This window comes from Oncorhynchus keta, chromosome 8 (genome assembly GCF_023373465.1).
Source record: "Oncorhynchus keta strain PuntledgeMale-10-30-2019 chromosome 8, Oket_V2, whole genome shotgun sequence".
NCBI classification, from domain to species: domain Eukaryota; kingdom Metazoa; phylum Chordata; class Actinopteri; order Salmoniformes; family Salmonidae; genus Oncorhynchus; species Oncorhynchus keta.
This window is the reverse complement of record NC_068428.1, coordinates 31,291,685-31,345,040: the sequence shown is the minus strand read 5'-3', so window position 1 is coordinate 31,345,040 and position 53,356 is coordinate 31,291,685. Positions and strand designations below refer to the sequence as shown.

The 53,356-nt window shown below is 43.1% G+C and overlaps 3 protein-coding genes and 1 long non-coding RNA gene across 4 annotated transcripts; 1 reads left to right on the top strand and 3 right to left on the bottom strand.

Annotated features, from left to right (window-relative positions):
* Window positions 1-2,229: 2,229 nt before the first annotated feature.
* Window positions 2,230-9,625, bottom strand: LOC118387080 (heat shock protein HSP 90-alpha). Its single transcript, XM_035775220.2, has 11 exons — window positions 9,369-9,625; window positions 6,963-7,112; window positions 6,300-6,669; window positions 6,052-6,185; window positions 5,382-5,708; window positions 5,023-5,188; window positions 4,726-4,916; window positions 3,797-3,944; window positions 3,433-3,701; window positions 2,898-3,231; window positions 2,230-2,725 (listed from the first exon to the last, which is right to left on the bottom strand). The coding sequence occupies exons 2-11, from the start codon at window positions 7,110-7,112 to the stop codon at window positions 2,616-2,618; spliced, it is 2,199 nt and encodes a 732-aa protein (XP_035631113.1). The 5' UTR covers window positions 9,369-9,625; the 3' UTR covers window positions 2,230-2,615.
* Window positions 9,626-10,025: 400 nt separating this feature from the next.
* LOC127905941 (heat shock protein HSP 90-alpha 1) lies at window positions 10,026-15,371 on the bottom strand. Its single transcript, XM_035775222.2, has 11 exons — window positions 15,134-15,371; window positions 13,718-13,867; window positions 13,147-13,513; window positions 12,847-12,980; window positions 12,363-12,671; window positions 12,098-12,263; window positions 11,790-11,980; window positions 11,521-11,668; window positions 11,133-11,401; window positions 10,681-11,014; window positions 10,026-10,477 (listed from the first exon to the last, which is right to left on the bottom strand). Exons 2-11 carry the CDS (start codon window positions 13,865-13,867, stop codon window positions 10,368-10,370), a joined length of 2,178 nt encoding a protein of 725 aa, XP_035631115.1. The 5' UTR covers window positions 15,134-15,371; the 3' UTR covers window positions 10,026-10,367.
* A 1,675-nt stretch (window positions 15,372-17,046) lies between these two features.
* On the top strand, window positions 17,047-27,173 carry LOC118387081 (WD repeat-containing protein 20-like). The gene is made up of 4 exons (XM_035775224.2): window positions 17,047-17,404; window positions 20,591-20,773; window positions 23,986-25,386; window positions 25,932-27,173. The coding sequence occupies exons 1-4, from the start codon at window positions 17,156-17,158 to the stop codon at window positions 25,983-25,985; spliced, it is 1,887 nt and encodes a 628-aa protein (XP_035631117.1). The 5' UTR covers window positions 17,047-17,155; the 3' UTR covers window positions 25,986-27,173.
* Window positions 27,174-32,450: 5,277 nt separating this feature from the next.
* Window positions 32,451-43,407, bottom strand: LOC118387207 (uncharacterized). Its single transcript, XR_004826373.2, has 4 exons — window positions 43,306-43,407; window positions 42,875-42,929; window positions 33,209-33,272; window positions 32,451-32,892 (listed from the first exon to the last, which is right to left on the bottom strand). It is a non-coding gene; the product is annotated as an uncharacterized LOC118387207 (long non-coding RNA).
* Window positions 43,408-53,356: the final 9,949 nt, after the last annotated feature.

Sequence of the window (53,356 nt, the reverse complement as noted above, 5' to 3'; positions counted from 1 at the left end):
TCATCAGGTTAAAAATCTGAGCCATCAGAGACAACAGAATACAGTTTGTACTTGGCCATTCTTCATCAACACATATCTTCCTGCTGCAGCCAGCTCTTCTCATTCTTCGCTGCCATTTCCATAGCATTCTGTTCACCATGCTCATGCCGCGCCTTCATCCACTGTACTGCTTGCAGAGCATTCACTGATTGTCTTTCTCCAATACCTAACTTCTGTAATTCACTAGTCTGTCTGTCTCTGGCCTCTCCATGCTCCCAAAATGTGGGCTACTCTGCCCATATAACTTTGTGTCTCACAACTTGCCTGGATGAAGCATCATCAGAACATTTTCACCTATCCTCGCCGATATATTAGGCTGCTAACTGTCAGGCGACTCAACGTCTCTTTTTAACAGACAGTGCTCGAGGGTGCATGGGAGCACCAACCCATTGGCACCCGCCCTGCTGGCAAAACACGTTACAACTGCAGCTTTTTGACATCAGTCAAGTTGGATGGGTGTCTATCTGGCTCCTACTCCAACATGGCAGTTAGATAGCAGTTTTTCTTTTGTATGGTTGTAACTTTTTTACATTTTCAGCTGCTGGAGACATATAGCAAATAGTATGTAGCTGGTACTAGTATTGCAGTTCCTCATCATGTTTAATATGCCAACTATCTCTGTTAGTCTGTTTGGGATAGCATAGTAGATGCCATGACAGTGCATAATGTTGTGTTGCATATTTATTCTGATTAGGGAGTTCTCCTTCCATTCGTGGTGTCTATTCATAGGCTATGCAACCGTGTAATTGTTATCATAGACAATGATTGTAATGCAAAGTATTTGTCAGCACAGTAGGGGAGAGTGGAGTAAGTTGAGCCAAACGGGTAAGTTGAGACACCCACAAAATGTATAATTAATAATTTGACCAAATATTTAAGAGGTCATTTCATGGAATGTGTGGAGGAAGAAACACGGAGAAAGTGGTAAGTCAAATTAATTTGTCTTACAAGTGTCATGAAACCTCTAAACCAAACAAGATCATTTTAAGGTTTTTTTTTTTCATCAGTTGGGTTATTAGTTTCAATATGAGGTGTTAAAATCTAGCATGAAAGTGTATCCTTGTAGCTTTGTGGGCTAATTTAGTCAAAATGTTTGCCTTGGGGTAAGTTGAGCCAATGGCCTTGGGGTAAATTGAGAAAATGTGTAAGCCAATGGTAAGTTGAGCAAATTTAAATGTTTTCTTCCAAGGGATAATTCAAGGCATTATCACTTGAGATACGAGTTAACAGGGCCTGCATCATGTTTAAAGTGTTTTAAAAAAGTCAAGTTTAAGGTGTTAAGCCTGTGTTAAAATATGTTTAAAATTATTAAGACAAAAAAGCACTTGTGATTGTGTTGAATTGAGTTAGGGAAATAAAGAAAATATTTTAAAGAGTGGTAATATTTAATTCAGTACAGAAATGTGTAGGTGGCCTAACTTATGCTGTACCGTGGCTCAACTTACCCCAGTCCTGGGATAAGTTGTGCCAGGAGACCCGTTTTTTGGACAAGCTATGGTTTTCAAAACTGCAATGTTAAAATGAATTCTGATCATTTCCAGGGATACACAACATTCTGAGATAGACATCTTTGTTAGAAATAATACTTATGGCCTCCCGTGTGGTGCAGTGGTCTAAGGCACTGCAATGCAGCGCTATCTGTGCCACTAGAAATTCTGGGTTCGAGTCCAGGCTCTGTTGTAGCTGATCATCTTCCTAATAACCAACCTATCCTACCCCATAGGGTGGTGCACAATTGGCCCAGTGTCATCCGGGTTAGGGGAGGGTTTGGCCGGCAAGGTTGTCCTTATCCCATTGTGTACTTGCACAATGACATGGTCGCCAGGTGCAGGGTTTCCTCCGACACATTGGTGCAGCTGGCTTTTGTGTCAAGCAGTGTCGGCTTGTGTTTCAGAGGATACACAGCTCGACCTTCATCTTGCCTGAGTCCGCACGCGAGTTGAAGCTTTGAGACAAGACTAACTACCAATTGGATACCATGAAATTGAGGAGAAAAAGTGGTAAAAGTAAGAAATAACTAATTTCCCTTGATGGCAGGATGATGAATGTAATGGCTTTAAATCAACTTACCTTACTGACAGAAGAAGCTGTACACCATTATAACTTTGGTGTATTTGTACAGTATCCAACTAAACCGCTAGAAAAGCTCATTTTATTCGAAAACACAAATAGCAAAATGAAGCAATGCAATTGGTTAACGTGGTAAACTTTATTATTTTTTGGGTCCCCAACATTTGAAGTTCGTATCAATTCGAGAAGATATTTACAGTCAAGTCATACAGTCAACACACAAAATAACATTGGAATGTCAATAAATACAAAAATGCTTGATACAATTCAAGATACAAAAAAAAAAAAGTGTCAACAGGCTCTTGTTTTTCTTCAAAAGATTTTAACATTTAGAGGAATTAATCTGAACTGCATGTGGTCAATGCGGGTCAAGGGATTTTGGATCAAGTAAGAGGGCAAGGGGGGAGCATTCCAGGGTTATGAACAAACAAATTCGTCCTGTCAACACTACTAGTGCCAAAGCTAACTGCCATAGTTACAGTAACACAGCAGCTGAGCAAGCTGGTCTAGTCAACCTCCTCCATCCTGGATGTATCCTCATCTCCCTCCAGTTGAGGCATGTCCTCGATGGGGGCTGAAGTTGGCTCCTCAGGTGTCAGCTCATCCTCGTCAATACCTGGACAGGGGAAGAGGGGGAGGAATGAGTCACGGTCAGTTACTGAAGCTTTAACAAGGTTCTCTCTCATATCTAGGCCACTTAATGTTAAGTATAGTCAGAAAACACAAAAGGACTACAGGCAAAGGGGTTTGATCACAAACATCGTCCTTGTTTGAGCAAATCAACTAACCCAGGCCTAGCTTTATCATCCGGTAGATTCGGTTGGAATGTGTCTGAGGGTCATCCAAGGTGAACCCAGAGGACAGTAGAGCCGTCTCAAACAGCAGAATGACCAGGTCCTTCACAGACTTATCATTCTTATCAGCCTCTGCCTTCTGCCTCAGGGTCTCCACAATGGGGTGGTCTGGGTTGATCTCCAGGTGTTTCTTGGCAGCCATGTAGCCCATGGTGGAGTTGTCCCTCAGGGCCTGGGCCTTCATGATCCTCTCCATGTTGGCCGTCCAGCCGTAGGTGCTGGTCACGATGCAGCAGGGGGAGGAGACCAGGCGGTTGGACACTGTCACCTGGGGGGGGGGTTGGTTATTAGGAAGATGATCAGAACAGCATTGAATCAGGCAATCGTTGTACTGTCAGTGAGCTTGTAAATAAAGTTGGGTTTATTGGTGACATTTTGAGGTAAAGTGAAGCCTCCTGACATTTGCCTTATCATAAAGGACCTCTTCAGCAAAATGATATCTGTAAGCAGTGTGATTAAGCGTCCTCACCTTCTCAACTTTCTTCTCCAGGATGTCCTTCATGATCTTGCAGAGGTTCTCAAACTGAGACTTCTGCTCTTCTTGTCTCTTCTTCATGTCCTCATCCTCAGGCAGCTCCAGACCCTCCTTGGTCACAGAGACCAGGTTCTTGCCATCGTACTCCTTCAGCTGCTGGACACAGTACTCATCAATGGGCTCAATCATGTAGATCACTTCCAGGCCGGCCTTGCGGAGGCGCTCCACGAATGCGGAGTTGGCCACCTGGTCTTTGGTCTCGCCTGGAACATGCAGTAGGTAAAGAAACTTGAGCAAACAGGTTCCTACCATCTGACAACCTATGAACTGGGCTGTACAGTGAGGGGTGTTTCCTCACCCGTAATGTAGTAGATGTGTTTCTGGGTGTCCTTCATGCGTGTGACGTAGTCCTTCAGGGAGACCATCTCGTCCCCTGAGGCTGAGGTGTAGTAGCGCAGCATGTCTGACAGCCTCTTACGGTTCTGAGAGTCCTCATGGATACCCAGCTGGGAAAGAAAACACAGATCTAAGTTAAACAACAAGTCACCCAGAAAGTATCTTGGTGCATTACGAGACTTTTACATTTTCCAGGAAGTAACCCAAAGTTCTGACAAATATGATATCTAGAAGGGGCTTGTTTGTTGCCTTGTGTCAGTAAGGTAAACGTCCTTTAAGAATAGAGCCAGATTTCACATAATTCCGGAGGACATGAAAGGTGTGCCCCCTGCAGATTGTTTTAACTTGGAATCCAAGGCCTACCTTAAGATTTATGCAAGAACTAACAATATGCCGTAGAGGCTGACCCTAGTTATGCAAACCCACTTCAGCAAGACAGAAGATGGCGGTAAGGAGCACTCTGAGCGACAGGGCCCTAAGCAGCTTATATCAGGTTTAGAGGAGACAAGATGGCGAGGGGATCAGACCAGTTAAAGGTTAGTGGAACATTCCACAGCTACACCTTTCAGAATGTTCCCCAATGATTCTTCAAAGAACAGGTGGGTATATGACATAGTATCCACCTAGATTGTCTCCTACATCCTATTATACCACTAGATACAAGGTGACTGTCGCAACCTAGATTTAGTTCAGGCTGACCTTGAAGGTAATGTTACAATGATGATAGCTAATGTGTGGTGAGCATGTTGGCACAAAATGGTTGCCGTGTACCACCCATGTGGTGGGTGCTGCTGTTACACATCAATTGTCTGAAAACTAGTGAAAAGCTCTGTATAAATAATATAATCCATTATTACTATGTTTACTGTGTCACATTACTATGAAACTGACCTTGATGTTCTTGGAGAACTGCTCGTAGTACTTCTTGTAGTTCTCTCTGTCCTCTGAGAGTTCTGTGAAAAGCTCTATACACTTCTTGACCAGGTTCTTGCGGATCACCTTGAGGATCTTGCTCTGCTGCAGCATCTCTCTGGAGATGTTCAGTGGGAGATCCTCAGAGTCCACCACACCCTTGATGAAGTCTGGAGAGAACGACCAAGACAATATGGGTCAGATGAGACTATAGCTGTGTTAATCATTCACAGACCTGCTCTATGTGAGCATCTACTTCAGTTCTATCTGACTTACTGAGGTACTCAGGGATCAGATCGTCACAGTTGTCCATGATGAAGACCCTCCTGACGTACAGCTTGATGTTGTTCTTCTTCTTCTTGTTCTCAAAGAGGTCAAAGGGCGCACGGCGAGGCACAAAGAGCAGGGCACGGAACTCCAGCTGGCCCTCCACTGAGAAGTGCTGTAGAAGAAAACAGAAGGTCAACAACTAACTAAAACAAATCTTCATGTACACTGTATGCCATTATGAAATTAGCTCAAGCATTATTAACTGACCAATATTGGTACTACCTATGACTTTACAAATCAGAGTGAAACTTTGTAAATAGTGTGGAAATGTATTCTGTTGGCCAATATAAATAGAATATCCTCACTTTGACAGCCAGGTGTTCCTCCCAGTCGTTGGTCAGGCTCTTGTAGAACTCTCCATACTCCTCGTTGGTGATGTCATCAGGGTTACGAGTCCAAAGGGGCTTGGTCTTGTTCAGCTCCTCCTGGTCAATGTACTTCTCCTTGATCTTCTTAGTCTTCTTCTTCTTGTCCCCACATGCGCCGTCGTGGCCATGATCATGGTCATCCTCCTCGTCCGAGCCTACATCCTCGATATCAGGTTTGTCCTCCTCTCCTTCCCCATCTTTCTTCTCCTTCTCCTCCTCCTCCACCTCATCATCACTCACTTCCTTGTCACGCTCCTTCTCCACCTGAACAGAGAGGATCATGGGCATGTTAGGGGACAGAGTTGGTGTACAGTAAGTTATTTTTAGAGGGTAGTTGGCAGAAATGTTTCATTCACTGTGTCTGTTTCACATTTAAATATAAAAATGAAAAAAGTTAAAAATGTTATCAGCATCAATTTATCGTCCAATCAGTTACTTGTCCAATCTGAAATCTCTTCCTACCCCCTTGACCTCTTATGCAAATCTGAAAGGATACTTGAGATGTACTTCCAACAACATAGTAATCACTCAGTGGAGTTCCCACTACATATAGGGGTTGATTTCACACTAGTTACAATTGAATCCACTCACGCCTACTAGTTCTTACAAAGAGTGTGATGGGGTATCCGATGAACTGGGAGTGCTTCTTCACGATTTCTTTGACCCGTTTCTCCTCACAATATTCTGTCTGGTCATCCTTCAGGTACAGAATCACCTTGGTGCCACGACCAATAGACTCAGCTATAGGAGAGACATGGGAGTCAAGTCAGCGTTTAGGACAGACCGTACCAGGAAAATAGTCTTAACATAGAGTTAAGTAGTACAGTTCACTGTAAAACTATAATCTGTCTTTACCTGACGTGTCGACTTTGACGGTGAAGGATCCGCCAGCAGAGGATTCCCAGATGTACTGCTCATCATCATTGTGCTTGGTGATGACAGTCACCCTCTCAGCCACCAGGTAGGCGGAGTAGAAACCCACACCGAACTGCCCAATCATAGAGATGTCAGCTCCAGCCTGCAGGGCCTCCATGAAGGCCTTGGTGCCAGACTTGGCGATGGTTCCCAGGTTGTTTATCAGGTCGGCCTTGGTCATGCCGATGCCGGTGTCAACCAGGGTCAGGGTGCGCTCCTCCTTGTTGGGAATGACCTCGATCTTCAGGTCCTTGCCAGAGTCCATCTTGGTCGGGTCTGTCAGGCTCTCATAGCGGATTTTGTCCAGAGCCTAGTAGTCGATTGAAAATAAATAGGTCTAAATACATCTGAATTTTGATTTCACACCGACCTCAGCACAAGATTAACAAAACTCTTAATTATATGTAAATGTATCCTGCAGGCTACATCAATATTTTATTGTGTTTAATAAAATATGAATTTAAACAATCTAAAGATACTTCAAATATTAATAGTGGTGCAATGAACTAGGAATGTAAGAAAAATGCCTGTGTATTTTATGAATTGTGAAATAATACTAAACTACCAAGAAGTCTAAGTGCTTGTGGTGTCTGAAGTACTCACATCTGAGGAGTTGGAGATAAGCTCCCTAAGGAAGATCTCTTTGTTGGAGTAGAATGTGTTGATGATCAGCGACATCAGCTGGGCGATCTCAGCCTGGAAGGCAAAGGTCTCTGCTTCCTCCTCCATCGGAGCGTCATGGGCTTCCGGCATCTGTGGAGACAACAGACACACACACTCTGAGAAGGAGACAGACACACACACTCTGAGAAGGAGACAACACAATACGCCAGATTGTCTTCTGACGGGTTGCAACACTCCTTGGACTGTCAGTGCAGCCGAAGTTGTGCAATCTGACATCACCGTCAAAAACACATTTTTCAACTCCACCCCAAATGAACCACTGTGTCAGTATGGTCATGGCAGTCCAGACAGCTCCATCAGGTCAACGGCAGTCATTGAGTGGCTAGTAGGGATGTTACTGACACAATACTAGTTCTATACTAACCATAAGACATGCCTGGACCGGACATTTGCGTTTCAGACTTAAAAAAGGTCCAATGCAGTCATTTTAATCTCAATATCAAATAAGTAAGTACCTTACTGTGATTTTTTAAAAACCATTTTAATTGAAAACAGCAACAAAAACAGCTTTTTAGCAAAGAGTTATTTTCTCAAGCAAGAATTTTGCTAGGACTGTCTGGGAGTGGTCTGAGTGGGAAACTGACAACTAGCCATTATTGGCAGAGAGGTTTGGAAGTATCTTTCTTATTGGCCTATTTTAAAGGTGTACTATGTAGAAATCACTGAACCATTTCCTGGTTGAAAAATTCAAATAATTTCAGTTCATGTGACAAAACAAGAATCATTGTACAATCTAAACTGCCGTGAAATATATTTTCTATAACAATTTTATGCTGTTTGAAGCTGAAGTGTACAAAACCAAAAGTAAGATGCAAAATCTAAACTTTAGGGAAGCATAACAATAGCGCACATAGAACAGATCTACCGCTTCTTAGACTTGCTTTCAATGAAAATTCAGATCATTAACTCACATTTCTATATGCATTTGGTCAGGTCACCCAAAAAGTTACATATTGCATCTTAAATAATTTACCACCTGGTGATGTCACCAGGCAGGTCAAAACTCCATCCCACCAAAACAGGCTGAAATGTCAGGTGTTCTTTTCAAACCGCTCTTACACTAAAAGGGAATTATCGTAATTTTCAAAATGTCACAGTATTATTGCAACCTCGGTGTGGAAATATATATAAAACACAGGAAATCATGTTTTTGACAGCACTGGGCCTTTAATGTGCGCACTAGCTCGTGCACCTGCATGGAGTTCCGTGAGGGATTTATAGCTTAAAACAGACAGATGGTGTGTGACAGACTCTCCTCTCTGTTCCTCACAGCTGCATTGACTTCATGACTGTAATCCACCAAATGCAAACCATCAGCAGAGAAGCCACAGGTCCTTGCCACATTTTAGTCATTTAGCAGATGCTCTTATCCAGAGTGATTTAGTGAGTGCATTCATCTAAAGGTAGCAAGGTGAGACGACCACATAGTCATAAATATAATCCCCCCTATGAACACTTTTCCAAATGTCTCCCTCAAAATGTAATAAATATATTCTTACATTTTACATAGCTTATTTCAAAGAGCAAAGTATTCAACAAAATAAACTGAAATAAAGTAATTGTAAGGAAATTACATCAATGGATAATTGTCTACTCCGAACAGGCGCACTATTATATAATCGAATATTCTACATTCCACACTGCTGGTAAACTATGGAAGTACCAGCCATAATGACGATGCGTTAATAAGCAACAGTTTTTAGAGGGACGGATATATATATATATATATAAAAGAAAACTCATTCATCGTAAAATCTCAGTGTAATCTGACAGAAAAGCACGTGGCTTGAAGTAACATCGGACAAACATGCTCCACCTGCCGGTTGGTACGGCAAATAACATGATTCTAGAACCTACCAGCGCATAATCCGTTTCTATCTATCATATCGCAATCTCCTCCTCGCGACTGTGTATTATAACGAGTTATGTTTATATTTATGAATTTCCTACTTGAATAAATATTATCCAAATCGTGATGAATAGTTATTGTTTAGTAAAGTGAATGAAAATCATTTTCGGGAAATGATCAAAGTGTGACAGACAGTCAAGATCCATGACGGGATATACTGCAGGTTTTATAGGTCAGCTTCATAGTATAATGAATGCAAACGTATGGATGGTGGGCTATGCTGAAATAATGTAAAGAAATTAGGAAAAGTACAATGGAATTCATTGCAACAACATAATGTTTTGGGTGGATTTTTCTGATGGCAAAGCAATTAAATATAATCTATATATTTCGTTAATAGACTGGACTACCACTGACTGTATGACTTGGAGAGTGACACTCATTTTACTGTTGGAAAATGTTATTTCATTTCTTACCTTACTGTGGATGGAAATGTCCCTGTACTCTTCTTCAGAAGTTGGTTCCTGACCAAACACAACCCAGCCAGCTAACGCCAAAGATGGGGAGAGGAGGACAACTGGCAAGGTTTTATCCCAGCTGAGTGTCTTCGAGAAATCCTCAGCTTCTAGAACCGTCTGGACTCTTCCAAAACTGTGCTTCTACAGTGTGTAGGATGAGTGTGTGCACCGAGAGGAGCGATGGAATGTCAATCAAACGCTAGAACTCTGTCCACGCCCCTCTTGCATTCAATTCTGTGAAGGCGGGTTTATAGGCGTGGCGATATCAGGGTTCATTTTGTATTTTATTTTTAAAAATCAGGGTTAATACCTTCATATAAACAAACAGTCATTGGTACAGTACATACCAATATAGTGTCCCTGTGTTGAATTTCCACGGCAATATCATGACATGTTCATCATCATGATAACTCAAAAGAATTCACAAGAAAACAAGATGTGAAATACTGTCATTACAGGGAGCACTTAGGAGAGGGTAAGGTGATGCAAAATAAATAGTCCATTCATCCATCTCTGAGATATTAAATTGTGTTGAATTATAAACATGCCTGACATCACAATAATCCAGACTATTTGAAAAAGAGGATTCATCAACCAGAAAGAGACAATGTAAGATATTTTTCTAAATACATCTTTATTATAAATCTTGTCGTTTTTCATAGAAAATAGCTCACAGTTACAAAAAGACAAGTCAAATCTCTGTTGATTTGACATTAAATAGCCTATTATTAAAGTACAGTTGAATAGGGTATACTATATGAATAGGCAGCCGGTATACTATATGATTATGGTAGTGATGAATTATTATTGATTAAATACAATACTTTCTCCACAGCTCAACAGTCATGGAACATGTAAATTGGAAAGTCTATTTGGGACAAACAAAAAAATTACTTACAAAATAAAGAGAGAAAGAGTTAAAAGGCAGAAATAAAATGATGTACTTCTGTAATATCTTTAGTCAACTTCCTCCATTCTAGAGGTGTCATCATCTCCCTCCAGGACAGGCATGTCATCCTCACTGGGCTGGAGGATGTCCTCCACTGCTGAATCATCATCATCGATGCCTGTAGATGGGAAGAAATAGCCTACATTAGAAAACCATGTACTAACTGCTATTCAAAATCCATATTCCTTACCATTGTACTACCATGATATTTCTGTCAGTTACTTGGTGTTTGCAGCCCTGTCTGTATATTGCTCTAGGAGGAGACTTTCAATCCCATCAACCAAGACAAAAGTTGAGGGCGAATAAGCTTGATCAACTCACCCAGGCCAAGCTTGATCATCCTGTAGATGCGATTTGCGTGGGTCTGAGGGTCGTCCAGTGTGAATCCAGAAGACATCAGAGCAGTCTCGAATAGCAAGATGACCAGGTCTTTCACGGCTTTGTCGTTCTTGTCGGCCTCAGCTTTCTCTCTCAGAGTCTCGACAATAGGGTGGGTTGGGTTGATCTCCAGGTGCTTTTTGGCTGTCATGTAGCCCATGGTGGAGTTGTCTCTGAGAGCTTGAGATTTCATGATCCTCTCCATGTTGGCTGTCCACCCGTAGGTGCTGGTCACAATGCAGCAGGGGGAGGAGACCAGGCGGTTGGACACTGAAACCTGTCAATATAGAAAACAGATGATTAGTAGTCATAGTGACGATTGTTGTAAGTGGTCTGATATTAAAAGGTGAAGACACTTTGCAGAGGGATTAGGTTCAGGTAAATTGTGCTTGTACCTTCTCAATTTTCTTGTCCAGGATGTCCTTCATGATCTTGCAGAGGTTCTCAAATTTAGAATTCAGCTCCTCCTGTTTCTTTTTCTCATCCTCATCCTCAGGCAGCTCCAGACCCTCCTTGGTCACAGAGACTAGGTTCTTGCCATCGTACTCCTTCAGCTGCTGGACACAGTACTCATCAATGGGCTCAATCATGTAGATCACTTCCAGGCCGGCCTTGCGGAGGCGCTCCACAAAGGAAGAGTTGGCGACCTGTTCCTTGGTCTCACCTAGTAGAGGATACACGGTTATTTACATTTGGATTGCCCTGTTTCTTTCTCAAGTTTTCAATGTAACATTGATTTAACAAAGGAAAAATAATGGAGAGAAAAAATGTAGGGAAGCTCACCAGTAATGTAGTAGATGTGTTTCTGGGTGTCCTTCATGCGGGAAACGTAGTCCTTCAAGGAAACCATTTCATCACCGGAGTTGGAGGTGTAGTAGCGTAGCATGTCTGACAATTTCTTGCGGTTCTGAGAGTCCTCATGGATTCCCAGCTAAAAGGTACACAACGATGGAAGATGTTAAAGCTTAAGCTCCCTCAAAAAGAGAAGGAGAAGTTTGGCAGAAAATCTGTAGTACCTTGGAAAAGCCATTTCAAAGGGAGGAAGAGCGTACCTTGATGTTCTTAGAGAACTGCTCGTAGAACTTCTTGTAATTGTCCTTGTCCTCTGAAAGCTCGATGAAAAGCTCTATACACTTCTTGACCAGGTTCTTGCGGATCACCTTGAGGATCTTGCTCTGCTGCAGCATCTCTCTGGAGATGTTCAGGGGGAGATCCTCAGAGTCCACCACACCCTTAATGAAGTCTGGAGAGAACGACCGAGACAATTGGTCAGACATCTTACTTACAGCTTCATTTGAAGTCCTGCTTGAGGTAGGTGCTCAGGAGGTATCCATGAAAGATTTTAAGGAACAGTACTCACTGAGATACTCTGGCATCAGCTCGTCACAGTTATCCATGATGAAGACCCTGCGCACATACAGCTTGATGTTGTTCTTCTTCTTCTTGTTCTCAAAGAGGTCAAAGGAAGCCCTCCTGGGCACAAAGAGCAGAGCGCGGAACTCCAGCTGGCCCTCCACTGAGAAGTGCTGTGGGAATAAAAAGATAAACATTGACTCATGCAGTCCTAATAATATATTAATTCATAGGTTGGATCAAGAGTTTTCGGGTTGCTATCATAGACTCACCTTGATAGCCAGGTGGTCCTCCCAGTCATTGGTCAGACTCTTGTAGAACTCTCCGTACTCCTCATTGGTGATGTCATCAGGGTTACGGGTCCAGATAGGCTTGGTCTTGTTCAGCTCCTCTGCGTCGATGTACTTCTCCTTGACCTTCTTCTTCCTCTTGTTCTTGCTGTCCTTGGTGTCCTCGTCCTCATCAGAGCCGACGTCTTCGATCTTGGGCTTGTCTTTGTCCTCAGCTGCAGCATCTTTATCAGCCTCCTCATCCTTTTCTCCCTCCTCAAGGTCCACCTCTTTCTCTCTAGACTTCTCCACCTTGATGAAAATGTTCATGTTATTAAAACGTTTTAAGGAATTGCCTACTATAGGGAGCAATGTTTGGGTCCACTATTATCGAAAGGTTACTTTCCTAGTTTATACAGTATATTTCAGTTAATCTCCCCAATATTTTGTTACGACTAAATAAATATAGAGCTCTAGTAGAACTTACATAGAGTGTGATGGGGTAGCCAATGAACTGGGAGTGCTTCTTCACAACCTCCTTGACGCGCTTCTCCTCACAGTATTCAAACTGGTCCTCCTTCATGTGCAGGATCACTTTGGTGCCGCGGCCAATGGACTCACCTTCAGGTCGGATAAATCAGACTCACACATTGGATCTAAGCTTACTACCTTTAGAATGACATTGTTGCACAGCAGATTCAAGTTATGCAGGAAGAGGGTTTATAGTGTTGTATTGGAGAAATGTGTTTGTAGTAGCATATTAATCAATACTGTTGAAAAGGCTTACCAGTGTCAACTTTGACAGTGAAGGAGCCACCAGCTGCAGACTCCCAGATGTACTGCTCATCATCATTGTGCTTGGTGATGACAGTCACCCTCTCAGCCACCAGGTAGGCGGAGTAGAAACCCACACCGAACTGCCCGATCATAGAGATGTCAGCTCCAGCCTGCAGGGCCTCCATGAAGGCCTTGGTGCCAGACTTGGCGATGGTTCCCAGGTTGTTTATCAGGTCGGCCTTGGTCATGCCGATGCCGGTGTCAACCAGAGTCAGGGTGCGAGTGCGCAGGTCAGGGGTGACCTCGATCTTTAGGTCCTTGCAGGAATCCAATTTGGTGGGATCTGTCAAGCTCTCATATCTGATCTTGTCCAAAGCCTGTCAGAACATGAAAAAAAGAGGTCACAATGGTAAAAAGAAGTCTCTTGGTTGATAGCTTGAGCTAATTTAACAAGGTGGTTAGCATGCTAACTCTGAGCTATAACTTGTTTTCTCTATTGGCTCAGAGTGCAGTGTATGAGTGGTTGGTTACTAAGGTAAAATGTTACATGGACAATTCAGCATTATGATTAATCTACTCACATCTGAGGAGTTGGAGATAAGCTCCCTAAGGAAGATCTCTTTGTTGGAGTAGAAGGTGTTGATGATCAGGGACATCAGCTGGGCGATCTCAGCCTGGAAGGCAAAGGTCTCCACCTCCTCCTCCATGATGTGGCTGGCTATCTCTGGCATCTAGAGAAACAAAATGGCAGACATTGAAAGATCTTTAATTGTACTTTTATTATCCTAAGAATGGCTGAATATCCTTGTATTAAGGCTATTCAGAAGACATGCTTTTTAAAAGCACTTTAGGCTTTTTGCTGCATTTTGCAATAAGTCTTGCTTCAGCGCAATTGAAGAAAATAAAACTTATAGTAGCTTACAAATAGTAATTGCAGTAAATGTTGCCTTTTTAAAGCTTTTAACATCTGGAGACACCTGATTTTTTCTAGAAAGCCTCAAGTCTAGTCAGCCACATGGCAATGAGAGATAGAAGTGCTGAGGAAGAAAGGCAGCTGTTATACAGCCCTCCATTGGAGGCTCCTGTTGCACAGGCACCATCTGTCAATCAAGGCCTCTGCCATTTGAAAAGAGGGTGGAGTTTACAGAATCTTCACACCCTCTTGCCAACAGCTGTAGTGGTGCCATGTGAATATGATGTAAGACTTTTGTCTTGAATAGAGAAATGTTGAGTTTTATTATGTCTTCAGCATGGAATCTACTAAAGGGGTTTGTGTGTTATTTAATTTCAGCAAAACTATTATAGTTGCTCTTAAAAGTCCTGATTGTTTTAAAGCACTGATATACTGAGAATTATTCATCAAATGCCATTAACATTCTTCCCCATTGAAGACACTTTTTCCTAAAGCAGCATCTTTTCCATAAAAATGATCGAGGCTTCATAAAAATACTTTTCCCAGATCAATGCATCTATGAATCCATCATTGCCCTTCGCTTCAAACTGCCTATATTAGTCATATAGGTTCTGGTCTAAGATACTTTGAGGTCTGATAAATGCATTCTTTAATAACTTGTTATAGGTGACTTGATTGTAATTTTTCTCTGTGCCGACTGCGAAGCCTCTCTTCTCGTCCTTCTCTTCAGCTGCCATGTCTCTCTCTCTCTCTAACCAGGGTCATATTCCATGTGCTCATCTCTTAGCATGCTCACACAAAGGGTTCTACCAGACCCAGGAAAACGGTCTGTTAAATTCTCCCCACTGATTTAATGCTATTTCAGATGAATACGGTTCAATTCTTCCCCGGTATACATGTATACATTATTCCGTATGGAGTACCAACATACTGTAGGCTGCTTGTTTCCTGCTGGTCTTTCACCTTTATAAAGTTAATGCATAATGTATATCCATAATATTTTCTATTGACCTTCCTTACACTCCTGAGTTGCAAGTAACTATTCATTTGGTTTGCCTTTCATCTATCTCCCTCTCCCTCTTACCTTGACTAGATAAGAATGTGCTCCTGTGCTTCACTTGGCGTTTTCTGATCACTGTAGATTGAATCTCAGAGCGTCTCTGCTGTTCCTTTGCAGACGAATCTAGTATTTAAATCTCTGTATTTCACTGGTCCTAATCCTCTATGGATTCAGGTGAATGTCTTCTCACTCGCTGTATCTGAGGACCCCTGGGCCTGCTCCTGTCTTTTTATACAAGAGGCTCTTTCTCGAAGCTCCCATTCAGAAGCTTCCAGAAGGAATGCCCAGTCCCACTACAGTATAGAGTAAGGGGGGCTAAAGAAAGGACCAGTAGGGTGAGGGTGATAGTGAGAGCTGTGAGGGGTCTGTCGCCGTAAACCACATGTGTCCTTATAGGGCAGCACAGTCACAAGGGGTGCCTGTCACTCAGGGGCCAGAGGCGTCCTGATAGCGTCTGTCAGGCCTGGCCCAGCAGGCCCCACCATAGCCTTTCCAACCACCTGCTCCCACCAGAACCCTTCGGACAGACAGACGCAGGGCAGAAGGCCTCCGAAAAGATAACAGGCAACAAGTCTTTTTTTGGCTAGTGAGATTGAGAAAGAATAGCTGATGTGTTAGAGTAATGGTTCAGTTCCAGGCCACGGAAACTGTGTTGGGAGATTGGCTAAAGAGTTTCCTTCCACAGTCTTTGATCCTGTCTATCAACATGCATGTCTATAGAAATAACTAATTTTGCGTGGTTTTACCTCAACAAGGGGGCCTTTTTTGTGTCCTAATGGTGACACTACTGCTGATTTAGTTATAATGATGATATAAACAAGATGTGGAATATGTTGATTTTGTTTGAGTGGAACATGAGTAGGCTATTTTCTCTGCATTGTTGGAAAGGGGCCGTAAGTGAGCAGTTCACTGTTAGTTGACACCTGTTGTTTACGAAAGCATGACAAATACAATTTGATTTGATTGATTTGAAATTAGAAAATGTATATCATGGAGAATGAGGTACGATGCAACTCGTGTCTTAATTTTTAGCAGTCATCATGGTAAGACAAATGTCAAATCATGAACATACAGAAAATGATGGAAAAGACCAGAATTCTCAGAATTCAGAATGTGTGTTTGAGCAGAGACTGCCCAGAGGATGGCACTATTAGCAACAGGTGAGTAAAGCAATATGTATCTAGTTGTTTGGAGAAGTTGCATCTCCCCTGATGTCTGGAAACATTGAGAGGCAACTGCTAGAGGAGACAGAACAATTCAATTTTGACTCAGATCATGATATGGGGAACTTATGGACCGGACAAATAATGAACGTTAAGGAATACATGTAATCGCTTGCAACTCTGATGATTGGGACCGGATGACTCGAGTATGCAATTTGAATGGTAATAAACTTATTTAATTCATGCAAGCGTATCCTTACATTTGGGTTAGATGTGTTCCCTGTGAGTTATTTTCAATTCAGAAGAATTGTGACCAGATAAAATAGAGATCTGATGTTGCATGGATGAAGAGTGGGCTACAGACGAAAATAATGTAGTAGGCTCGAATAAATTAATTAAATATGAATATCAACAAAATATAAAATATATTTGATTTATATAACACTTTTTTGGTTACTACATGATTCCATATGTGTTATTTCATAGTTTTGATGTCTTCACTATTATTCTACAATGTAGAAAATAGTTCAAAAAATAAAGAAAAACCCCTGAATGAGTAGGTGTGTCCAAACTTTTGACAGGTACTGTATATATATATATATATATATATATATATTTTTTTTTATGTTTAGCTCACATTATACAATTTAAAACTATGTATTAAGGTGTCTGTAATATAATACACGTACCAAAAATGAATTTAGATATTATTCAAGCATTTATATAACTTCCAAATCTTCTTTTCTTTTTTTTTTTTACGGAGGAGGAGTACCAAGATGGGTGCGCGTTGGCTTTTAATACCCAGTCTCGGTCTATCATCCAGGATGAATACACATCGTTGGTAAGATCCGGGTTTTGGACAGGATGAACGCCAATTTCCAAGATGGCTGCGGAGGGAGGAGGGAAGGAGATGAACGAAATTAAAACTCAATTCACCACTCGGGAAGGTGTCTATAAACTCCTCACTCACTCCGAATATAGCCGCCCTAACAGGGTGCCTTTTAATTCACAGGGCTCAAATCCGGTAAAAGTCTCATTCGTGAACGTGAACGACCAGTCAGGCAACGGCGACAGAATCTGTTTCAATGTGGGCCGGGAACTGTACTTTTACATCTACAAAGGCGTAAGAAAGGTAAACAGCACTCAAAGATGACAACCTTTATTATTAAAAAGCTAATGTGCGTGCTCAAATGCATAGCAATATGCTGTCCAGTTTAGAAGTTTCACTGACGTGCGCAGATAGCTAGCCAGAGTAGGCCACTTGGTGGCTAACTAGCTAGTTAGTAGCATCGCCACAGTTAGTTTTGCCCGCACCCTGTGGAGAAGTGCTGGTATGTGCATATCGCCCACCTAGTTAGCCAACTAACCGGTTCGATTCAAGTGAATGGCCTCTTGGACTGTTTGTTTTCTCTAGCTATGTGAATATGCACGCGTTAACCTTGGAGCTGCCCGTCTTCAGTTCTGACATGTTGATTGACATCTTCTGCAGTTGCAGAGTACGTTAAATGCGACACGTTAAGTAATATACATATTGTGTATTTTGAAGTTAGAGTGATAACTGACAACAGTGTTTTTAGTGCTCTTTTTTTATTTACTCTGCACAGGTTATTTGCGATCATAGAATAGTCAACTACTGTATAGACAACTAGTTATGTGTCCTATGCTAGTCCTTCAAGGCCCCAAAGCCAGCTTGGTACTGTTTATTGTGAAAGTGTTTGGTTGGAAGCGAGCTGTGTTTCTGGATGATATGCAAGTGATTTGTCTGGGTCTGATAGTGGCAGGGATGATGTCATTGCATCGAGCTGTTTAAGGCATCTCGTGATAATGACGACGATGATATGTCCTATTGTTTGTGTCTTCACATTTCTAAACTTGTTCAAAACATAAAACAAGTGAAACTTCCATCACTTTGTCAGACACCATTAACTTATCGTGTGTTGTGGCTGCTTGGGCATTTCTATTGTTGTGATGAGGAAGATGTTGGACTGCTTCTAGGACTTGCTGTGTTGGCCTAGTTGGTGTTAACATGGGGACTTCGAGGATGGAGTAGATTTGTGTGGGTGATTGTAAGATATTTTAAGTTTAAGTTATCACCTCAATTTTTGCAAGTGTTTCTGACTAATGGATGTTGGTTTTAGTGGTATACCGGGGTATTTGGAAAGCCATGGGATGGTTTTTCAATATCGTTGAAATTGTCTTCGAACATTTTTAATACATTTGAATATTTGAAGCTACTTTTCAAGTAAATAACTGCAGTCAACTTGTGTAATATGTTAATAATTTCAGCTGTCACATAATGTTTCATTATGAAGCTTCCAGGTCTGCCCCAGTCACGTGGTGTTTGTTTACAAGCACACAACAACGAGACCTTGTTAGTCACTCACTGTTGTGCAGGAAGCACTGGGTGATATAGTTTCAGTACGGAATTCACAACTAAATGTTAGCCAGCTAGATATCTTGTAACTTCTAAGTTAACTGTCTAAAATGTGCCAAATGCTCTGCAGTTGTGCATTTGATTTGCTAATTTAGTAGCTATCTGGCAAAGTGATTAGTTGGCTTGGACGGTATCCAGATTGTTGTACCTTCATACTGACTTTGTGCGATTCCGGGATATTTGGTAATACTGGCACAAGGGGCGCATTTTTTCAAACCCCACTGAGCCTCTGTTATCCGAACGTTAGCAATGCTAACACGTACATGTAACATCCCATAGAGAATACAAACTAAATGCAAACGAGAACATTGCAAACATTTTATACATTCTCTGACCTGAACTGTCTGCAGGAGGGGATTATCTGCTGTTACCAAGAGAAGCTTGATTTTGGAAGAAGCTAACCACTAGGCTTTGGCGGTGTATATCAGGCTATTTGGCAATAGCCACGGTACATGACTGAACTGAGGTCTCTGTAGTCCTTCCTGTAATCAGCGAAGACTAGAGGGATATTCTACAAAGCAGGACCAATGAGTTAGCCAGTGAGTTAACTTCCCCAACTATTAAAAAAAAAACAAGCAGGAAATCGGCATGGTCTAATTTGTCTGAACAACCAAAAACACATCTAATTTTAGCTTTCCCTTGGGCCAGTAGGTTTCCTGGATTTCCTAAGAAACGCTTCAAGTCTGGACCCCAGTTATACAACTAGGGCCAAGAGGTTTTCCTGGTCAGTTCATGCTGACAGGAAAAACTATTGTCCCTCATCAATATCGCTACCCATCTTACGGGTGATAACCTAACCTATACTTTCTGGGGGCCTCAAATCCATCTACAGCGTCCTACTGTACCACCAACTGCATAGTACCGACCAGCTGTCCACAAACTCAGTGCTCTTAGATGTTTTACACCTATGAATTTGACAACAGCTGACAACAGCAATTTGACAACAGCTGTTCTTTTGTGCTGCTGCCATGTTGTGCTGCTGCCATGTTGTCCTGCTGCCATGTTGTGCTGCTGCCGTGCTATGTTGTCTTGGGTCTATTTATTTAGTGTTGTCTCTTTGTCGGGATGTGTGTGTGTTCCTATATTTTTATATTTTTATCCCAGCCCCCATCCCCGCAGGAGGCCTTTTGGTAAGCCGTCATTGTAAATAAGAATGCGTTTTTAACCGACTTGCCTAGTTAAATAAAGGTTAAATAAAATAAAAATAAAATAAAAATAACTGACATAACCCCCTCAGTGTTTACACAAGCATCTGTCTGGTTAGAATCAAGTTGTCTCGCCATAGGCCTGTCTCTGCTGGTAGACACTGGCACTGCAAGGTAACCTATATTTCCCCACTGGAGTGGACAGCTCTTTTTCTGTCTCTCTCTCTCTCTGTCTGTCTGTTTGTCTCTCTTTTGGTCTGTCTCGCTCTCTGCCGGTGCTAATGATTGTCTGGGCAGCAGGACCGGTGTCTGGTGCCTCTGAGGTAGCCTAATAAAGTAGAATTTGCAGACATGCGATACCTCTAATGCCCTTGACATAATTGTCCTTGGGCAAGTTTGACAGAATGTTGCTACTTGCTAGGTAATGATTTCTAGGTCATCGGGATGTTTTTTGGGGGGGTTGTGTGAAGGATGGTGGAAGTCCTTGGAGTGAAGTAAAGGAAGCGGTGGGACTGAGGCTACTTGAGTTCACTGCAGACAAGAGGTCCAATGCTTTCATGTCTGTATTTCAGTTGGCTAATAGGCCTTCTGTTGCATTACCACTGGTTCTCATTAGGTCAGTGCATTTACCTGCAGGTGTTATAGTGACAGGAGTGGCCTTGTAAAATCACTGAGGTGTATGTTGAACTAAGATAGTTGCTAAATATGATTCTGACTGTGTCTTGTGTTTCTTCACAAGGCTGCTGACCTGAGCAAGCCCATAGACAAGAGGATCTACAAAGGAACGCAGCCCACGTGTCATGACTTCAACCCCCTCACGGCCACGGCGGAGAGTGTCTCCCTGCTGGTGGGCTTCTCGGCTGGCCAGGTGCAGCTCATCGACCCCATCAAGAAGGAGACCAGCAAGCTCTTCAATGAAGAGGTGGGTTCAGCAGAGTTCACTTTAGCCAGACTGGCTAAGATGAGTCTCCTGTGACTGAATATCAAGTAGAGGTCTACCCATTATGATTTTTCAACGCCGGTACCGATTATTGGAGGACCAAGAAAATGCGATACCGATTAATCGTCCATTTAAAAAAAATGTATTTATTTGTAATAATGACAATTACAGCAATACTGAATGAACACTTATTTTAACTTAATATAATACATCAATAAAATACATTTAGCCTCAAATAAATGAAACATGTTCAATTTGGTTTAAATAATGCAAAAACAAAGTGTTGGAGGAGAAAGTAAAAGTGCAATATGTACCATGTAAAAAAGCTAATGTTTAAGTTCCTTGCTCAGAACATGAGAACATATGAAAGCTGGTGGTTCCTTTTAACATGAGTCTTCAATATTCCCAGGTAAGATGTTTTTGGTTGTAGTTATTATAGGAATTATAGGACTTTCTCTCTATACGATTTATATTTCATATACCTTTGACTATTGGATGTTCTTATAGGCACTTTAGTATTGCCAGTGTATCAGGGCTCGAACCAGGAACACAACGACAACAGCCTTCCTCGACGCAGTGTTACCCATGCAGAGCAAGGGGAACAACTACTCCAAGTCTCAGAGCGAGTGACGTTTGCAACGCTATTAGCGCGCACCCCGCTAACTAGCTAGCCATTTCACATCGGTTACACCAGCCTAATCTCGGGAGTTGATAGGCTTGAAGTCATAAACAGCTGCTGTCAAACGCACGAATGTGCTGTTTGAATGACTGCTTACGAGCTGCTGCTGCTGCCTACCACCGCTCAGTCAGACTGCTCTATCAAATCATAGACTTAATTATAATATTATATTATAACACACACACAGGTCATTAATATGGTTGAATCTGGAAACTATCATCTCGAAAACAAGACGTTTATTCTTCCAGTGAAATACGGAAACGTTCCGTATTTCATCTAATGGGTGACATCCATCAGTCTAAATATTCCTGTTACATTGCACAACCTTCAATGTTATGTCATTATTACGTAAAATTCTGGCAAATTAGGTGGCCCAAACTGTTGCATATACACTGACTCTGTGTGCAATGAACGCAAGAGAAGTGAGACAATTTCACCTGGTTAATATTGCCTCCTAATCTGGATTTCTTTTAGCAAAATATGCAGGTTTAAAGATGTATACTTCTGTGTATTGATTTTAAGAAAGGCATTGATGTTTATGGTTAGGTACACATTGGAGCAACGCTATGCACCGCATCGATTATATGCAACACAGGACACGCTAGATAAACTAGTAATATCATCAACCATGTGTAGTTAACTATTGATTATGATTGATTGATTTTTATAAGATAAGTTTAATGTTAGCTAGCCACTTACCTTGGCTTACTGCATTCGCATAACAGGCAGTCTCCTCGTGGAGTGCAATGAGAGGCAGGTGGTTAGAGCGTTGGACTAGTTAACTGTAAGGTTGCAAGATTGAATCCCCCGAGCTGACAAGGTAAGAATCTGTCGTTCCTCCCCTGAACGAGGCAGTTAACCCACCGTTTCTAGGCCGTCATTGAAAGTAAAAATGTGTTCTTAACTGACTGGCCTAGTTAAATAAAGACTCAATAAAGCTGTAAAAAAAATGTCCAAATCGGTGTCCAAAAATAACGATTTCCGATTGTTATGAAAACTTGAAATCGGTCCTAATTAATCGGCCATTCCGATTTAATCGGTCAACCTCTAATATCAATGTACAGTGGGGCAAAAAAAGTATTTAGTCAGCCACCAATTGTGCAAGTTCTCCCACTTAAAAAGATGAGTGGCCTGTAATTTTCATCACAGGTACACTTCAACTATGACAGATAAAATGATTTGAAAAAATCCAGAAAATCACATTGTAGGATTTTTAATGAATTTATTTGCAAATTCTGGTGGAAAATAAGTATTTGGTCACCTACAAACAAGCAAGATTTCTGGCTCTCACAGACCGGTAACTTCTTCTTTAAAATGCTGCTCTGTTCTCCACTCGTTACCTGTATTAATGGCACCTGTTTGAACTTGTTATCAGTATAAAAGACACCTGTCCACAACCTCAAACAGTCACACTCCAAACTACACTATGGCCAAGACCAAATAGCTGTCAAAGGACACCAGAAACAAAATTGTAGACCTCCACCAGGCTGGGAAGACTGAATCTGCAATAGGTAAGCAGCTTGGTTTGAAGAAATCAACTGTGGGAGCAATTATTAGGAAATGGAAGACATACAAGACCACTGATAATCTCCCTCGATCTGGGGCTCCACGTAAGATCTCACCCCGTGGTGTCAAAATGATCACAAGAACGGTGAGCAAAAATCCCAGAACCACACGGGGGGGACCTAGTTAATGACCTGCAGAAAGCTGGGACCAAAGTAACAAAGCCTACCATCAGCAAGGGCATTGAAGATGAAACGTGACTGGGTCTTTTTCAGCATGACAATGATCCCAAACACACCACCCGGGCAACGAAGGAGTGGCTTCGTAAGAAACATTTCAAGGTCCTGGAGTGGCCTAGCCAGTCTCCAGATCTCAAACCCATAGAAATATTTGGAGGGAGTTGAAAGTCTGTGTTGCCCAGCAACAGCCCCAAAACTGCTGTAGAGGAGATCTGCATGGAGGAATGGGCCAAAATACCAGCAACAGTGTGTGAAAACCTTGTGAAGACTTACAGAAAACGTTTGACCTCTGTCATTGGCAACAAAGGGTATATAACAAAGTATTGAGAAACTTTTGTTATTGACCAAATACTTATTTTTCCACCATAATTTGCAAATAAATTCATTAAAAATCCTACATCCTATCCTTTTCTGGATTTTTTTTCTTATTTTGTCAGTCATAGTTGAAGTGTACCTATGATGAAAATTACAGGCCTCTTTATCTTTTTAAGTGGGAGAACTTGCACAATTGGTGTCTGACTAAATACTTTTTTGCCCCACTGTATGTGGTTGACTTCCTCACCTGGGAGGAAACTGTCTTAAAATGCAAATTAGAATATGACTGTTCCGTTCCCATATCCACACGATGTGTTGGGCATCTGTTTAGGTGTTACGGTAGTGTGGCTATTGGAACTTAGACGGGTTTGGGTAGCATGTCCTCGGTTTAAAACTTTTTCTTTTGAATGCATGTTTGACAACACTCACGCCTACGTCTCTCTGTCCCTTAACCTCAGAGACTCATAGACAAGTCTGGTGTGACGTGTGTGCGGTGGGTCCCTGGCTCAGAGAGCCTCTTCCTGGTGGCTCACTCCAGCGGCAGCCTGTACCTGTACAACGTAGAGCACACCTGTGGCACCACACCACCCCACTACCAGCTCCTCAAACAGGGCGATGGCTACGCCGTGCACACCTGCAAGAGCAAGTCGGCCCGCAACCCCTTACTGCGCTGGACAGTGGGTGAGGGGGCGCTGAACGAGTTCGCCTTCTCCCCCGATGGGAAGTTCCTGGCGTGCGCCAGTCAGGACGGCTTCCTGCGTGTGTTCGGCTTTGACGCGGCCGAGCTGCATGGCACCATGAAGAGCTACTTCGGTGGACTACTGTGTGTGTGCTGGAGTCCAGACGGACGCTACATAGTGGCTGGGGGGGAGGATGACCTGGTGACAGTCTGGTCTTTCTCAGACTGCAGGGTGATTGCCAGGGGCCACGGCCACAAGTCGTGGGTGAGCGTAGTGGCGTTCGACCACTGTACGACCAGTGTGGAGGACAGCGACCCGCCCGCAGAGTTCAGTGGCAGCGACGAGGAGTTCCACGAGCAGATCCATTTTGCAGGTGGGCGGGACCGGGCCAACAGCTCCCAATCACATCTCTCCAAGAGGAACTCTACAGACGGCAGGCCGGTCAGCGTGACCTATCGCTTCGGCTCGGTGGGACAGGACACCCAGCTGTGTCTGTGGGACCTGACTGAGGACATATTGTTCCCCCACCTGCCCCTGTCACGCACCAGAACTCACACAAACGTTATGAGTGCCACCAGCCCCCCAGCTACTGGGTCGGCCACTAATACTACTACTACTACTACTACTACTACTACTACTACTAACCCACCTGGCACCAATGGCAACAACACCGTGATCAGTAGCAGTGGTAACAGTGGCGCCCTCTCTAACTCAGTCCCCGCTCCCCTGCCGCGCTCCAACAGCCTGCCGCACTCAACTGGCCCCGCAGGGGGCAGCACCACGCCTAACAGCCACATGAGCAGCAAAGGAAGCAGCATCATCGACAGCGCCTTCATCGCCACCGGGGTCAGCAAGTTCGCCACGCTGTCGCTACACGACACACGCAAGGAGCGCCACGAGAAGGACCACAAACGCAACCACAGCATGGGCCACATCAGCAGCAAGAGCAGTGACAAGCTCAACCAACTGAGCTCTGCTGCGCGGACAGCCAAGGCGGATGCCGCTAAGACTCTGGGCACGCTGCTGTGCCCGCGCATGGAGGAGGTTCCTCTGCTGGAGCCACTGGTGTGTAAGAAGATCGCTCATGAGAGACTCACTGTGTTAATCTTCCTGGAGGACTGTCTGGTCACAGCCTGCCAGGAGGGCTTCATTTGCACATGGGCCAGGCCCGGGAAAGTGGTGAGTCTAGACCCCTACCCCTTTCAACACTATGCCAGGTCTGGGAAAATGGTGAGTCTAGACCCCTAGCCATTTCCAACCCCTAGGGAAGATCTCAATTGAATCCTTCTTGAAACCTATTGGATGAGAAAGACAGAGGTCCCGCCCCTCTGACCTTCTCCAATGGGTTTTGAGAAGGAGGTGAGGAAGGAGGAGTATGCAATTGAGATCTTCCCCTAGACACTATAGTTTGACATCTGGCACCTAGACTAGACACTTCTCATAGATTTCTGAAAATGTTGATTGACTATTGATTGGCAGTTTAGGTTTGCTATGCAGCATCCTCTTCTGCCCACGGTGATACCCTTACAGGGATGGTTATCAATCCAGGAGCTTAATTGGCAATTTAGAAATGTTATGGATTTGTTTTGGTGCTAAAAACATTTTTTGTGATGTAACCTACTGTTTCCCATTGATGGCAAGTTTCAAATAGCATTGTTTTTTTCCTTTCTGAGTGTCCAAAAAGTCTCTCCTCCTCTAACTCATTCCCCTCTCCTTCCCTGCAGGGCTTACTGCCATCTCAGAACCCGACCAACTCTCCTAGTGGGACTGTAGTATAGCCCTGGTGCTAGTGCTGCTAAACTAAACCGAGCTCCACCAGACGACAGATGGGACAGGATGACCTGGCCACACCTCGCCATAGCCCATTAGTGCTGTTCTTCACTCTCACACCTTCACCACCACTGAAAGTCTCTTTTTGTTCTGTTTGTCTTTAGATAGGATAGATAGCTTATGTGGGCCAGTGAGGGTAGGTGGAGAGGCCCACAGTCTGAAAAGGGTGTAAAGGATCATGCAGAAAGCTTGAAATGGTCCATGAGCATTGAAACTGTTGTTCAGGGACAGGAGGCTGGCAGGGCTGTGTTTTGTTTCCACCTCTGTTCCCCCTCAACCTTCTCTAGTCCCCTCCAGAAACAAACCCTGGAAGAGCTCGGGCTTGTTTTCAGACTCTCTAATAGCTTAGCCCGGTCCAGAAACACAACCCCTAGCCACTACTACTTCTGACATTTTGTGTAGATCTGAAATACTTGGATAGGTTTAATCAATATGGTAGTAGCCACATTTCTTCCCCTATCCAGTCCTCAGATCTACCTGAGTACCTAAGGGTTAGGGGCTGTTTAGGGACAGGTGCTATCTCTTCTCACTAGTCCCTCATCCCTGACTAACCCTGGTGCAGTTTGATCTCATGTTCACAGCAAAGGGAGACCAGAGGAGTTAGCTTCCTTTAACTACAAGAAGAAAATAAACTGTTTTTAATTTAAATCAGAACATCACACCTTGAGTATTTTGCACTGATTATTTTGTTTCTTTCTGTTCTGTGTTCATTTTTAATTCATAATTATAATGGGACAAAAACAAGATATTTGAAGACAGCCTTTGGATGCACTTGGGTTGATGTGAGGTATCTCTGTCTGGACGCTGCAATCATAGGGGTTTAAAGAAGGAAAAAAATGAGAATCGTTTGCACTTAATAGTTAGAGAATGGCTTTACAATTTTGGAGTGTGCAAGGACTCCACTGACAAGGCTGTTAGAAATAGAATGAAAACCTTTTTATATCTATTGAACATTTATTTTAATATTATTTCAGATTTAAAAATGGGCTCTGTATTATATGTAAATATTGTACTTTGATGATTTATGGGTGAAATTATTATTACACCAGTTGGAAGTTCTTCATTTCAGAAAATAGTGATATTTCTAATGCAGAAAAATATATACATAATAATATTAAAAATTCATCTTGAATATGCAGGTTGTTTTTGCTTTTCTGTTGTACATAAATTGAATTCAGGTGTATTTTTCTTAATGATATGTTTGTCTCCATGGAAACCTCTATCTAATAGGTAGTGCTGAAAGCTAGCCTGTTGCTGCAGACCACTATGTAGGCAGATATGTCCACTCTCAAAACCACCCCTGCACCCTATGCCCTTGCGGAGACCTGGATTATGTAGGTAGATATAGCACCACATTTCCCTGAAACACTTGATTCAATTTTCACTATATTGCTTATATGCCTATCCGATCCTCTCAGATTTGCACGAGGGCACAGGTCGTAGGTGCTAGAGGTTGATTTAGGACCGGGCCATAGGCTAAGATAGGAGCTGTCTAATTCAGCCATCACTCAGAGCTCTGGTAAAACATGGAAGACTACTGCTGACAGGTCTCTCACCCATTAATAGGCACCAGTACTCTAAATGTGTCAATTTACTTACCTTCCTAGTATATAACAAATATGACTGAACTGGTGTTATGGTTGTGTGGACTATGGCGGTACAGGAGTTATGTGATCCAGACAACTGACACTTCTTGAACATCAATACTTGGTGGTATGAGTGCTGGGGCTAGCTCGGGAGTGAAACGTTCACATCGAAATGTATTCGGTGAAAATGGTCTATTCATTGCATTGCTTAAAGCTTTGTAGCTCTAAGGTCATCTTCCAACCATTGCTGACAATGGACTTCTATAAGCATGATCGTAGCGCTACGAAGCTTCCGGGAAGTTCTCCCCTGACAGTTTCACCTCCCTAAATAGGGAGGATGTGATTCACCCAGGTAGGCAGTGGAAGGATTCTCCAAGGTCTAACAGTGGGAGGGTTTTTCCCCCACTGTGTGACTCTTATTAAACAGCTTTGACAGACCTTGTTGTCTCTGACCTCCAGTCTTTCACTAGTGGGCTGAATGGACAGTCAGTCACCAGAGGACTTTCCTCTAAATGTTTCTCATGAGTTTATCTTCAGCACTGTTTGTTTTAGTAGTATTGTATGGGCACATGAGACCTAGCAGTTAATTCAAATGAAATCAGTCTTGAGGCTTAACACAAGTCTGTTGGACCAACTGTTCAGCTGTGGCTGTAAAAGAGCCGAATGGAGGGTTTCTTGGAACCTGTATTAAACCACCAAATTGTGACTTTACCTCCCACACCAGTATTATGGGGCTGGGAGTAGTGAGGCAGTCAGTGTTTTGGGTCTCCACTGGTCCTATCCGGGGGTACAGCTGTCCAAGGCCTGGTGATGTGACTCCTCTGGGCTAGAGGGACAAGACGGCATCTATAATCATATTTATCAGAATAGGATAAATATAACTTTTGTCCAACCAGAGATTGAAATATGCCTGTGAAATCAACTAACAAGTACAATATTTAAGTGATAATGCCAGGGAAGCCTGTATTTGGAGTATGTATTGGCACAGGTGTTGTCAGGGCAAACCACTTTTATACAATAGATTACGAACATATTCAAATAATGATTGACATCATTTCATAAAAGTATTCATGCTATTTCATCCTTTCACAAGATATAGTCCTGACACAAATCTAAGGTTGCTACTGAAGTGATGTTGCTACTGATGTGACCCAGTCATTAAGTCTTTTTGTTCTGTATCTATGGACGCGACCCAGTCGTTGGTTCTAAATGTTCCATTGCCCAACTGGTTGGTAACGTTATTACCCCTTGCTTAATGCTAGCCAACTACGTCACGTCAAACAGTGCAGACAGAATAACAACAGTAGCCTCATTTGCCTTTGTTTAAGCTGTTTTCTAGTGAAGTTAATTTGGACACATCCATAACAATGAGATGAGGTGCGATTTCACCTGGCATAGAAATGTGCTCTCTCGTCAGGACACTTGTTCTGAGGAGCTAGTCATTACTATCGGACAGCTGGAGATCGAATTTGAATATTGAAACCATGTTGCAAATGTTGGAGACTGACAGCAAGGTTTATACAAGTAGAGAGGGTGTCTAAGGGGAAGTATTGTTGATGTCGGTGTACGGTAGGCTACAGTGTACCACAGTTCTAGATTAGCATCTTTAAGTGCCACATGGGTTTACATGTGTCTGTGAGGGGTCACCAGTCTGCCATGCCTAGGGTGGTCCCCAGCACCCTCTCTCTTCAGGATCCTGCTGACTCTGTCTGGCAGCTTGCCATGGCAAAACACACACACACTTTACATGAGTCACCACATCACACTGCCTTAATATGTCCCAAGTTCAACTGTGGGCCTAGTAACATGGATAGCTTTGCTTTTCAATCAGCTCGCCACATTGATCCTATAAAAATATGGATGGAGAATAATTAGAAGATGGGTGAAGGGAGACTGTGTGGACATGAAGAGGACAGCACTTTGTACTGTAACATTTGAACCTTTAACTAGGCAAGTCAGTTAAGAACTAATTCTTAATTTCAATGACGGCCTAGGAACAGTGGGTTAACTGCCTGTTCAGGGGCAGAACAACAGATTTGTATCTTGTCAGCTTCGGGATTTGAACTTGCAACCTTTCGGTTACTAGTTCAACGCTCTAACCACTAGGCTACCCTGCCACCTATATACAGGCCTATACTGTAGGTGGATAGTAAAATATAGTTCTCTGAAAAGGGGAGATGGTAAAATATATATCTGTAAACCTGTCTTGCTGTGCATCCCAAATGAAACCCTATTCCCTATATAGTATAGAGCTCTATTGGCCCTGGTCAAAAGTAGTGCACTACATAGGGAATAGGGACATAGACATGTCCCACGGTTGTTCTCTGATGAAAGTTGAAGGGCATGGTATGAGACCTGGCTGAAAGGGAAATAGACCCCTTTTCCAGAAACTGACAGAATATGTCAACGTTAGGCTTTGTTCAAGCAGTGACTTCTATCAATAACAAAGTAGCAGTCATGATAAGAGGTCTCTGCTCACAGCTTGAATTTGCAGAGGACAGCTACTTTGGGTGTTCCAGGGGCATCATGAGCCCTGGTCCAGCTCGTTTGACCCATGAAAGAGAGGCCAGAGGCTGCAAGAGACAGGAAGAGGTGGAGGGTTTCGCATAATCAAACAGAGGGTGGAGGCGGGGTTACACAAGTGATGTCCCAATGGTCTCTCCTTTCTCCCAAAGTGCACTTGTTCACTTCCCTTCTCTGATTTAAAAAAGAATATGGTGGTGGAAACTCCTACCAGTCCAATGATTTTAGATTTGTGGGAAGTAGTGAGCGAGTGCACTCTTCAGGAGAAAGGAGATATTATTGGGATGCACACACTTCCACTAAACAAGTAGGGACTAGGTTTAGGACAAGAAGAGGATCCCACTTCCCTTTAACTAGCTACATGGCACCACCTAGTGTTGAAACTCACTGGTACGTCGGTCAGAGTATAATGTGATTGGTTTGGTTCCTTATGATCTTGTACAAGTCACACCCCTGGAGGCTACCTGATTAATGAATACTTGTGAGAGTAGTGTCTGTCCGTTACGAGGCACTCTGGGGTTCTGTACCAACGTGTAGAGATTTACTCTGTAGGGCGGGAGTAAACACTCTAATATGAGCCAAAGTCCCCCAGCTTCAGAGTGTCCTTCTGTTTAGGGGAGAAGACACAGAATACTACTACTGTGTGTGTGTGTTATACTGTCCTACCACCAAGTACTGTATGAAGCTTGCTGATGAAGGCTGGAATGTGTGGCTTTTAAATGATAAAGAAACATTTTACTGAGCATCCAATTTCATAAAACAGTGACTGAATACAAAGTATAGTAACAATGTAACTGTGAGTGTTTGTCATGGCATTCTTAGTGCCATCATGGTAGGTTCCGTAGAGTTCTCCTCCAATCTCAATACATCTCTGTCTATGGGAATGTCTCACCTTAATCAGAATGTTCTCTGGTTTGATGTCCCGGTGGAAGAGACCATGACTGTGGGGAGAGAAGTTACATGTCAATAAACTTAACTGAAATGACCCTTGACCTTGACACACACACATCAGAAGGGAGTCTGCTCTCCTAATAATGCTCATCTGTGATTACTTGTGTATGTGGTCCAGAGACTTGCAGAGCTGATACATGTAGTTGTGGATCCTGCTCTCTGGCATGGGGTACTGTCGGGTTAAACCAGGGGTCAGAAGTCAGGGATTGTGGTAGAAATTAAGCACAGTTTTACACCTCAGCCACCCATGATAAAATCACCAGTTTACTGCTGATAGCATTTGAAATTCCAACAAAGGTAAAGGCTGTGTTTCATTCCTGTGGGATGTGAATGTTCCCTCTCTTTTGCCCTCTTTAACTCTGGTAGGATTGGAAATGTGAAATATGGCTGAAAACTACATGGAACAACTCCTTACGACCACCTGTCAGATCTATGAAGGGGAGTGAATAAGGGAAGAAGGAAAGGAAGACATTTTTGTTTAATGAAATGTAGCCATATTCTAAGAGTAGACTGATACTAGGAGAAGAATATTCTCTAAGTTAATTTTTAAATAACTCATCAGACACATACAGTAGAGAGCAGTATGCTTGTTCACTAATCACTGATATCAGGAGAAAGGATCAGGTTTGACATTCACTTTAATGTCATTACAGATCTTGTTAACTTTATTTACAAATTATAACGTAGGATTATAACAAGAATACTACATACCTTCCTGAGAACATGGAGGTGAAGTCAATGAAGGTCTTCACTTTTCCTCCTTCAGTCAGGTGACGTTTCCACTTCCTGTTGTTGTTCTCCCTCTGGATTGTCACAGAGTGAAGTCACAGGGAGAACGTTGTGTGACCTGGTATCTGGAGTCTCCCTGCAGATCAGTACTTGTCTCATCCACCAGCTCAGTGTAACACCACTAATGATGTGTGAGTTACACTTTACATCAAAAGTGAATAGACACCACCTGACTGTCACTGTTCTATCAGGCTTTAGATCTGTCACTGTTGTGGATAGGCTGAGACTGTGAAAGACAAGGAGCTATTTCAATTTTACTGTTACGTATTTTTATATATATATATATATATATATATATATATATATATATATATATTTGTATATATATTTGTATATATTTACTCTTATGATATTTTCAGTTGCAAAATGCAAATGCATCTCAATATTGTTTTGTATTATTTTGAATGCATGAAATTACTAGCTGTGTTATTTTTAAGAATGAGGTGTGAGGACCTCTTTTTCTATCTCTCTGCTCAGTCTCAGAAAAACAGAAGTGGTCTGCGCTGAAAGAACCACTGAAAGAAGGACCAGTTGCAGACATATACATACCTATTCATTCTTCTGTTTATATAGCTACATCATTGGTTGCAGTTACATTCACATCTCTAACAATTGAAATTCCCTCCATTACCAAGGTGGGATATCAGCCTTTAGAGGAAATGGTTTGATATAAGATGGAACCTTTCATTTGTAAACACATAACAATTCTCAAATCTATCATTTTTAAGACCTTTTAGCAACATTCACAGTTATGTGCTGCTTCCATAAGCAGGAACGTGATTGGATGTCCAGTTCTTAACAGGTTTAGAACATATTGGTACATATGCAGAAACGTACATAACATGTGATGTTATACACAAACAGGTAGAACAATCTGCTTAAATATATGGACAGTGCATCATCAAACATTGTACTAAACAAATAGGAACAACACCAAATCACTGGTACTACCCAGTGGGGGCATGGTACAGCTCTCCAAGGTCTGGTGATGGGACTCCTCTCTGGGCTGGAGGGACAAGAAGACAGAACCTATAATTATCTTTATCAGAGTAGGGTAGAATATAACCGCTGCCCATACAGAGATGGAAACATGCTTTTACGTCACCTCACCTAAAATGTAACTCCACATTGTAAAAACAGTGAACATTACAGACAATGATAGGCATAAGAACATGATTCAAACATAACGTATCTGCACTTTGTCTATATTGGACTTCTGTCTGTTTCTGTACATGAACTCAAAATCCAATAAAAAGCAGCTTCAAGAAAGGGAGGTCAGGGAGGAACGAGTTCTGGGATGGAGCCTGTTTTTGACCACTGACCTGCTTCTGTCATGGTGAGTGGCAGGTCCTGGATACGATGGCAGGGAGGCGTTCACGGTGGATCCTGGCAGTGCAGAAGGAGGGCGTGAGGTAGGGACAGGCCCTGGCTACTGGGGGAACAGCTACACTCAGTCTGAGTATTGTTCTACAGTGCTAGATTAGCATCTATGAGTACGACGCAGGGGTTTGTGTGTGTGTGTGTGCGTGTGTGTGTGTGTGTGTGTGACTGCCATGCCTAAGGTGATCCATAGCGCTGGTTCTCTCTCTCTCTCTCTCTCTCTCTCTCTCTCTCTCTCTCTCTCTCTCTCTCTCTCTCTCTCCTCTTTCTCTTCTCGCCTCTCCCCTCCCACTCCTTTCTCTTGTCTTTCCCCTCTCCTCTCCTCACTCTCCTCTTTCCCCTCTCCCCTCTCTCTCCCCTCTATTCCCTCTCTCTCTCTGCTCTATCCCCTCTCGCTCCTCTCTCTACTCTCTCCCCTCTTTCCCCTCTGTCTCCTCTCTCTTTCTCACCCCACTCTCATCTCACTCCCCTCTCGCTCCTCTCTACCCCCTCTCTCCCCTCTCTCTACCCTGTCTATCCTCTATCTATCCTCTCTCCCCTCTCTCTCCTGTGTTTCCTCTGTCTCCTGTATTTCTCCTCATGGCCTATACCTCCTTCAGTTTACAAACATGCTCAGAGTCGAACCACAACACACCACAACACAATGGAACACAACACAGTCACTAAGAATAATCTACCCTGTCCTGCTATATACACTCCAGAAATGTAGCGTTTTATGTATCACCATGTCAAATAAAGTTGTGTGTATTAACTTCACTAGGGTAGGGGGCAGCATTCGGAATTTTGGATGAAAAGCGTGCCCAAATTAAACTGCCTGCTACTCAGGCCTAGAAGATAGGACTTGCATATAATTAGTAGATTTGCATAGAAAACACTCTAAAGTTAAAATAATGTCTGTGAGTATAACAGAACTGATAGGGCAGGCGAAAACCCAAGGAAAATCCAACCAGGAAGTACTATTATTTTGAAAGGCTGTTTTTCCATTGAAAGCCTATCCACCATACAAAGACTTAGGACCCAGTTCATGAGCTCTGTGGCTTCCTCAACATGTGACCAGTCTTTAGGCATTGATTCAGGCTTTTACTCTGAAAAATGAGGGAGATACAGCACTTTCAATCAGTGGCCAGTGGAAATTTCCATTCATCATCCATGCTCCTGATCGTGAATGCACCTTTCTTGTTTCTCCTTTCCTATTGACGAAGCTTTTGTCCGGTTGAAATATTATTCATTATTTATGACAAAAACAACCGCAAAAATTATTTTAAACATTGTTTGGCATGTTTCTACTAACTTTTAATGTACTTTTTAAAAACTTTTATTCTGGAATTAGTGCACGCGCCTATTCGGATTACTGGACAAAACGAGCAAACAAAATTTATGTTTTTGGTCATAAAGAGGGACATTATCGAACAAAATGAACATTTATTGTCTAACATGGAGACCTGGGAGTGCCACCAGGTGAATATCATCAAAGGTAAGTGGTTAATTTTAATGCTATTTCTGACTTTTGTGACACTCTCCTTGGTTGGAAAATGGCTGTATGGGTTTCTGTGGCTAGGAGCTGACCTAACATAATTGCAAATTGTGCTTTCGCCGTAAAGCCTATTTGAAATCGGACACTGTGGCTGGATTTACAAGAAGTTTATATTTAAAATGGAATTTTAATTATGGGATTTCTGTTGTTTCCAATTTGGCGCTGTGCAATTTCATTGGCTGTTGTCGAGGTGAGACACTAGCGTCCCACTTGTACCAGACAGGTTAATGACTGTATTAAAAGGTGCATATCTCTGCTGGTCTGTGAGTTGAATTACCTTTCTAGAGGCTGTTTTACGGTCTTAAAGACATAGTACTTTCCATCCTTTAGACATTTGGTCCTTAAGACAACTGCAAATGTCCCCTCCCCAATTGTCTTGATGATTCTGTATTCTATAAGGGAATGCAGAAGACAAGAAAAAAATGCATGAGAATGAAGGATGCGAATTTTGTGGACCAATAAATAACTATTCGAAAAATATTTTTTTTTAAACTCCATGTGTAATTACGGTTTGATATTTCAGTAATAATACGATGGAATATACAGTAAACCACTAAGTCTTACTATCGATCCATCCATCAGACTGCTCATGAACTCTGAATGACATTTCATTATCATATATATATATATATAGTTAATCACATCTGAAGCAGTGGAAATAATCCGTACCAGTCAAAAGTTTGGACACACCTACTCAGTCAAGGGTTTTTCTTTATTTTTACTATTTTCTACATTGTAGAATAATAGTGAAGACATTCAAATTATGAAATAACACATGGAATCATGTAGTAACCAAAAAGGTTACATTTAATACATTTGCAATAATGTCTAAAAACCTGTTTTCACATTGTCATTATGGGGTATTGTGTCTAAGTTGCTTAGGATTTATTTTTTTAATCCATTTTAGAAATTTAGGCTGTAATGTAAAAACAAATGTGGAAAAGGTCTAGGGGTCTGAATACTTTCTGAAAGCACTGTATGACATTTGAGGTTTCGTTATGACATCGTTGCCATGGAAACACATGGCTATGATCCTGTGTTTAATCATGAACACAACTGTATTTTACCTTATGAGATTATTTTGCTCTCAACGGGTCCTGTTGCACAATGTTATTCACTCATTTCCTCCTTAGGAGTCAATATCATTCTCCATCCTCAGAAGAATATAATCTGTATTTTCTCTTTGCAAATCTGGTTAATTTATCCGATTGTTCATGGTCTGTTAAACATGTTGTACCCAAAACCCATGCCATTTTTATAAAAATATTATGTTTAGATTTTTTCCAAGGCTGCACTGCAGCCTCTATTCACAGGCGCTATCCCACTACTGGAGGTACCAGAGCTTTGGCCTGCTTAGTTTCCGACCTGGGCCAGCGCACCTCTCCTTAGTCGACCTGTTGGTCCCGGGCTCCCCCAGTAGAATCATATCGATACCAAACTAAGTGAGTACACCTGTTTACCGTAACGCACAAGAGCCCAGAGCTCCTCAGCTCACTTGATCCACCAACCTCAACCTCGCAGGGACTTGGTTACTGTCACACGCCACCGTACCTGGAGAGAAACTCAGCTGCAGCTAAAACTGATAAAGGGAGTGTGTGACGTCATTTGGAAAGAAGCTATCAGCTACAGTCCTTTTATTTTCATTGTGGGAAGAACAGTGTTGTAAGAAATTAAATTAGGTCAGTGCACTCATGCTTCACCATACATTGTGGAAGTGTACAGAAGAAACACATCTGTAATGGGCAATGAGTTAACATAGTATTTGTATTTGTTTATGGAAAAATTGTTACAGAAATATATTAAAATGGTTAGAAAAAGCATTGTGCTTCTTATACGTCTCATTGGTTTAAACAAAACCAATGAACTTCATTCACAGAAGACAGAAAAAGAAAAGACGTGTCATAGACATCAACCTTTGTTGAATTGATATCTTCATCACTACTTCATGCAAATGTAATGAGTCCTGTGTGTAGCTGGTGAGAGAGTCAGTCGCAGGACAGCAGATACGAGTAAGAAAACGTACTTGACTCAAAAGACAAATATACAAAGTAACATCTTGAGCACACACAGATGGACCGAAAGATACAATAAACAATCACTCACAAAAACCATGTGGGTAACAGAGGGTTAAATAATGAACAAGTGATTGTGGGATTCACAACAGGTGTGTGAAACAAGGACAAAACAAATGGAAAATGAAAAGTAGATTGTCAGTAGCTAGAAATCCGGTGACGTCGACCACCGAAGGCCGCCTGGACAAGGAGAGGGACTGAAAGTACCCCCCCGACGCGCGGCTCCAGCAGCGTGCCGACACCGACCTCGGGGATGACCCGGAGGGCGAGGCGCAGGTTGATCCGGATGGAGACGGTGGACATCCCGCAGCAACGAAGGGTCCAGAACGTCCTCCACCGGCTTCTCTCCTTTGGACCGTACCCCTCCCACTCCACGAGGTACTGAAGGCCCCTCGCCCAACGCCTCGAGTACAGGATAGCTCGAACAGCATACACCGGGGCCCCCTCAATGTCCAGAGGGGGTGGAGGAACCTCCCGCACATCAGCTTCCTGGAGTGGAGCAGCCACCACCGGCCCGAGGAGAGACACATGGAACGAGGGGTTAATACGATAATCTGGGGGAGGCTGTAATCTGTAACATACCTCATTCAGTGTCCTCGGGACTTTAAATGCCCCACTAACCGCGGACCCAGCTTCCGGCAGGCGGAGGGGCAGGTTTCGGGTAGAGAGCCAGACCCGGTCCCCCGGTGCGAACAACGGGCCTCGCTGCGGTGGCGGTCAGCGCCCTCTTTTTGCCGCCTCACGGCCCGTTGTAGGTGCACATGGACGGCGTCCCAGGTCTCCTCAGAGCATTTGAACCACTCGTCTACCGCAGGAGCTTTGATCTGAATCTGATGCCACAGTGCCAGAACCGGCTGATACCCCAGTACGCACTAGAAAGGACAGGGGTTAGTGCAGGAGTGGCGGAGTGAGTTTTGGGCCATCTCTGCCCAGGGGATGAACGCCGCCCACTCTCCTGGCCGGTCCTGGCAATATGACCTCAAAAACCTACCCACATCCTGGATGACACTCTCCACCTGCCCGTTACTCTCGGGGTGAAAACCTGAGTTGAGGCAGACCGAGACCCCCAGCCATTCCACGAATGCTCTCCAGACCCTGGACGTGAACTGGGTACCTCAATCAGAGACTATGTCCTCAGGCACCCTGTAGTGCCGGAGGACATGAGTGAACAGGTCCTCCGCAGTCTGTAGGGCCGTAGGGAGACCGGGCAAAGGGAGGAGATGGCAGGACTTAGAAAACCGATCCACAACGACCAGGATCGTGGTGTTTCCCTGTGAGGGAGGAAGATCTGTCAGGTAGTCCAACGACAGGTGTGACCACGGCCGTTGTGGAACAGGTAGGGGTTGTAATTTCCCTCTGGGCAGGTTCCTGGGAGCCTTGCACTGGGCACACACCGAGTAGGAGGAAAAAATAAACCCTCACGTCCTTGGCCAAGGTGGGCCACAAAGGCAACGTACCGTCCTCCCGATGCCACGATGACCAGAGTAGGGTGACGTATGGGCCCAATAGATCAAATGGTCGCGGACAGTAGATGGAATGTACAGGCACCCAGCTGGACACTGGGGGGGAGTGGGCTCTGTGCGCAACGCCCGCTCGGTGTCCGCATCCAGCTCCCACACCACCAGTGCCACCAGGCAAGAGGCCGGAAGTATGGGATTGTGATCCATGGACCGCTCCTCTGTGTCAAACAGGGTGAGTGTGAAAGGTTGAAAACAAAACGGGTAAAGAACATAGCCCACCTTGCCTGGCGAGGGTTCGGTCTCCTCGCCGCCCGGATGTACTCCAGATTGCGGTTGTCAGTCCAGATGAGAAAAGGGTGTTCAGCCCCCCAAGCCAATGTCTCCACGCCTTCAGAGCCTTGACAACAGCCAACAGCTCTTGGTCCCCCACATCCTAGTTCGCCCCGCCGTGCTGAGCTTCTTCGAAAAGATGGCACAGGGGCGAAGCTTTGGTGGCGTACCCGAGCGCTGAGAGAGCATGGCTCCTATCCCAGCCTCGGACGCGTCCACCTCAACTATGAACGCCAAAGAGGGATCCGGATGAGCCGAGGTAAACAGAGCCTTCAGGTGACCTAAAGCCCTGTCCGCCTCATCCGACCACTGCAGCCGCACCGGTCCTCTCTTCAGCAGTGAGGTAATGGGAGCTGCTACCTGACTAAACGCCCGGATAAACCGCCGGTAGTAGTTGGCAAACCCCAGAATCTACTGCACTTCCTTTACCTTGGTGGGAGTCGGCCAATTACGCACTGCTGAAATGCAGTCACGCTCCATCTCCACCCCTGACGTGGAAGTGCGGTGCCCTAGGAAGGAGACGGACTGTTGGAAGAACAGACATTTCTCAGCCTTGACGTACATGTCATCCTCCAACAGTCGACCAAGCACCTTGCACAACAGGGACACATGCTCGGAGCATGTAGCGGAGTATATCAGAATGTCGTCAATATACACTACTACACGCTGCCCCGTGCAGGTCCCGGAAAAACTCGTCAACAAATGCCTCGAAGACTGATGGAGCATTCATCAACCCGTACGGCATGACGAGGTACTGCCCTGAGGTGGTACTAAATGCCGTCTTCCACTCGTCCCCCTCAAGGATATGCACCAGGTTGTAAACGCTCCAAAGATCCAACTTTGTGAAGAAGCGCTCCCCGTGCATTGACTCGATCACACTGGCAATGAGAGGCAGTGGGTAGGTATACCTCACAGTGATCTGATGTATCCCTCGATAGTCAATACATGGGCGCAGACTCCCATCCCTCTTCTTCACAAAAAAGGAGGCAGGAGAAGTGGAGGGCCGAATGTATCCCTGCCCCAGGGATTCAGAGACATATGTTTCCATAGCCACCGTCTCCTCCTGTGACAGAGGATACACGTGACTCCTGGGAAGTGCTGGATCGGCAGTAGCTAGAATGCCGGTGACGTTGACCGCCGAACGCCGCCCGAACAAGGATAGGGACCGACTTTGGAGGATTTCGTGACAGCAAGAAAATGAAGGAGTTTAAAAATATACTAAACAATGAGAATACAACTATTAATTAATAGCCTACCTGGTTAAATAAAAGGTGAAATAAAAAATAAAATTAACCTCTCTAGCGTCCCACCTCGACAACAGTCAGTGAAATTGCAGGGCACCTAATTCAAAACAACAGAAATCTCATAATTAACATTTCTCAACCATACAAGTATTATACATCATTTTAAAGAAACTTCTTGTAAATCCAGCCACAGTGTCCGATTTCAAATAGGCTTTACGGCGAAAGCACACCAAACGATTATGTTAGGTCAGCACCTTGTCACAGAAAACCATACAGCCATTTTCCAGCCAAGGAGAGGGCTCACAAAAGTCAGAAATAGCGATTAAATTAATCACTAACCTTTGATGATCTTCATCAGATTGCAATCACAGGCCTTTATGTTACACAATAAATGTGTCTTTTGTTCGATAAAGTTAATCTTTATGTCAAAATACCTCCGTTTTGTTGGTGCGTTTAGTTCAGAAATCCAAAGGCACAATGCGCTCTCTCAACACCAAGACGAAAAGTCAAAAAAGTACAATAAAAGATAGTACAAACATATCAAACAATGTTTAAAATCATTCCTCAGGTTGTTTTTGTCATAAATAATCAATATTTCAACCGGACAAATAAAATAAAATTAAATCAAATATATTTGTCACATACACATGGCTAGCAGATGTTAATGCGAGTGTAGCGAAATGCTTGTGCTTTGAGTTCCGACAATGCATTAATAACCAACGAGTAATCTAACCTAACAATTCCAAAACCACTACCTTATACACACAAGTGTAAAGGGATAAAGAATATATACATAAATATATGAATGAGTGATGGTACAGAACGGCATAGGCAAGATGCAGTAGATGGTATCGAGTACAGTATATACATATGAGATGAGTAGTGTAGGGTATGTAAACAAAGTGGCAGAGTTTAAAGTGGCTAGTGATACACGTATTACATAAAGATGCAGTAGATGATAGAGTACAGTATATACATATACATATGAGATGGATAATGTAGGGTATGTAAACATTATATTAAGTAGCATTTTTTAAAATGGCTAGTGATATATTTTACATCAATTTCCATCAATTCCCATTATTAAGTGGCTGGATATGAGTCAGTGTGTTGGCAGCAGCCACTCAATGTTAGTGGTGGCTGTTTAACAGTCTGATGGCCTTGAGATAGAAGCTGTTTTTCAGTCTCTCGGTCCTAGCTTTGATGCACCTGTACTGACCTCGCCTTCTGAATGATAGCGGGTTGAACAAGGCAGTGGCTCGGGTGGTTGTTGTCCTTGATGATCTTTATGGCCTTCCTGTGACATCGGGTGGTGTAGGTGTCCTAGAGGGCAGGTAGTTTGCCTCCGGTGATGCGTTGTGCAGACCTCACTACCCTCTGGAGAGCCTTACGGTTGTGGGCAGAACAGTTGCCGTACCAGGCGGTGATAAAAGTTTGTGTTTTTGGTGACAAGCCGAATTTCTTCAGCCTCCTGAGGTTGAAAAGGCGCTGCTGCGCCTTCTTCACGATGCTGTCTGTGTGGGTGGACCAATTCAGTTTGTCTGTGATGTGTACGCCGAGAAACTTAAAACTTACTCTCCACTACTGTCCACTACTGTCCCATCGATATGGATAGGGGGGTGCTCCCTCTGCTGTTTCCTGAAGTCCACAATCATCTCCTTCGTTTTGTTGACGTTGACTGTGAGGTTATTTTCCTGACACCACACTCCGAGGGCCCTCACCTCCTCCCTGTAGGCAGTCTCGTCGTTGTTGGTAATCAAGCCTACCACTGTAGTGTCGTCTGCAAACTTGACAAAAGCTTCGCCAAAAGAAAAGGTAAACAAGAAATGGCGCTCCCGATCACATGCTTGGTTCATGTCTGGAAATGTCCACTGTCCACTCATTGAAAGAGGTGTATCTCCCTAATTTTTCAGAGCAAAAGCCTGAAACAATGCCTAAAGACTGGTCACGTGTAGAGGAAGCCATAGAGATTGTGAACTGGGTCCTAAGTCTTTGTATGGTGGATATGCTTTCAATGGAAAAACAGCCTTTCAAAATAATAGTACTTCCTGGTTGAATATTCCTTGGGTTTTTGCCTGTCATATCAGTTCTGTTATACCCACAGACATTATTTTAACAGTTTTGGAAACCTTTGAGTGTTTTCCATCAAAATCTACTAATTATATGCAAGTCCTAGCTTATGGCCCTGCGTAGCAGGCGGTTTAATTTGGGCACGCTTTTCATCCGGATGTGAAAATACCGCCCCCTGCCCAAGACAGGTTAAATTATTGTTTATAACCTGACTCCATTTCAGTTCACTCATCTGAAGATCAGAATATGTGAATGTAAAGATTGTGTCATAAAACTGCCACTAGACTAGGGTTCCCCAACTGGTGGCCCATGGGCTGAATTTGGCTGATTTTATTTGGCCCCCACGTTTTCTGAGAAACAAAAACATTTTCCTTTTGAATTGTTTGGGACATAAAATACTTTAAAAACACCAGACAATTAGCTCCAAGTGGTTTTAATTTTGGAAATCTGTTCCAAAGTCTTCCCACACATATTAAGGAGATAAGTATAATCGTACATAAATGTAATCAAGGTTTGAAATTATTATGTTTTAGTCAAATATTTTCTGCTTCTTGCAGTCAATTTGCAGTCTACAGATGATATTTAATTATATCCCCTGACCATCCCCTCAAGAAAGAATTGTGAGACGTGGCTGAATCTAGTTGATGATCCCAGCACTAGAGGGCGGTGAAGACCAATATACATCATATAACATTTTAATTTTGTTCTGGTAATCTAGTCCAACAGCCTGCTACAAATTTATCCTGAGGAAGAAGTTAGTGTTCTGGACCTGAGGAAAAACGTCTCCTCAGGAAAACAAACCCCTAGAATTTACATTTGTGAAAGACAACTTTGGTTATTTAAAGTAGACCATCCAAATCATGTGAATAAGGTTTTATAATATATTATAACATCTTACCAAGTGTACATGGAGGAGTGATATTTGGCATTGAAGAAGAAGCAGGGTTTCAGGCCTGTTGGTCACATTAGAAAATGGTTCAACACAGAGAGCTAAAAATGGGCTGTTATTGGCAGAGAGGTTTGGAACTCTCTTTCTTATTAGTCTATTAACTCATTTACTGCCTTGTTATGTCAACCTTATCGTGTGGAAATATATAAAGCACCAGAATGAACGTGTTTGACTGCAGTGGGACTTTAACCATGTTTTGAGGCTATATAGCCTGTTTGTTTACAAACAGCAGAGTAATACATCTTATATTTGGGGTTCTGATGGGGACAAAAACAGGTTGTAACTAGAAAGAGTACAGCAACGCACAGAAGTGACTTTTCTTAGGAGATCATTTAAGATAACCCTAACCCCTTTCCCAAACATATCCTAATTCTCCTTACCTGATATGTACATTCTCCTAACCTGCTACGAGAAATGTATTTCCATCCATAGCTGTATACCATCTGGTAATACCATCTAGTAAAACGCCCAAAACAGTGTCTCTATGACAATCCCCATAGAAACAATACAGGCCACTGTTTCCACGGTATCTTTGTGTTGTTGCAAAATGCAAATACGTCAAGATTTTGTTTTCTTCTACTTCTTTTGAAGTTGTGAAATGACCAGCTATGTTATTTTAGGGTGTGGTAAGATGTTGTGGTCAAAAGACAACCAATGAACATATTTCTCTCTCTCTCTCTGCTCAGTCTCAGAAAAACAGAAGTGGTCTGAGCTGAAAGAACCACTAAAAGAAGGACCAGTTGCAGACATAGACATTAATATGAATTCCTCTGTGTACAACTACATCATTGGATGTAGTTACATTCACATCTCTAACATTTAAAATTCCCTCCATTACCAAGGTGGGATATCAGCCTTTAGAGGAAACGTTGTGTATATTTAGTTTGTAAACACATAACCTTTCTCAAATCTTTCCCTTTTTAGACCTTTTAGCTACAAACACAGTTGTGCTGCTTCTATAAGCTGTGTAGGAATTTTTACTTTATTTAACCTTTATTTAACTAGACAAGTCAGTTAGGAACAAATTCTTATTTACAATGATGGCCTACCAAAAGGCAAAAGACCTCCTGCGGGGACGTGGGCTGCGATTAACAAATAAATAAATATATATTGCTGGGTTCTTATTTTTCAGAGTAAATAACTCACGGACATTAGAGAAGCTTTAACCAAGTTTAATCATCCCCAAAGGTTATGTACAGCTGTAATCAGACAACTAAACATTTAAGACATCACAGTTTAAATGCATCCTACTTAAGACACTCTTTCTCCTTACAGTTTATGGCTCCACAGGAAAGAAGGTAACAAGATATTATATATGAATGACAATTTAAAGTTTGATAACATGACAATTCCCACTCTCTCTTAGCCTGACTATGTCTTCAGGATACTTTTCTGCTGAGCTTGGCAAAAATGGAAGTGCTAAAAAGCTTCCTCATTCTTCCACCCAGTATTTCCCGTAAGACTACAGGATCCAAGAGGTGTTCCCAAGCCATGTCATTCTCACTTTGCTCCTCATCATTTACCTCCATAGCGACCCCATATATACTTGCGGTAGCCTTAATCAGTTTTACCTCATCTTGAGATAGCTCAACACTGTGTATTCATTTTAACATCAATGCCCTCAGCACATGATATCCCTACAACATCACCAAAGTAACCCCTGCTATTACTAACACTACTCCTGACGCATATCTCACAATACCCCTCATTTGCGCTGTATTCCAGATCCATACAGTCACTATAGCCTCCTGCGCTACTTCTACTGCTCCTTCAGTTACTGTCCCTACAGCTCCTTCTGTCACTGTCACTACAGCTCCTTCTGTCACTGTCCCTACAGCTCCTTCAGTTACTATCTCTACAGCTCCTTCGGTCACTGTCCCTACAGCTCATTCGGTCACTGTCCCTACAGCTCCTTCGGTCACTGTCCCTACAGCTCCTTCGGTCACTGTCCCTACAGCTCCTTCGGTCACTGTCCCTACAGCTCCTTCGGTCACTGTCCCTACAGCTCCTTCAGTTACTGTCCCTACAGCTCCTTCAGTTACTGTCCCTACAGCTCCTTCGGTCACTGTCCCTACAGCTCCTTCAGTTACTGTCCCTACAGCTCCTTCAGTTACTGTCCCTACAGCTCCTTCGGTCACTATCCCTACAGCTCCTTCGGTCACTGTCCCTACAGCTCCTTCAGTTACTGTCCCTACAGCTCCTTCAGTTACTGTCCCTACAGCTCCTTCAGTTACTGTCCCTACAGCTCCTTCTGTTACTGTCCCTACAGCTCCTTCTGTTACTGTCCCTACAGCTCCTTCAGTTACTGTCCCTACAGCTCCTTCTGTTACTGTCCCTACATCTCCTTCAGTTACTGTCCCTACAGCTCCTTCTGTCACTGTCCTTACAGCTCCTTCAGTTACTGTCCCTACAGCGACTGCTGTGAGAATAACTATTGCTCGGAATTTGTCTCCTGCTCTCCTATTGTCTTCGTGGTTTACTGATAGTTCTAGGACTGAACCTTACAGGTACCCCCTACCTGTTTCCCAGTTCATCCCTTGGTCTCTAGCCACCAACATCTCCAATGACCTCCTGTGTTCTGCTACAGTGGGTACCTGCGGATAATAGATCCCTGTGCTCAACTTAGGTACACATCTCTCATCCCAAGGCCGGTCTACCCCCCACCCGTTTGGAAACAATCTTGTTACAGTGTAGACTTTGGGTCCCAATGGTTGATAAGCAGCCACCTTCTGACACTTTCCGTTTACTGTGGTTCGGTCCTAATCTACTGGGAGGTATGTCAAGTATTTACTAGCTGTCAGAAATGTGGGAGAGATTAGTGGCGTCGGAAGAGTTTCCAACTGTACAAAACTCTGAGTCACATGTTTCTTAATCACACTCTGCAGGAGATGTGATGCTATTATCACAGCAAACTTCCCTTCTGGCGATGTGGCCTCCTGTATACAGGGATCTGTAGCTAGTCCTTCTGGCGATGTGGCCTCCTGTATACAGGGATCAGTTGCAATTCTTTCAAGTGTTATGCCTTCTGTGACAAACTCATTTCTGAAAGTTGACAACACTTTCTCTGCTAATTTCAGCATTATCTGGGTATGTGTAACGTTCACTTCCTCTTCATAATAGTCCCTATATTGTACACAACTAGCCGTTGACATGGAAATTTCCTGTATTATCAAATCATGAGAGAGCAAACCACACACAAGTCAGAGTTATCATAAAGTCCATCTTTAATTATATGAGCTTCACCACAACCCTGTGACTCTCAGATCAATTCAGTGTCTATAAATTAATTATCTGAGAGTGTCAACATAATGGCAACAGATCCTTTATAGCAAAGACACACCCATCTAAACTCACATGACAAATAACAGATCTTAGGAACATTACACAAAGAACCTTTTACCAGAAAAAATGAGTATCCTACAGCCAGACAGCATAAGCTATAAATTATCCTTCAGTTTGCCCTCTTAGACAAAGTTCCTATCTCATTCTTGGTACCATTTAGGACCAAAACATTACCTTATCCAATGGCATATATCAATTGTCAATTTCTAGATACTCCCATAAAAAATACAATCCCTCCAGGACAAGCTTACAGAGAGGAGTGACTGGCACACAGACATTGTGGAGCCAACCTAACTGGTTCCCCATTAACTTCTTGCGTCGAGCCATCCCGGATCCGATATCGTGACTACAGCCTCAAGCTCATTACCATAACGCAACGTTAACTATTCATGAAAATCGCAAATGAAATGAATCTATTTGCTCTCAAGCTTAGCCTTCTGTTAACAACACTGTCATCTCAGATTTTCAAAATATGCTTCTCAACCATTGCAAAACAAGCATTTGTGTAACAGTATTGATAGCTAACGTAGCATTTAGCGTAGCATTCAGCATTAGCATTCAGCAGGCAACATTTTCACAAAAAACAGAAAAGCATTCAAATAAAATCATTTACCTTTGAAGAACTTCGGATGTTTTCAATGAGGAGACTCTCAGATAGCAAATATTCAGTTTTCCTGAAATATTATTTGTTTAGGACAAATCGCTCCATTTTCTGCATCACGTTCAGCTACGAAAAAAAAACCTGTATCCAGGATTGTGTAAATCTATCCGCAAGCTCATTAGCATAACACAACGTTAACTATTCATGAAAATCGCAAATGAAATTAAATTAATCTATTTGCTCTCAAGCTTAGCCTTTTGGTAACAACACTGTCATCTCAGATTTTCAAAATATGCTTTTGAACCATAGCTAAACAAGCATTTGTGTAACAGTATTGATAGCCTAGCATAGGATTATGCCTCTCTTTCAGCATGCAACATTTGCAAAACCAGAAAAGGATTAAAATAAAACCATTTACCTTTGAAGAACTTCAGATGTTTTCAATGAGGAGACTCTCAGTTAGATAGCAAATGTTCCGTTTTTACAAAAAATATTATTTGTGTCGACGAATCGCTCCGTTTTGTTCATCACGTTTGGGTAAGGAAAAAATATATATATATTAAGTCATTAAAACGCTAACTTTTTTACAAATTAACTCCATAATATCGACAGAAACATGGCAAACCGATGTTTAGAATCAATCCTCAAGGTGTTTTTCATATATCTATCGATGATAAAATCCGTCGTGGCAGTTGACTTTCTCTTCTGAAGAAATGGAACGCGCATGGACCTACAGACTGCGCAATAATTTCGACACAGGACACCGGGCGGCACACCAGGTAAATGTAGTCTCTTATGGTCAATCTTCCAATGATATGCCTACAAACACGTCACAATGCTGCAGACACCTTGGGGAAACGACAGAAAGGGCAGGCTCATTCCTGGCGCATTCACAGCCATATAAGGAGACATTGGAACACAGCGCCTTCAGAATCTGGGGCATTTCCTGTATGAAACTTCATCTTGGTTTCGCCTGTAGCATTAGTTCTGGGGCACTCACAGATAATATCTTTGCAGTTTTGGAAATGTCAGAGTTTTGTCTTTCCAAGGCTGTCAATACAATGCATAGTCAGGTCGCAATTGTAAATGAGAACTTGTTCTCAACTTGCCTACCTGGTTAAATAAAGGTGAAATAAAAAAATAAAAACATTAAAATTGTCGAGCATCTTTTCGTGACAAAATATTGCGCTTAAAACGGGCACGTGTTTTTATCCAATAATGACATAGCGCCCCTATAGGTTGAAGAGGTTAATCACACCATCTCTTCACATGGTTTAGGAATAGTTACAGACACATTCACAGATAAGTCCCGACCTCTCCCCTCTCTGGGCCCAAGTAACTTTCCCACATAAGCATACAAAAAAAAACATCTTATTTATCAATGTTACCTAAAGAATTCTGATAAAGCTACCACACCGTCCTTCCTTTCCTAAGAGCTATTTCCTGTACAAATATACATAGAGGAGTGGTATCATTCCCCAGAGACTCTAGTACCCACTTCCTTAACTTACTACCCACACAAACTTCCGCCCCAGTCATTAAATTCTGCTCTCCCAATTCCCTGTAACATTAATGCTTTGGTTTTTGGGACCCCATAGAATGCACTGATATCGGTCCTACCAGAATCTGAAACTAAAACTCTGTAGGACTGACCCTTAACCCCTCCATCATACCATCTACATTGATGTATGTCTGTCTCTGTCACTAGTCCAGGCCCTAAATGAGTCTGTAAGTATGCTTTCATCTGCTCATATGCATCATCTTCCCCCTGTCACTTGACAGTAAGAATAGTCTGGTTCCCATATTCCCCCCTTAGGATATTGTCCAGAGTATAATTACCCCAACAAGCTACAGTGCCTTGCGAAATTATTCGGCCCCCTTGAACTTTGCGACCTTTTGCCACATTTCAGGCTTCAAACATAAAGATATAAAACTGTATTTTTTTGTGAAGAATCAACAACAAGTGGGACACAATCATGAAGTGGAACGACATTTATTGGATATTTCAAACTTTTTTAACAAATCAAAAACGGAAAAATTGGGCGTGCAAAATTATTCAGCCCCCTTAAGTTAATACTTTGTAGCGCCACCTTTTGCTGCGATTACAGCTGTAAGTCGCTTGGGGTATGTCTCTATCAGTTTTGCACATCGAGAGACTGACATTTTTTCCCATTCCTCCTTGCAAAACAGCTCGAGCTCAGTGAGGTTGGATGGAGAGTATTTGTGAACAGCAGTTTTCAGTTCTTTCCACAGATTCTCGATTGGATTCAGGTCTGGACTTTGACTTGGCCATTCTAACACCTGGATATGTTTATTTTTGAACCATTCCATTGTAGATTTTGCTTTATGTTTTGGATCATTGTCTTGTTGGAAGACAAATCTCCGTCCCAGTCTCAGGTCTTTTGTAGACTTCATCAGGTTTTCTTCCAGAATGGTCCTGTATTTGGCTCCATCCATCTTCTCATCAATTTTAACCATCTTCCCTGTCCCTGCTGAAGAAAAGCAGGCCCAAACCATGATGCTGCCACCACCATGTTTGACAGTGGGGATGGTGTGTTCAGGGTGATGAGCTGTGTTGCTTTTACGCCAAGCATATCGTTTTGCATTGTTGCCAAAAAGTTCAATTTTGGTTTCATCTGACCAGAGCATCTTCTTCCACATGTTTGGTGTGTCTCCCAGGTGGCTTGTGGCAAACTTTAAACAACACTTTTTATGGATATCTTTAAGAAATGGCTTTCTTCTTGCCACTCTTCCATAATTTGTGCAATATATGACTGATTGTTGTCCTATGGACAGAGTCTCCCACCTCAGCTGTAGATCTCTGCAGTTCATCCAGAGTGATCATCGGCCTCTTGGCTGCATCTCTGATCAGTCTTCTCCTTGTATGAGCTGAAAGTTTAGAGGGACGGCCAGGTCTTGGTAGATTTGCAGTGGTCTGATACTCCTTCCATTTCAATATTATCGCTTGCACAGTGCTGCTTGGGATGTTTAAAGCTTGGGAAATCTTTTTGTATCCAAATCCGGCTTTAAAATTCTTCACAACAGTATATCGGACCTGCCTGGTGTGTTCCTTGTTCTTCATGATGCTCTCTGCGCTTTTAGCGGACCTCTGAGACTATCACAGTGCAGGTGCATTTATACGGAGACTTGATTACACACAGGTGGATTGTATTTATCATCATTAGTCATTTAGGTCAACATTGGATCATTCAGAGATCCTCACTGAACTTCTGGAGAGAGTTTGCTGCACTGAAAGTAAAGGGGCTGAATAATTTTGCACGCCCAGTTTTTCAGTTTTTGATTTGTTAAAAAAGTTTGAAATATCCAATAAATGTCGTTCCACTTCATGATTGTGTCCCACTTGTTGTTGATTCTTCACAAAAAAATACAGTTTTATATCTTTATGTTTGAAGCCTGAAATGTGGCAAAACGTCGCAAAGTTCAAGGTGGCCAAATACTTTCGCAAGGCACTGTATCTTTCCCCAGGTTCGTGGTCTACTGGTGTCCAAAACATTCCCTGGCCACTTCACTCCCTTAGTTGCTGTAGTAAAGGACATTACTGGTGAATACAACCTCCTTTTATGAGATAGATACTTCCCGCACACTATCCTTTGCTGCTTCATCGTCAGCAATGGTTGTGTCCACGCTACCAACCTTCTGAAATGTTTTAAGTTTGGGTAAAATTAATCTGAAAGTTATCAACTGAGCTTCAGCTGATCTGGAACCCTGGCACATGACGTCTGTCTGTGGCAACAGAGAAAATCTAGATTTGTTTTGTAAACTCTCAGTATTATTACATTCCTTCCACACTCCTGTCTGTAATAAAACCACACCTTGTTTAGAACAACCTACGTCCAATGTGCTAGTTCTGTTATCAAGTGGCTCCATCCATATCACTATATCATCATGATAAGTGACCTGTGTAGTAGTCGTATCGTTAGTATCGACTTTACCCCAATGCATTCTCGTGTCTTCATATTGGCAACCCATTCTATGTTAATAGTCAATCTATCATCTTTACATGGTTCATTAACCATCAGAGCAACCAACACTAAAATGTTGATGATTCAAATCGTTCCCAGACCCACCCCAACTGCTTGTCTACAGTGGACTCTACTCTTTCTCTCTCTCTTTAATTCCGCTTCAGCTATCATGGTGACTTCTAGCTCACCCATTATGCTGCGGGATCTCGCTTCATGTGAGAAGTGTGAACCCACCAAGGAGAGGCTTGTGGTCTTCACCGCTGCGGGTGCAGTTAGTAGTACGGTGTGTGGTCCCGACCAACGCCGCCCCAACACCCACGCCTGGTGGATTTTGATGTACACTCGATCTCCAGGAGTCAGCCCATGCTCTCGATTATCCCCTGGCGTCTGCTCCTCATGTGCTGCTTTCACCTGGGAATATACCCACTGCAATGTATGGGTCATTTTCTGACAATATGACAACATAGATTCTCCCATTATTGCCAAATCACTCAATTGTGACATGTAAATAATAGCCCCTGGAACCCTCATCGGTCTGCCAGTCACCACTACGTGTGGCGTGAGTCCAGTAGTGGCGTTAGTTGACACTCTGATTGACATCAGTACCCCGGGTAAATTCGTAACCCAGTCTTTCCTAAAGTCTTGGCCAATTTGTCATTAATCGAACGATTCTGACGCTCCGATTCTGCCGCTTGAGGTCTATATGGACAATGAAAAGCATGGGAGAATCCCAAAGCCTTACATACCGCTTGTAGCACTTTAGAAGTGAAATGCTTTCCTTGATCAGAATCTAATGTCCGAAATAAGCCCCATCTCGGTATCACCTCCCTCAACAAAGTTTGTGCCACAAAGTTTGCTGATTCTGTGGATTCTTGAAAATCTGTCCACCACCACCAATGCATGGGTCTACTCCCTGCTTCGAGGGAGTGGCCCTATAAAGTCAATCTGCAATGATGTGAATGGTCCTTCCGGCATGGGGTTGCTGTCGGGCAGGAGTAGGCATTGTTGGTGAAATATTATGTTGGGCACATATCACACACCTTTTAACCCAGTCCCAAAATGTTCCTTACACCCCCATTTCCCACCACGTCGTCTTGAACTGAGTACATGTTCACAGCCGATTGATGAGATACATTTCAGAAAGAGTAACATGTATCCCACTTGACGCCACGGGCCTTCCAGTGGTAGGGTTATACCATAACCCATCACGGTCTACTTTCTTGTTAGTTTGCTGCTGTAAATCTATTAGACTCACAATCCCAGCCTTTGTATTCACAATATTTACATATGGTTCTCTAACACATTCTCTCACCAAGACAGCCGCTTTAGCCATTTTGTCTGCTCTACGATTACCTATGGCTATTTCATCTGTCCGACTAATATGAGCTTCACATTTCACCACTAATTTATTAGGCAACTGACATGCTTCTAATAATGCCTCTACATCTAGTCCATTTTTAATTGGTGTTCCTGTCGCTGTTAACATGCCCCGTTGTGACCACAATGTACCGAAATCATGAACTACTCCAAATGCATACCGACAATCCGTGTGTATTGTTACATTCTCCCCTTCCGACAACCTACACCTCAGCCAGTGCATGTATCTCTGCCCCCTGGGCTGACACCGAGTGCATGTATCTCTGCCCCCTGGGCAGATACCGAGTGCATGTATCTCTGCCCCCTGGGCAGACACCGAGTGCATGTATCTCTGCCCCCTGGGCAGACACCGAGTGCATGTATCTCTGCCCCCTGGGCAGACACCGAGTGCATGTATCTCTGCCCCCTGGGCTGACACCGAGTGCATGTATCTCCGCCCCCCGGGCAGACACCGAGTGCAGAGTTCATCTCAGCCTATGCCTCCCTCCACTCCCTCGACTTCTTGGCACTGACGGAAACATGGATCACCACAGATAACACTGCTACTCCTACTGCTCTCTCCTCGTCCGCCCACGTGTTCTCGCACACCCCGAGAGCTTCTGGTCAGCGGGGTGGTGGCACCGGGATCCTCATCTCTCCCAAGTGGTCATTCTCTCTTTCTCCCCTTACCCATCTGTCTATCGCCTCCTTTGAATTCCATGCTGTCACAGTTACCAGCCCTTTCAAGCTTAACATCCTTATCATTTATCGCCCTCCAGGTTCCCTCGGAGAGTTCATCAATGAGCTTGATGCCTTGATAAGCTCCTTTCCTGAGGACGGCTCACCTCTCACAGTTCTGGGCGACTTTAACCTCCCCACGTCTACCTTTGACTCATTCCTCTCTGCCTCCTTCTTTCCACTCCTCTCCTCTTTTGACCTCACCCTCTCACCTTCCCCCCCTACTCACAAGGCAGGCAATACGCTCGACCTCATCTTTACTAGATGCTGTTCTTCCACTAAACCCATTGCAACTCCCCTCCAAGTCTCCGACCACTACCTTGTATCCTTTTCCCTCTCGCTCTCATCCAACACTTCCCACACTGCCCCTACTCGGATGGTATTGCGCCGTCCCAACCTTCGCTCTCTCTT

Excerpts from the sequence above, each read along its gene's own strand:
- LOC118387080 (XM_035775220.2), bottom strand. The coding sequence starts at position 7,112 with ATGCCGGAAGCCCATGACGCTCCGATGGAGGAGGAAGCAGAGACCTTT. Across the intron at positions 5,709-6,051 it reads GATACCCCATCACACTCTTT|GTGGAGAAGGAGCGTGACAA; the intron begins GTAAGAACTAGT and ends CTCTCTGTTCAG. Across the intron at positions 2,726-2,897 it reads GATGATAAAGCTAGGCCTGG|GTATTGACGAGGATGAGCTG; the intron begins GTTAGTTGATTT and ends TCCCCTGTCCAG.
- LOC127905941 (XM_035775222.2), bottom strand. The coding sequence starts at position 13,867 with ATGCCAGAGATAGCCAGCCACATCATGGAGGAGGAGGTGGAGACCTTT. Across the intron at positions 11,981-12,097 it reads GCTGATGCCAGAGTATCTCA|ACTTCATTAAGGGTGTGGTG; the intron begins GTGAGTACTGTT and ends CGTTCTCTCCAG. Across the intron at positions 11,669-11,789 it reads AGTTCTCTAAGAACATCAAG|CTGGGAATCCATGAGGACTC; the intron begins GTACGCTCTTCC and ends TGTACCTTTTAG.
- LOC118387081 (XM_035775224.2), top strand. The coding sequence starts at position 17,156 with ATGGCTGCGGAGGGAGGAGGGAAGGAGATGAACGAAATTAAAACTCAA. Across the intron at positions 20,774-23,985 it reads GCAAGCTCTTCAATGAAGAG|AGACTCATAGACAAGTCTGG; the intron begins GTGGGTTCAGCA and ends CCTTAACCTCAG. Across the intron at positions 25,387-25,931 it reads GGGCCAGGCCCGGGAAAGTG|GGCTTACTGCCATCTCAGAA; the intron begins GTGAGTCTAGAC and ends CCTTCCCTGCAG.